The sequence below is a fragment of the Podarcis liolepis genome (genome assembly GCF_965112155.1).
Source record: "Podarcis liolepis genome assembly, chromosome: 1".
Taxonomy (NCBI): Eukaryota; Metazoa; Chordata; class Lepidosauria; order Squamata; family Lacertidae; genus Podarcis; species Podarcis liolepis.
This window is the reverse complement of record NC_139554.1, coordinates 93543561-93614568: the sequence shown is the minus strand read 5'-3', so window position 1 is coordinate 93614568 and position 71008 is coordinate 93543561. Positions and strand designations below refer to the sequence as shown.

Sequence of the window (71008 nt, the reverse complement as noted above, 5' to 3'; positions counted from 1 at the left end):
TTGTATTCCGAATGCTATCTGTCAAATACACCAAGAATGGGAATCACAAATTTCCTAAGCGCCGCCATGGCTATCTAACATATCAATAGCAATATGTAACTCATACATATGATTTAGGCTGAAAGTCAAATGTATAAAGACACAAGGAGAGCGAGAGCAAACATTTGAGAGGGAGCCTAAGCAGAAGTGTTGGAGATAACACTGTTTTTAAAATGGCATTAATTATTATTATTATTATTATTATTATTATTATTATTATTATGTAGCTTTTCACAAACAGCAGTGTCTCAAAGCGACTTACAGCATAAAATACATTAAAAAACTGCATAAAATGATCATAGTTCTGCCCTGACAACACCATGGGAGGCAGGGATGCCCCCAGAAGAGGTGCAGAGTTGGGGCAATTCCGACTGTGTGCCCTCCTTTGCCTTCCCTGGCACCTCCAGCCCCTCCTTCCTCTGCTCACCCCTGGCCCATTTCTTGTTGGTTTTGTCGTTTGCCACCACTTTAGCAATGACAGTCTCTCTTTCCTTCCTCTCTCCCTTACATTTCACACACACACACCCATTTGCTTGGCATCAACAAGGCCGGATCAGTGAGGTATAGTGAGTATGCAGACCCCAAAAGCTAACCAGTTTGTCCATATAATATGTCACATAGAGATGCAGACAGCAGCACCTAGAAAAACAATTCTCAAATAAGCAGGCCAACATGTGTTACTGGAGCCTTTTACAAGAAAGATTGGACTAAACATAAACACACGGCATGAATGACTATACTAGAGAGCAGCCTTTCTCAGCCTAGGGTCCCCAGATGTTGTTGGACTACAACTCCCATCATCCCTAGTTAACAGGTCCAGTCCAATGATGGGAGTTGTAGTCCAGCAACGTCTGGGGACCCAAGGTTGAGAAAGGCTGCTGGACTACAACTTACATCAGCTCCCACCAGTATTGTCTACTCCAGCATGGCTATGCCGACTGGGACTGATGGGAATTGTAGTGCAAAACACCTGGAGGGCACCAGGTTGATGAAAGCTGCTATAGAGTAGCAATGAGTGTAAACCTTGAATATATGAAACATCAGAGTTACACAAATGATCACAGTATACGGTGATCCAAAGGTACAAAGTGAAGATTTGGGGGAGTGAACCTTCTGAATATGTTGTGCACAGGTGCTATCCTGCAGTCCTGCTATTTCCTAGGCACACATATCTTTGAATGGGTCCCATTGAACTCAGTGGGGCTCAGTAGACCGAAGTCTACTCACACTGCTAGCAAGCAAATAAGTTAATAAAATTGAAAGCCAAGGGGTGCTTTCCATAAATGGAAACAGCAGAGATGTGCTGTCTTACAGAAGTAATGCAGCTGTGCTCTTGTTCACCTGCCAGAGGGTGTCCTTAATTCTCTTTCTTCAACCTGGCCCTGGCCGTGTCCCTGGCTGCAAGCAGGACTTCTCATTTGCATTTTGAGTTGTTCCTTTCAATTTCTGCCACTCCACCAGCACTAAATCAGACCCATTTCAAGGTGATCTGACAGATAAGCATACAGACAGCACGATATTTCCTATTCCTAATGCTTCATTTTCATAATATGCAGCAAGCCCTGTATTATTAGATTAAATTAAAATGTATTGCCTTGGATGCATTTTGGAATGTAAATGCATTTGCATCGCCAAGGCTAAGGCAAGGTCCCACCCAGCCCAGCCAGAAATGTATTAGATTAGCCACATTGATTTGTACACAGAGAATGCACAAACTGATGACACATTATACTACAGTGTTAGAACTAAAATGCCAATAAAATGTAATGTAATGCAGAGAAATACAATTTGTTCTCAGCTGCAATCACAACTGGACTCAGGGGAGCATTGGCTTATCTCATTTACTCATGCATGGGGTGCTGATGGGGTTTTGTTCCAGCTGATTTCAACATTTGCATAGGGACTGTTATTAGGGTGGCCAAATCCAAAGGTGGACAGAACTCCTGCACCTTTAATAGTTGTTCCAGCAGCCACTCCACCTCAACCTTAAAAAACCCCAAGGCCAGAGAGTCCACCACAGCTCTTACTGTCAGAAAGTTCTTCCTGAAGTTTAGTCAGAATCTCCTTTCTTGTAACTTGAAACCATTATTTTGAATCCTAGCCTCTGGAGCAAGAAAAAACAAGCATACTGCACTCTCCATGTGACAGCCTTGAGATATTTGAATATGGTTATCATATCTCCTCTCAATCTCCTAATTTTCTCCTAAGGCTTGGTTTCCAGGCCCTTGATCATCTTGGTTGCCCTCCTCTGCACATGTTCTAGTCATTAAGGTCAATATCCTTCTTAAATTGTAGTGCCCAGACTTGGGCACATAGAGCAGAACTATGACTTCCCTAGGGTGGCGCTGGGGTTAAACCACAGAGCCTAGGACTTGCCAATCAGAAGGTCGGCGGTTCAAATCCCTGCGACGGGGTGAGCTCCCATTGCCCGGTCCCTGTTCCTGTGTACCTATTGAAATTCATTCTGATAGTTTGGGTCTAGTTCTCCAATCTGTTAAGGTCATCTTGATTCCCAATTCTGTCTTCTGTGGCATTAGCTACCCCTCCCAGTTTGGTACCATCTGCAAATTTGACGACTATCCCTCAATACCTTTACCCAAGTCACTTAAAAAGATGGCAGCTTTCTATGTTGCAAGCTGAACTGCACCCCATAATCCAGAGAGTTCTTCTGATATAGTATCAACAGTCCAGCTTGGCTGCCTCTCACAGAGCAAACAGGTACGTCCTCTTTGTTGTGCTTTTGAGTTTTAATTAATATATAAAATCGAGCTCCTCTTCAGGAAGTTGCATAAGGCTGAAGAGAGGTAAACTTTAATTAGTTTGCCTGTGCAGCTCCATATGTCAACTGTTAGCTCAATTAGGTTTTGCAAGGAAGCACAAGATGCGCTTCCCCACATCTGCAATTTCCTTTCATTTGGGATGCACTGCGGCTAATCAACACCCTAATCAACTCATGCCATTTCCTTCTTAGTATAGCATAGACAACATGCATGCATAATGTGCACACTCAACGCTCCCTTCATATGGTGCAAACAGACCAGTTCAAACTCATTTTTGCCCAGTATAAGTCAAGGTAGGCAAACTAAGACCCATGGGCCGGATACGGCCCAATCGCCTGAGGTCTGAGGGACAGTGGCCCAGCCCCCTGCTGAAAAGTTTGCTGACCCCTGGTCAAGGGCATAGGAATAGCACTAGTTAATGTAACTCACAGACAATGGTTTTCCGTACAGGATGAACATGTAGCTAACAGGACCAGTGGTCAGGGATGATGGGAATTGTAGTCCCAAACATCTGGAGGGCTGGAGTTTCTCCATGCCTGATGTAGCAGATGGGTGGATGGAGACCTGGTTCCACCATTAGGGAGAGTGAGGAAACTATCTTGGGCAGAACCTCCAGTCATCAAATACCTCCCTTCACTTCCTCCTTGCTCCATTTGTCTGCATCTCATACTATATCGACACCAAGTAAATCTTTGGAGCAAGGCTGCATTGCTGATGTTCAGAGACAGTCCATCTCTAAATCCCAAGTGCTGAAGCAAGGGAAGGGAGGCCATTTACAAGCTTCTTGGAGACATGTGACTGGCCACTTTTAGAAGCAGATATACTTGGGCCTGATCCAACAAGGGATCTTCATATATTCTAATGAAGAAGGAAACAAATCCATTTTTGTTGAAGTCAGGGTTGTGGATTTGAAGCACATGTTGGGCAAAAGATTCCTCCATTGCAGAACCCTTGCGGTCCCTTCCATCTCCACAGTTCTATAATTCTATGAAGTAAAAAAACAAAAAGACCACTGGTTTTAATGCATTCTGCTCTCCATTCTCCAAGTGCGGGTCAGTGGTACTTGCATTCAGATGTGAAATGCTGTCATAATTTATATATGTATAATTATACACACACACACTGCACAAGTAGTCTAAAAGCCCTATGCAAAATACAGCAATTTTAATCCTAGGCTTCCTCTAGGCAAGCTGTTGTGGATTCTTACCCCCTCCCCCCGCCTCAGTTCAAATTTGCTCTTCAGTTTCTGTTCTCATTTTATTTAATCTTCCCCTTTCAATTAAACTGAATTGTCTGTGATCTTCTTAACTTCCTTTGCTTCTCTGAATCGCAAATTCAGAGCGAAGGCTAATTTTGGCTCGACCCTTCATTTTAATATTCTGCTTTGTTTTGCCATCCAAAGGAACTTTCTTTTTACAAATCCGACTTTCAAGCAGATACTTTAGATAAAGATTCTAATCTTATGAGGCCAATGATGATATTTGGTTTGGAAGACTTTCCTACTCAAGTTCTCATTTGAATTTAATTCCACGCCCACACCAACACCACCTGTGCCTAATCTCAAGAAACGAAGGTTTTTTGATGTGGAGTGGAAATCCATTCTCTACTTACTGGATAAGTTTAATTAGCACATGGAAGTTGTGCCAGCACATGTTCAGTGAAACATACAAATCCCTTATGTGTGATCACAATATCTGTGAGACCATCATCTGATGATGATGACAATTATGGTGATAATAAAAGATTTGGAAAGAGTCTCAAAATATCCCTCCTCTGTACTTTGGGCACCTTTAGAAGAGGCAGCAAAAACTGGAATGTTTTGCACATCTTTTTCCACCTTGTTTTAATTTAGGGCAGACCACCATCTGCTGGAAGAACTCTCAGGTGGTTTGGGGCCTGGGCAGGCCGGGTTGTCCTCTTATATACTTGCTGGGATTGACAAGGCATCTGACCCTCACCTGAATCTCATAGCTCTCCTATAACTGCCTGTGATTAGTTATCATTAACTCTTGGGCGGGGGGAAGCATCACACTTCATGTGCATGGAAGTTGCTGAACCAATTAACCAACTAGAAGGATTACTGTTAATAACACCAGTTTTCCTATAACTTGAAATTGCTGGATAGTTTTGATGAACTGCAAAAACATTTTTAGTTTGCTTTCTGTTTCCACCCTGGAACTTTTCTTTATTAGTGCCACTTTGTTTTGTATGATTTTCTGCTTGTATATGTTGAAAATATATATTTTTTGTGCCCATTGTATGCCTTGCTCTTCCAAAACCTGCTCTCTTTTGGCCTGTATTTTGGAGCTTTATAATTTAGGAAGACTTTGGAAGAACTGGTTGACAAGTCTTATCAGTCGCTGACATATGAGCGGATTTTATTTGCTGCTATTCGGTTCTTCTGATGCACCAGGGTTTACACCAGCATAATAGAGTTGGCCAGGATGCCAGAAGGGATACAATTTACCAGCTTTCTCCATTATCTGCACAGCAGGGGGTGTTCAGTCAACAGTGCAAAGGCTGAGCTGAAGTATTCCCTGCTGGTTACCTGCTTTCAGCAATAGGAGTCGCTGTTTGGTATTGCCCAAAAAGTCAGAAGCCCAAGGCAGTATAAGTTCCTCAACTAAGTTTATTCAACATTTGTCAGTGACAACAGCTCACTCACTCATTCATTGCCATGAATTCCACAACCGCCCTATATCCCACAGTTTGCATCAATCAAAATCATTGCAGAACAGAACTGTGGCATCAGCATCCAGTTACAGGCCAGGCAGCTGCAGCACTGATGGCAAAGCCTGGTTTTAATCAAACGCCAGTCCTATTTATGTCTTGATGAAGTTGTTAAACCCTACGGCTGCACTTCTGGATTAAGAGCAGATGCAGATAAACAGTGGAATCCTATACATGCTTACTCAGAAGTAAGTTCCCCTATGTTCAGAGGGGCTTACTTCTTAGCAGCATTTAGGGCTGAACTGTGCTGAAATCCTGACCTACTCACAAAGGAGTATGAACCCATTGAAGGCAGCGAGCTTCATTTCTGACTAAACATGCATAGAAACACACTAATTGTTCATTCACTTAACAGATTTGTCATCTGCTTTTCAAGAGACATTACGCTATTTTTATTTCTGTAACAGATTTATAATCTACAATTCGAGAGGCATTATTTACAAAGCAGCTTACAAAACGTACATCAAAATATAATAACCACTTAGGTTTTTGACCACAAGATAATTTCTACAGTTCGGTTTGCAACTAGCCATCAAAGTCCATGACAAAAACGTGTTCAGGGTCTGTTTAAAATAGCTTGCCTGATTGTACACAGTCTGAAACCTTGCAATGTCTCTTCTACGGCTCATTTCTAACCTGCATATTCTGCTTTCACAGCTTCTGGTAATCAGTGTAAGTTGATTTGCTTGTTTGTTGCTCCAGGGGGCCTCTTGGCACTGCCACCGCTGCTTCCCAGACAACATGCATGTACTGCTTCCCCACACACACCTCCCTTCATGCATGGACATTATTCTGTCTAGCAGAAATAATGGTTGGGCTATAGGAGGGAAGCTGTGGCAGTAACATCATTTGGAAATGGCAACTGGCTACTGAGGCTGTGTACACACTATAGCTTTAGAGCACACCTGAAATAACATTCTTCCCCTCATAGAATTCTGAGCACTACAGTTTGTTAAGGGTTGCTTGTAATTCTGACTCTGAGGGGGGGACTACAGGGCCCAGAATTTTTGTTTTTCGAATCTGCTTTGAAGGTGTAGTGTGTACACAGCCTCTGTGTTCAGGGACAAATGTTTCATTTGCTCAATAAGAAACATATCCTCCAACATTTCTCTGATGAAAATAGGGGCGTTCCAGTCCATAATGATAATTTTACTATTTATACCCCACACATCTGACTGGGTTGCCCCAGCCACTCTGGGCAGCTTCCAACGTATATAAAAACATAATGAAACATTTAATTATTTTTTTTAACTTCACTATGCAGGATTGCCTTCAGATGGCTCGAGGGGTCGGATAACTCCATACCCTCCAAAATTTATCCATTCAAAATAGGGACATCCTAAGGAAAAGCAGGGGACGCGGGTGGCACTGTGGGTAAAACCGCAGTGCCTAGGACTTGCCAATCGTATGGTCGGCGGTTCGAATCCCCGCGGCGGGGTGAGCTCCCGTCTTTCGGTCCCAGCTCCTGCCCACCTAGCAGTTCGAAAGCACTCCTAAGTGCAAGTAGATAAATAGGTACCGCTTTATAGCGGGAAGGTAAATGGCGTTTCCGTGTGCTGTGCTGGCTCACCAGAGCAGCTTCGTCATGCTGGCCACGTGACCCGGAAGTGTCTCCGGACAGCGCTGGCCCCCGGCCTCTTAAGTGAGATGGGTGCACAACCCTAGAGTCGGACACGACTGGCCCATACGGGCAGGGGTACCTTTACCTTTTTTAAGGAAAAGCGGGACATTTCGGGATCAATCAAAAACCGGGATGACTTCTCTAAATCAGGGATGTCCCTGTAAATTGGGGACACTTGGAGGATCAGAAATAAGCTGGTACTCATCATGTTAAACACGGTATCAAATTAAGAAGGACATATTTGTCTCCTCCAATTTACAACTGTGCACAAAAAAACAAAGGAAAGGAAAGGAAACATGTCTTAGGAATTATATATCTCAGATCCTCCAAGTGTCCCTATTTTCTAGGGACACCCTGAATTTACAGAAGCCATCCTAGTTTTTGATTTGATCCCAGATGGTCCAACTTTTCCTTAGGATGTCCCTATTTTCATCAGAGAAAAGTTGGAGGGTATGATATCTTGACTGTATTTTTCAATATTAGTAGCTTAGGGGAGAAGATAGAAACATTTGTATGCATATGTGTGTGTGTGTGCTCAATGTATGGGGGGGGGGAGTTCGGTGTCCCCACCCACTTTCAGTTGTGGATGCTTACCCACTTTGATTTTGGCATTGTCTGCCATTGCCATGCGGCCCCCAAAACATGGTCCTCAGACTGGGGAATACTCCAGCTAGAGTTAAGGGGCTGAAGTCAGGATCGTCACCTAGTATAACTTTTCCAGAGGTAAACAAACAATGAGCATATTCCAATATGCGAAATGCTCACATAATCAAATACATATTTTCTATATTAACCACTAGATGGTGCTCAGGGTGGCTGCTCAGGATCTTCAAAAGCAGATTCTGTCTTTACTACTGATTTTCCCTGTCTTGGAAAAAATGCCAGATATGCGTCTGTCATAGAAATTGTTATAATCATAGTGTCAGCTATGGAAAAAAGTCTTCTCTGAGAAAGCTGATTAAGGTGAATTTGAACTGAAACAAGAATTCAGAGCACGATTAATACTCAATCCATTCCGCAATACCATTCAGTCCTAACTCGTACTTCTGCTCCACTTCGTGGCTTCTCGGTGGGGTTCATCAAGCGATTGTGAAATGTGTTCAGCGATGACCTTGCCATTGTCTTCCCCCAAAGATAATAGGAATGGTGGGGGGAATGCCTGGGAGAGCAAGGGTTAAGCACCACCACACACCAACCACAGGCACTGTGCTACAATTCACCCCCTCCTGAAGTGGTGTCGCCTAGGGGTGGCTGCAGGCCGTTATGTTCAGTTACATGCATTTGTGTGTCTTTAACCTCAAGTCTCCAGTATTGTTCAGCAGCTAGTCTCATATCCTGCCTGCTCCCCTTTTTTCATGCTCATATAAACTAACCTAATTCAAATCTCTCAGGGCCAGGGCACATAGGACATTTCAGGCAGGAAGCAGTGTGAACTCCACATGTCACTCATTATGTTTTGCTAAACATAAGATGTTCCTATTCCATTCACTCGGAAGCTGCTGCCAGTTGTGGCTTCCTCCCATACCTACAGGCAGCTAAATAAGGAAAATCTGCACTTGTTGCTGTTGATGGACTGAAGGGAGCTCGTGCGATTTGATGCTCGGAAATGACTTCCTTTGGGGAAACCTGCCTTGTGCAAAGTTTTTACTTTTACTCCCTTATGCTGCAACGGTCAGAAGAACTCCATTCTCCCACCGACCCCATGAAGTTACAGTGGTACCTCGGGTTAAGAACTTAATTCATTCTGGAGGTCTGTTCTTAACCTGAAACTGTTCTTAACCTGAAGCACCACTTTAGCTAATGGAGCCTCCTGCTGCTGCCAGCACCACACAATTTCTGTTCTCACCCTGAAGCAAAGTTCTTAACCTGAGGTATTATTTCTGGGTTAGTGGAGTCTGTAACCTGAAGCATATGTAACCCAAGGTAGCACTATATCTGGAAATGGACACCATACATTCAGCAAAGGGAATATATATACTGTATACATGTTTAAAAATTGAATTGGGGGTCATCTCTGCTCTTTTCAAACCAATCAGGCAGGATCCAAGTCTCACCTGTTACAAAAGGATCTGGAGGTCAACTGCTCCTTCATCCAAATAAATGAAGATCTGTCAGGACGCGTTGTTAGCCCTCAACAGCTTAAAAGTGCCTGAGAAGAATAATCTGAAAGGGGGCAAAAGATCGGCATCCTGCTGAACTAGCATTCAGATTCCCAAAGCACATGCATTCTCCCTTCATAGTCATAGCTAACATGCTTGACCCCTCTAAGCTGCAGAGATCTGACAAGATAATTGCCCCCAGTGGCATGGCTGCAGGCGAATCAGTGGCAGGCGGGGGGGGGGGGAGAGAGGGAGAGGGAGAGGGAGAGGGAGAGGGAGAGAAGTGCTCCATGTAAAGGAGCAGAGTGAAGCAGCTGCTCCTCTGCTCCAGCTCATATTTGTTCTCCTGATCCTTTTCTTTTCCTGGTGGCACGGATGACATCAAACAAAAGGGAACAAAACCCAGAAAGAAATTAAAAGGGGATGATGTGAGGATGGAGAAGAATGAAGAGAGGGAAATATTCCCTGGTTGGCTGGTAGAAAAAGAAGATTAAACGATCACTCTGCCCAGACCTGACATTGTTATGCTAGCCTGAAGCATCCATTGTCCACGCACTGTCCACAGGGCACCATGCCACCTTGTAAGCTCAGCCTGCCAGCCAGGAGGATGCCCTTCTTCCTTGGTCCCCAGCCTGCCTGGCTGAACGCCTGGATTCCTCCCAATTTTAGAAAGTTATTCTAGGGTGTTGCCCTGTCAGCATTTATACGTCTTTTTAATCAGCCCAGAGATTGAGGGAGACTGCCTGGCTGACCAAGGCAAGGCTCAGAGTGCCTTTCCAATAGGACACTTGGACAGACACACACCTATAGCACATTTATCCTAAAACAAATAATACAGCATTTTGTGGAACAAGGATATTGCTAAGTGGCTATAACTCAGCGCTACATTGGATGCAACCCGTTATACCTATAAAGTAAGCCTGCAGCTTACATGGGGGTTACATTCTGGGGAGCGGGCCCAGTGTAAGAAATTAGCCGGGGGCCAGGTGCGTTTTGCAACTGGCACAGGTCCAATTGTGACCATCTCTGGATGCCAGGTTAGCAACTGACATCTCCATCAGGCTGGCCCCTCCAGCTCTCTTAAGCAGCTAAGCAAAAGAGCTTATTTATTGCAGGTTTCTCCCACCTTTTCCTCCAAGAAGTACATTGTTCACACACACACACACACACACAGACAGACACACCGTTCAGATAATCCCTACAATGACCCTGTGATATAGGTTAAGAGGCTGGAGCTGGCTTATGGTTACCCAGAGAGCTTCATGACTTAGTGGGGATTTGAACCCTGATCTCCCAGGTCCTAGTCTGACACTCTAACCACTACACCACCCAGCCTTCCTAGGGTACTTCTGCTATGGAGCAGCTGTATAAACTAAGAAGGTCAATCAATATGGGGAAAGCAAAATGTCACTTAGATAAGGATCTGAAATATTTCCCCTGAAGCTTGAATTTGTTTTATTCTGGATTGTTTCATCTGATGTTTTAATGTGTTGTCAACTGCTTTGAGATTCTTTTTCTTTAAAATATAAAGCGGTATAGAAAGGAAATGAACAACAACACCATCACCACCAACACATAATCAAGGGTGAGATGCCTAAATTTACCTTTGCAGTGACTGCAACCTAAATTTAAGGTGCCATTTAGCAATTAGCTTATATATCTGTGTTTCTAACACTGAACGTGCCTAAAGCCAAAATCATATATAGCCAAAATACATTGGGTGCAATGGTGGGTGGGATTGCCAAAGAATTTTTCCTGCAACCCCACCTCTTTTCTGCCCCCTTTTGAATTTTATTTATTTATATTTATTTACTTATTTATTTAGCTAGCTAGCTAGCTACATGCATACAACTGAATGCACACAAGTTAAATCTGGATTCTTTAAAATCTCAAGCAGTGGAGTGAGGAAAGAAGCTACCTGAAGCAGGGAGGGGGGAAACAGAAACCACAGAGGAAGAAAAAGGCTTCTTCTATCTTTTCTATAAAAAAATTCCTTCCAGTAGCACCTTAAAGACCAACTAAGTTAGTTCTTGGTATGAGCTTTCGTGTGCATGCACACTTCTTCAGATACACTGAAACAGAAGTTGCCAGATCCTTCTATATAGAGAGAAGGTGGGGAGGGGTATTACTCAGAAGGGTGGTGGAAATGGGAGATTGGCAGATAGCTGAGATGAGCCTGTTGACGACTCTTAACGACTGCAATAGGTCTTGCAGGAAAAGGCAAGGGGTGAGAAAGTGAAAAATGGCTAAGTCATGTATAATGAGATAAGAATCCAATGTCTTTGTTCAAACCAGGTCTCTCCATGGTTTTAAGTCTGGTAATGAGTTGCAATTCAGCAGCTTCTCTTTCCAGTCTATTTCTGAAATTCCTTTGTAGTAAAACAGCTACTTTGAGATCTTGTATAGAATGTCCTGGGAGATTGAAGTGTTCTCCTACTGGTTTCTCTGTTTTGTGATTCTTGATGTCAGATTTATGTCCGTTTATTCTTTGGCGTAAGGTTTGGCCTGTTTGTCCAATATAGAGAGCTGAAGGACACTGTTGGCATTTGATGGCATACACAATGTTAGATGATGAGCAATTAAATAGTCCCGAGATGGTATGTGTGATGTTGTTGGGGCCAGTAATGGTGTTGTCCGGGTTCAGTGTATCTGAAGAAGTGTGCATGCACACGAAAGCTCATACCAAGAACTAACTTAGTTGGTCTTTAAGGTGCTACTGGAAGGAATTTTTTTATTTTGACTATGGCAGACCAACACGGCTACCTATCTGTATCTTTTCTATGTAGCTGTATATTTTCATTTAGCAATAGGAAGGAAAGAGTGATGCTGACAAAAGTGATGAGTAACGCAATAAACAATAAAGAAGCACTTGGCCCTCTGTTCTTAATTTCATTAAGGTTTTCATTTTTTACTAAAGTTATATAAGCATGGGTGTAGCCAGGATTTTTGGGGGGGTAGGGACAGCCAAAGTTGTTGAGTTTTTTTAAGGAAATTGAGTTGTTGAGCTTTGTAGAGGAAATATTTCAATACAGTGGTACCTCGGGTTCCATACACTTCAGGTTACATATGCTTCAGGTTTCAGACTCTGCTAACCCAGAAATAGTACCTCGGGTTAAGAACTTTGCTTCAGGATGAGAACAGAAATCATGCTCTGGCAGTGCGGCGGCAGCAGGAGGCCCCATTAGCTAAAGTGGTGCTTCAGGTTAAGAACAGCTTCAGGTTAAGAATGGACCTCCGGAACGAATTAAGTACTTAACTCGAGGTACCACTGTATTTCAAATATTTCAATAATATTTGTGGATCTAGGGGCGCGCAGCTGCCTCCCCTGCCCCCCCCCCATTATACCCATGTATGAAGTATAAGGAATCAAATGACAGTTCCAGACACCTTTATGGGTCTTCTGTTGTTGTTCCACACTGACTTAATTTGTCCTCCTCCTCCCACCGTGTTCACATTTTCCACATTCAGGCCGGGGTCAAACTTACAAAGTTATCAAATCATTTAACTACCCCCCCCCCCTTAACATCTTGCATCATTCCAGTTCCCCAGATGCCTTGGGATCTGTAGCAGCTTCAACAGGAATGTGTGCTGGGAATCCATCCCAAAATGCCTCAGGAGACTACAGCGGTTACTGCAGCAACAGCCCAAATATGTGTTGCTGCAAACTCAGCTGTCCTCAGCTAGTCAACCCCACCACCACCTATAGCGGCGACTGTTGAGGGCCTCATAACTTGTCTAACACCACCCTTCCTCTGAATCTATTGCCTCAGCCCACATGGGGAGTGTTCCAGGTAGAAGCAGCTCAGCTGCAAAGAAGCTGGAGAGGGAGCCACAGCCGTGGAGATATGTGAACAAAAGAATATGACCATCGCCCTACTTTCTAGTTTTAAATCAGATGCTGCCGACTGTTTGTAATCAGATCCGTTCGTCACTAGCTGCCTGGTGATTTTATTCATAAGATCGTCCTTTATTCACAGTAGGAGTTAAATACAATCTCCTTTCCTGAAGTATAACATTGCCTTCCGCAGGCGCTCCTAGCGTGCGTTTGGAGGCTAATGGAACAGAGCTGCAAGGGGCCAAGTTAGCTGCATTGTTTTCAACACATCAGCTTTTCTCCCTGTCTAGCGAGGGTAAATTCTATTATCTCCTTTACACCCTTTGGCATCTCTGGGCTTGGCTATTGATAGCACGCAGAGAAGTTATAAACAAAAATCCCACACTTTCTCCTAAGGAGCTTTGCAGCTGTAAAATGTGCTCACTAATGGAAAATTAAGGTCTGTGTCGGACTCCTGTCTCGGAGCAGAAACTGGAGCTATCTTGTTCCAGCATGCTGATGGCGCGATAATCCACCTGTCATTATTTCATCTCTCTGGGTTTATTCAAACTGGATTTCACATATAATCAGCTCCCCACTCCTTTTCCTCTAAAATACTTTCAGCTTTGGGCTTAGAAAAGACTGTACCATGTCAGACCACAGATGAAGCGAGCGGGAGTAATCACTTTTTTTTTAATACTCTCCTATGTAAATATCCCTTGGAGATAGATAGATAGATAGATAGATAGATAGATAGATAATTTAAAAGCTAGCATATCAAGGAGAAAGGTTCTCTCCCAGATGTTCTAGCTTTCTTACTTGCAGGGAGATTTCACCAAAATGAATGCATTCACAATTATGATCTCCAGCCTGAAACCTGAAGTGACACACACACCCAATTCTGTCACCTCATATCTCTGCCACCTCATTCTGCTGCATGTACAGACCAAGCCTTTAAGTGCAAGTGCCTTTGGAGATTTCAATGCATTGCTTGCACACAAGTACAACCAAGTCTTTCACCACTTTGCAGTGTGTGTCCGTAAATGTTTGACAGTGTTTTCTCCTGGCTTTGTAGAGAACAGTTCTACATTTTACACAGGAGGTGGTAGAGTGCTGGACATATTTTTAAATACTCCACATTTAGGGCAGCCACTTATGCATCACCAGAAAAAGAGGACAAAAGGCTTTGCATAAAATTTGCACTTGCCGAGTCAGATTTGCACATACTAATTGATACATTTAGATGCACACTTAGAAACAATGGGTACAATCTAAGTAGAAATAAAATACAGTTCCCCATAGGAAAGAAGACTGTGAAGAAGCGACTTGATTGGTCAGCTGTCCAGCAACTCCACAGATGGAGGCAGCAATACTTCTGAATCCCAGGAGGGGAGAGTTCTCTTGTGGTCGAATCCTGCTTGCTGGCTTTCCCCAGGCAACTGTTCAGCCACTGTAAGACTAGGATGCTGGGCCAGACGGGCCATTGGCCTGATTCACTAAGCTCTTCTTATGCCCTTAGCTCCTGTCCTTACTTCTTTTGGTTTAGCAGCTTTATCCTGGCTTGGACCAGACAGCCCTACAATAAAGCAAAACACATGGTCTCATATCAATTGTAAAAATACCTGGCGCATGGCCCCTTTAAGAGACCAGCTCTTGGACAGCTGAAAAGGTTTGATTGCTGCTCTGTGCAGGCTCTCGGGCCTTATGACAAATCAACTTTATTTAGCCGCTAACTCACCTTGTGGTGCTGAGAACAATGCCTCAACATTTTTTGTTTCCAAAGCAAAACTCTCTGCATGTTGTAAACAGGAAAAACAGCTATGCTAAGTATATCACCAAATGGTACTGGCATTTGGTACAGGCCTCTTGTCATCTGGGCAGCCCAGGACCTAGACACACACACTGCCCAGGCTTGCACCCTGGGGATGGCACTTCAGTGCTACTAACACAGCCGTTTGACTTCACCCCCAGAGGCACACCCTATTGTTGATGCCAACATCAACCAAAACTAAGGCCCTCTTAAAGGTAAAGGTAAAGCACCCCTGACAGTTAAGTTCAGTCGCATATAGGCAGTTTTTCCAGGTCATGTGGCCAGCATGACTAAGCCGCTTCTGGCACAACGGAACAGCGAAACCAGAGCAACACATGGAAATGCCGTTTACCTTCCCGCTGGAGCAGTACCTATTTATCTATTCACACTTTTTGGCATACTTTCGAACTGCTAGGTTGACAGGAGCTGGGAGCGAGCAACAGGAGCTCACCCCATCGCAGGGATTCAAACCGCTGACCTTCTGATCGGCAAGCCCAAGAGGCTCAGTGGTTTAGACCACAGTGCCACCCGCATCCCTTAAGGCCCTCTTATGTTGTCCCAAACCTAGGAAAGTGGAAGCTAAGGCAAATGCTTCAACAGGAGAGCCACCTGTGATCCACAAAGATGTTGCGCAATGTCACAACGGTGTGTGCCTCCATGTACCCCCAAATCCACCTGGGGCAGTGCCTGGGACCTGCTGAAGCTACCCCACGCTGCCCTGGTCCTATATGGCTTTAGGAAGCTTTCTTGCTAGAGGACTGCTCCTGCCTTGTGGCTTGTTGCTGCTGTCACCACCGACCAAGCTAGGGCTGCATCTGGGTGGGTGGGTCTGGCACGATATGTCTGCACAGAGAGATGCCCAAAGCCACAACGCGCCACAGCCTGGCCTGGATAAGGAGAGGCGAGGCAGGTCGACTCCTCACGCGAAGCAAAGGCGGGGAAGGGAGGGAGGCTGGAGGGAAGCGGGCGGGCGGGCAGGCGAGGGAGGGAGGGAAGAGGCGGAGTCCCGCGCTTACTCCATTACGCTCCGAGCGCCCATAAACCAGCCTGCGTGCTCTTGCTCGCTGCCCGGGGCCCGAGGAGCGGTGAGTAAACAGCCCCAGGTGGCGAGGCGGCTGGGGAGCCGAGCGCGCACCGAGAGCGCAGCGCGACTCCGGCTGAATGCCATTTGCTGGTCGCAGGTGTCAAGGAGGAACTCGGGCGGGGGGGAGAGGACGCGGAACTGGATCGCCGTCCGCAGAGGGGAGCGGGCTTGCGCTCCCGGGACTCGGCAAGTAAGGGCGCGGAGACCCGGGGAGGCTCCGGGCCGCCCCAAAAGGCGTCTGCCTGCGCGCAGAGAGCTCTTTCTGCGCGCCCCTCTCTCTCTGGTAAGAGGCAGGCCTCAAAGTAGGGTCTCTCCTCCTTGGCCTTTCCGAAGCCCACAGGCCAAATACCCAATCCATGATTCTCTGAAAACACAGTTTGTTTTTAAGGGGGTGCGGTGGATAAGTGCGCGCGCGAAGGACACGGCCAATTTCCTCTTGACCACCTCGGCTGCATTTGCTCGCCTGTCTCCCTTGCCCCGTTCAGCCCCGCCGCCTCCGAGTTGTGTTTCCTTGACCGCCCCACGCCCCATGAAGATTTAGTATAGTATGCATAGGAAGGATGTCTTGAAAACCTGAATGAGAGGGGAGCATCCGGGCTTGCTCTGCTTTCTGGTGTGTGTATAGATATGATTGCTTACTGACAGTGATTTTTTTCTTTAAAAAAATGTTTAGGGGTACTCTCGTTTTCCTACTTATATTGAAATACTACCCCTCAATGAGGCCAAACTTAGATTCACAAAATGTTTAGGGGTATGCGTCCCCCCAGAAAAAAAGTACTGCTCTCTGATAATGTTCTGATTAAGACTTCCAGGACTGTCTCGTTGAACTCAATGGTACTTGCTTCAGAGTAAATGGGATCATGCTGTTAACATCACATGTGGCCAAGGCTGCATGCACACCCTACATTTAAAGCACACCCACACCCAAGAACTGGGAACTATAGTTTACCCTTCATGTAGCCTAGCACCCTTAACAAACTACAGTTCCCAGGATTCTTGAGGGGTGTCTTAAATGCATGGTATGTACAGTCTTAGGCACGTTTGTTCTGTAGGCCCCCTGATAAGCAAGTATTGGGTGGGGTGGGGTGGGGTGGGGTGTGTTATCTCTTCGGACCCTTGAACTACAAAAGTTACTAGCCTGCAAAAAAAGAGCATTGTTTTTAACACTTGATTGGGAGCCGCCCAGAGTGGCTGGGGAAACTCAGCCAGATGGGCGGGGTATAAATTATTATTATTATTATTATTATTATTATTATTATTATTATTATTATTATTATCATCATGTTACTAGCCTGTTGGAGCTCTGTTGTCCCTCTTCTGCAAGCCCACACTGGCCCTGGAGCTTGTGTTTTAGCTTCTGTTCCAGCCACCTGCATGCATTTCTTGTTTACAGCCAACAGAGAGACCTTGCTCCGTTCACACATCTTAAACCCTAGTAATTCAAGTTCAGCAGAAACATCATCTGCAAAGTACTCCTCTTCTGTCTCAAAGCAGTAGGTAGTAAATGCTTTACAGTCATACCTCGGGTTACAGCCGCTTCAGGTTGCGTCTTTTCAGGTTGCGGACCGCCGAAACCCGGAAGTACTGGAAAGGGTTACTTCCAGGTTTTGGTGGTCGCGCATGCGCAGAAGCGCCAAATCGCAACCTGTGCATGCGCAGATGCGGGTTGCGAGCGCTGCGAGTTGCAAATATGCATCCCACACAGATCACGTTTGCAACCCGAGCATCCACTGTACTGTGTAAATTACTGCTGGAGGAAACTACAGCTGATTGAAGGATAAATGTGAATGTATCTTAGTAGTTATCAGGTCATGCATTGGGGTTGGTTCTGATGCACTTTACTGAGTCCCATTTGCTCAGAAGTAAGCCCTACAGGATCCAGTGAGACCAACTCCCAACGCTTAGGATTGCAGCCTGTGAGCAGAGATGTCTTCCATGCTAATTTCAACCCTGTGCAAAAAAAAAAAAAGCCCTGACCTTGCATATGGTCGCTATTCTCGGTCAGTGTGCATCTGGTTTCGAATTTCTAGAGAGCCAACTGTGTTAATCTGCTGCAGTAGAAACAGCAACAGAATCTTTTGGCACCTTGAAAGACTAAGGCTAAGATCCTAAGATCCTGCTCTCCCAGAAGCAGTTTTCAGCAACTTGCCCTGTAGCTTCCTGTGCTCCCTGGAAATCTGCTCAGGAAGCCTGGGGAGGGGACCCTCTGGAATAACATTGAGGTGGGGTAATACAGAGGGGCTGCCAGGTGTCCACAGAGGGCTTATGCCACAACAAATCAGTTTGTCTTTAAGGTGCCATGAGACTATTGGTATCGGTTGATAATTGTGCCATTCTCTATTGCCAATTCTTAATGCCTCTTAACTTTTCTGAAGGTGTTGTAGCAATGCTGTAATGGCCCAGTTATTAGCACTTCTCTCCCATGATCAGAGTTAGGGAGACTTCCAGGTGACCTGTTTGTCAAGCATTCATCCTGATTTTGCACCACATTTGTGGGAAAACTAGGTGCCACCGTGCCAAATTTCCAGTGCATTTCCCCATCACTTTTCTTATCACAAAAAGTCCAGCTTGGGGGCGGGAAGTGGATATGTTGTGCACAGCCTCCCAATCAGTTATAATTCACGTGCTGAATTTGCCAGTATGTGGCTAAGTCCCACTCCAAAAGTAGCGACTCTCTGGAAAGGGCCTTTAGCTCACATTGTGTGTGTGCATGTGCATGTGGGGGAGGGGGAGAAGGCAGTGATGTTTCACTTTGCAGATGATGTTTCTGCTGAACTTGAATTACTGGGGTTTAAGATGCTTCCCTTCACCCAGGTAATAATGAAGAATGGGACATTAAGGGTTTGGTGTGGTTTCACATAGCAGAATGCTAAATGAATGTTAAAAATGAAGACGACACTTGAGTTTTCATCCCTTTTCTTCCCAGGTTTGCTTTTGCTGCTTTGAAAGCATTAACATAAATAAAGAAGAAGAAACTTGACTAAAGAAAAAGTGGCCACTCTGAGGAGGAAGGGGCTTCACGCTTTGAGTTTCAGAGCGGAGAAAGGGAGAGAGAAGCCTTTAGGTTTTCTTAGTTGTTAGGGTAGATCAGAAGGGTTCTTCTGCATGTACCAATTCAAGGTTTTGGTATTTTATGGAAGTACCTGAACAGTTTTGATACCCCAGCAGTGAGTGAAGCAGCTAGGCCCCAGGATCTTCATTATACCTAGAGTTATCTATAGCACTCGTCCTGATTTGCTTGTACAAAGCTCACACAGAGGTTCGACAGTGGGGAGGTTGTACAAAAGTAGACGTTCGTCCTGATTTGCCTGCATGGAGCATATACATCTTCCTGTCAATTGGTCATTCATCCCATGTTGCCTGTGCATTTCCATGTCACCTTCCTAACTGCAAAAGGCCCACTGCGTTTTCTTTTAAGTGGATATGTTGTGACAAAGTACTTCACTTCACTTTAATTGCCCAGACCTAAATTTCCAGTGTGTGAGTGAATCCATCTTGCAAAAGTTCTTATAGGCTAGACTAGAGGCAACCTAGAATCATAGAATCATAGAGTTGGAAGAGACCACAAGGGCCATCGAGTCCAACCCCCTGCCAAGCAGGAAACACCATCAGAGCACTCCTGACATATGGTTGTCAAGCCTCTGCTTAAAGACCTCCAAAGAAGGAGACTCCACCACACTCCTTGTCAGCAAATTCCACTGTCGAACAGCTCTTACTGTCAGGAAGTTCTTCCTAATGTTTAGGTGGAAACTTCTTTCTTGTAGTTTGGATCCATTGCTCCGTGTCCGCTTCTCTGGAGCAGCAGAAAACAACCTTTCTCCCTCCTCTATGTGACATCCTTTTATATATTTGAACATGGCTATCATATCACCCCTTAACCTCCTCTTCTCCAGGCTAAACATGCCCAGCTCCCTTAGCCGTTCCTCATAAGGCATCGTTTCCAGGCCTTTGACCATTTTGGTTGCCCTCCTCTGGACACGTTCCAGTTTGTCAGTGTCCTTCTTGAATTGTGGTGCCCAGAACTGGACACAGTACCTACATCTGATTCCATAGCATCCTCCAAAGTGTTGCTGCTGATCTCAGCCCTGTAGACCCGAAGGAGCATCTCCACCCCCATCATTCAGCCCAGACACTAAGATCTAGTTCTGAGGGCCTTCTGGCAGTTCCCTCACTGCGAAAAGCGAGGTTGCAGGGAACCAGGCAGAGGGTTTTTTCGGTAGTGGCACACACCCTCCCATCAGATGTCAAGGAGATAAACAACCTTTAGAAGACATCTGAAGGCATCCCTGTACAGGGAACATTTTATTGCTGGGTGTTTTATTATGTTTCTGTATATGCTGGAAGCTGCTCAAAGTGGCTGCGGCAACCCAGTCAGATGGGTGGGGTACAAATAATAATAATAAGAAGAATAAATCCTGCGTGTAGGGGAGCCTCTTCAAATTACTTTAGGGCAGCTGAGAAGTTTTCTTGCCCAATAAAATAAAATAAAATATGCATCTCCTCACTGGTTGTGGTGGTGTTTGTGCAAGAGAACTTGCCAGTGGACTGTGGACCTAGTGCTTGGCTGTTTGTGGTTGGAGTCAGTCAGGGTTGTAATCTTCCAAAATGTACTGAAGTTCCGGAAATTGAGAAAGGGGATTGGAAGCAATATCAGATATTGATTTTGGTGCTTGTGTGAGTATATAAGGTCAGGTAAGATCAAATCCTGAATGCAGCAAGCTGTTAGGTGACAGAAAGCTAATGAATGCATCAAATATGGCATCTGTTTGTACAAGACCCCCACCTCACACACACACACACCTTTTGTCCTTGCTGGTGCACACACATTTATTACAGGAATATGAGCCCTTCTCCTAAGAACATTTAAATTGCTTTCTGAATACAATGTGTGCATTGAAATATGCCACTTCCTGGCGTGGCCAAACATGCTGGGAAAGGAGGTGTAGCTTATAGTATCAAAATTCCTGCAAAGCTTTTTCCCCCCTCCTTCTTTTAAAAAAAGATTTAAATATGACACTAAGACTCTTTGTGCGGCTTATTGTAGCAGATACCAATTTGATGGTGCAGTTTTATATGCTATAATTGCATACAACAAAAACTGAAGGGGAAAAATATCTCCAAGATTGAGTGAATTATGCAACAACAAAAACGTAGGAAAATATGCATTATAGATGCCAGTTGTTTAGTCTAGCATCCAAGAATGCCTTGACTTTGCCCTTGAACATCCCCAGTAAGAGACTAAATGGAAATAATCTTGATCAAAGGTTCTCAAAGCGTGTCGTGCTAAGCATTTTTATTTTTAAAAAATCACATCTCCAAAAATATAATTATGAGGAAATAGAATCCAACAGATGTGCAATAATGATAATTAATTTATTATTTATACCCTGCCCATCTGGGTGGTTTCCCCAGCCACTCTGGGCAGCTCCCAACAGAGTAATAAGAAGAAGAAGAGAAAGAGAAAGAAAGAAAGCAATAAAACATTAAAAACTTCCCTTACAGCTAGCTCCACAACCCTTTATGCTGTTTCCTGTCCCCATACTCCACCTAAATTCATCTCACATTCTCTTCTCTAATTCCGTTCATGTCCTTCATGGCCTGCAGCCTTGTGTGTCTTTGGAGAGAGATTCTAAAATTATTGCAAAGTCTTTGTTTCCAAAGTAGACTAAATAAGGCACAGTAAGTGCAAGTGTGCTTAATTATCATAGTGATAATGATAGGCTTGACTTTGGATATTTATTTTTAGCATTGCCTCTTGTGAAACACAGCTTCAGAAAATAATTCGCAATGCAAATTTCTGGAAACAATTAGACTTCAATTCCGTTTCTGCGAACGTGTGTGTGTGTGTGTGTGTGTGTGTGTGAATATATATTCACATGGTGCGGGGGGGGGGGGGAGCGCTTGACTCCCTTGCCATGAAAACTGTAAATTTGCATTATTTGTTAGGCTAAAATAATGGTTGATCATCAAAAGTGCTTAGGGATTGCGTAATGGTAGCAAAAAGCAACAGGAGATGTGAGCAGTAAATGTCACCTCTTATTAATGGGAAAGAATTAACTTTGTTTACTGGTGGTTGTTTGGCATAGGCACTGGGCAAGTTTCCAGAGGCCTGACAGGTAGGATTTAAGATTGGTTACTTGATTGCCTATCATTGAGTAGGGGCTTCTGGCATGCTAAATTCAATCAACCATCCACCAGTCATGTTATGTCATGCATCTAGAATGGTGAGGTCCATTTCCACAAATCTCTGGCTCTACCTAATAAGTGCTATCTGACCAAAGAGGCTTCTAGCCCCCCAAAAAACTATTGATCCCTGAGTGGGCCCATATTGATTCATAGCCTGCCTTAGTTATCTTTACAAACAAAGACTCCAAGGGACAGAGTACACTTTCCAGGTTTTCTTGATCATCACAACAACCCTGTGAAGTTTCAGATAGATGAACAATTCAAAAACTTAAAATTGTAATAATATATATTAGCGGCTTTCTCTTTTAAATCAGTGGAGGTTTTTATTGTAATCTCTTATTCTGCTGCTTTTTATTGATAGCTCTGGTTTTTAGGGTTTTTAAGATTTGCTATTAGTTTTATTTATTGTAATGCTTTAAATGAATGAAATTGGTAGTATTAAAAGCAACTGGTCCCAATAAAATCAATATTGTTTTTAGATAAGAAACAGGCAACCAGCAAGCAAAGATTTTTTCAAACAGGTATCTTTTAACTTGCCATTCATCTTTGAAAGGACAACAGAGGAAAGAGGCTGCACACACCTCTTGCAGAGAAATAGGAAGATAAACTAGCCTCAGTGAAGGATATAATTTGTAGCCGGTCCTCATCATTAGTGCATCTCAAATGCTGGGGAGGATCACGTAGATTACATGAGTCTTTGCCAAGCTGGTGCCCTCCAGATGTTTTTGACCATAACTTCCATCAGCCAAAGCCAGCACAGTTATGTCGGCTGTGCTGTTGATGAGAGTTGTGGTCAAAAGCATTTAGAGGTCACCAGCTTGGCAAAAGTCTGGGTTAAAAGGAATGCAGAAACAAAATAAAATCAGAGAGCAGCAACAACGGCAATGGTTTAAAAGATTAATGGATATATTTCATGGCATAGTTAATCTCATAATTGGCCCTGATTGCTATGCTAGGTTCTTCTGTGGCAAATCTTTGTGGAATCATAACATTCTTGGCATGATGGCGGAAGCCATTGTGGTGGGTCTGCAAGTCAACAAGAGCCTCTTTTAAGACCTTTCCTGTATGCTCATTGACCACAGTGCCCTGTTGCGCTAGCAGGACTTAGTGTGCTCGCTTCTGCTAGCGCAACAACAAAGTTGAATCTGGCCTATTGGCAGTGATGGTATCAAATGTGAACACCTGTTATGCATAGACAAGCAAACAAATCTCTGGCAATTATTATCAAAACAACCTTTAACATTTTCAGACTTTCCAAAGAAAGAGTTCTTTTAAAAAAAACCACTATTATTGCCAGGTATTTGAGTAGTTAATGGAATTTGAGGGGTATTTTGCTGGTCAGTAAATGCATATTTAAATGTACACAAGAAATGCTTATGACCCTTACACAACCATATTCTACAATTAAACTGCAACAGCAATTATTGTGCTGTCTGGGAGAAGCATCACATTTTCTGAACTGGAAAATAAAGTCTTTTGACTGCTTGGAAAAATGAGACTTCCTTGAAGCAGTCTATATGGAAACTGTTTGCTACAAATAAAAGACAAATATGTGAAAAAAAGGTCTTAAAGAGCCCTTAGATAATCAGCCATTAGCTTTTCATAGTTGTGAGTGAGGAGCCAGGGCTTCCTGCACTGTGGTCAAAAAAGGCTGTTGCTATTTGTGGTGTCTATTAGGATATTGGGAATCTTGCAGATGGCCATGATGTTACTCTGCCTACTTTATAGTGTCTATAGTCTTAAGAACCTGATTCAGCTAAGCCCTTGCGATTCAATCCCAAGGGGATTCAGTTATGCTCTTAGTGTCTTAGTGTTAAATACGTGCTTAAGTAGAATGCTGAGTCAAACTCCTTGACTTTTATCCGCTCTACAAAAATAACTATATTTATACACACTTGGTTATGTAATATGCCTTCTGGGCTGGATGCTGTGCTCCAGCAGCAGAACATATGATCTATACTAGGATTTCAGTGTTGGAGCAAAGGGGTTGTTTGTCCTTTTGCTTAGACACCCAAGAACTGGTTCTGTCTCCTGCATTAGGTAAAGGTAGGCAAAGGACCCCTGGATGGTTAAATCCAGTCAAAGGTGACTATGGGGTGCAGCACTCATTTCGCATTCCAGGTCGAGGGAGCCGGCGTTTGTCTAGGCAGCTTTCCGGGTCATGTGGCCAGCATGACTAAGCCGCTTCTGGTGCAAAGGAACACCGTGATGGAAGCCAGAGCGCATGGAAACGCCGTTTACCTTCCCGCCGCAGCAGTACCAATTTATCTACTTGCACTGGTGTGCTTTTGAACTGCTAGGTTGGCAGAAGCTGGGACAGAGCAACAGAAGTTCACCCCATCCCACAGATTTGAACCGCTGACCTTCCAATCGGCAAGCCAAGAGGCTCAGTGGTTTATACCACTGCACCACTCGCACCCCTATGGCAATGGTGCCATGGTGGCAGCAATTGACTCTGCTCAGTTAAAGCCCATGTACAGTATTTCCCCATAGATTTGCTCCATGCTGCTTTTATTGGGCAAGAACAGAACACGCAAGCCTCTCACAGACTGGAGAGCTGCCCTATAGGATATAACGCAATCAACATGGACTTTTAGAAGAGTGGGAAAGCCCTTCACTAAATACAACACAGCTGTACAAGAACGTAGGCTTAAAGTTACACTATCAAATTCTAATGTAATTATATTCTTTATTACGAAATGGATTCATGCAGGTCATTCCATTATTGCACTGGAGGAGTAACTGCATTCAGAAAATCCTGCAAACTGCGTTTTTTATTATAGCAAATAAAGGCATCATATTAACTCACATGCTGACTTCTTCCAGTTCTCAAACTGGGCAAACAGAGATGTTTGAGGTACAGGCTCTTCGCAATCATGTATTATTTTTAAATATCTCTCCTGTAGCTATGGGGGCAATCTATGCACAATGTATCATGTGTGGCAATTGCATTGGATTTCCTTCTAGATGTTGTATCCTAGCTTCGGAAGCCCCTGATGTCCCAGAAAGAGAAATCGGAACAGCACATTTTCTTGCCCTGAAGCACAAAATACGTATCGGGCAAATCACATTCCCAATTTTTGGCACTCTCAAGACATGTAGGTGGCTGCCTCCCTCCCACTCTCATGCTGCAATCTTATGCAGAGTACACTTACCTGGGACTACACCCTACTGAGCACAGAGGGACTTACTTCCAAAGATACATGCAAAGGATCATACCGTCAGTTTCCTAACTTTCAAAAGAGGTTGACAGGAGCCTTTGCCTTACTGTTAATTTTGCCTCACATACTGCTGCTTGTGCCTGCCAGTAAAAGGTACCATGACTGACACACACTCACCTTCGTAAATTTGTCTTGCTAGATATTACTGCTGCTGCTATATCGGAGGTGTGCTTAACCTGTCCTGGAAACCAAGCAGTTAGTGTTGCATCTCCCGCTCTCATGAATCAGTTACCAGCTGAAATCAGACAGGCACTGAGTGTGGTGTGGTGTGGTGTGGTGTAGACACCTGCTAAAGACATTTTTGTTTGGGAAGGCTTTCCCTGAGGTGCAACCCAGTCGTTTACGGAAGATCAATTTTATATTTGAGGAAATGTTTCATGTTTTTTCAAGCGTTTGCATGGGTGGCTTTATTGGTCTAGAATTCGTAGAATGATTTTATTCTTACAAGTTCGTGTTCCTGTGTTTTAATTCTGTTTAACAGTGTGCTCCACTTTGATGGGTTTGTGCCATGAAATGGTCTCTACATTTTAATAATAATAATAATAATAATAATAATAATAATAATAATAATATCCCAGCTTTCTTGCAAGGAGCTCAGTGTGGCATCCTTGTTTTTCCCCTTCCCTATTTTATGCTCACAGCAATACTGTGAAATAGCATAGACTGAGAGATGGTAAGTGGCCCAAGGTCGCCCACTGAGGTTCATGGCTGTGTGGGGGATTTGAACCCTGGCCTCTCACATCCTAGTCCAACGCTCTAAACACAACAACACAGCGGCTCTACTTTTCCTCTACACTGGTGGTGGTGCTGAGATATATATGATTTCTGCTTAGCATCTTTGCTGCTGTAACTGCAAATTGTAGGCAGATGGGTCAGGTTTATTAACTTTCTTTCTGGATGGAGAGACTCTTGGGATATCTTGTGGAGCTGGAGACAAAAAAAGAGTCTTTGATTAAAAGGTCTCTTTTTTACCAAAATCTGTTCACTTCACAGCAGGGATGTGGCACCTGCTCAGTTCTTCTGAGAGAAGCCTCTCCAGATCTGAGGAAGGAATTAAATGACTTTGTTTCCCTCATAATGAAGCAGCTGCAGGAAGTTTTTGGGGGCCCACTTTTTCAAAAGAAAAATCGGTTAAAACTGATGTTTATTTCAGGTGCTGATGTTCTCCTTATTTTCCTATCTTCCTTTAATGATGACTAACTGCACAGTCCTGAGACCAAATAAATATGTATAGAACTGAGTAATTAATATAGTGCCCAAATTTATACCAGATGTGTAGAAAAATTAAAATGTAAATTTTAAAATGACATGATTAAATGAGAGCCTACCCACTTATCTGCAGCCTTTTAAAAATAATAATAAATCAGAGCACATTTTATTTCCTTCTGACCAGTGCCCTGACATTAAAGGAACTCTCTGTCAGGAGTAGAATTAAGTAGGGCTGCTTGCAAACTGGTAAATCAATTTCGCCACCTCTTTGACTTGAAGAGGAGTAGAAATTGCTGTCCTTGGGATATGGGTTAGGAATTCAGCGTACTTTTCAACCAGCAGTACGGCTGCCTCTCAAACTGGCAACATTGGATGAGACCTGTTCCTGGTTGCATTGAGGTTGAAGTTATTTCCACTGCTCTTAAGAATAAGTGCCAATTATGGGAAGGAGAAACAAGAGCAGAGTACGTATGTATGACCAGTCCCAGATAAACATTACATGTGAATCAGCAAAATAAGGTTTTGGACCACCAAAGATGCATACTTTAGCTCTTACCAGCCATTCTGCTAGACCACACTGTTTCTTAAACAATCATCTTACAACTTGGCTTAATCGCCTTGAGCTCATGATAGCGCAGTATTTAAAACAAGGGAGTTTATTTAATCCACCTTTAATTACAGAGTCCATGCCTGTTCATCTCCTGTAAAGCACCTTGGCTTGGCTTACATTTTTCAACCATTTAATTGTCAGTGTTTGCACAAGCCATATCATCCATCAGTTTGCCCCGTGAAAAACAAAACAAAAACCTGCTTCTCTCAAAACTTTGCAAACACATCTTTCTTCCGTTTCTGAATGGCACTTAATTACAGAATATAAATGCCAAGCTATGAAAGAGAGCAGAGCAGTTTGCTGCTCCTTAGGGAGAACGTAACTGTGCTTTTGAAGTGCTGTGGGCCCATTGTGAGAGAAGTTGCCAGGGAAAAAAAACCTACCTTGACGTGTTGAATATTAATATATCTTTATTTCACTTGCTCAGAAATGCATTTCTCTTTGTTTTGAGACAGGTATGAAGAACTTGTGGGCCCTCCAGATGTTGTAGGACTATGGCTTCTGTCACCATCCCAGACCATTGGCCATGCTTGATGGGGTACATCAACATCTGGAGGATCTCAAATTCTTCACCTTTGCTTTAAGACTACTTCTTACTTACAATGCAGCTCAAACGAAAAAATAACCCAAGTGACCTTTCACAGCCTGACTCAAGCTTTGTCTACTCCTGTGTTCCTTCAAAGGCAAAAACTTAACATGTGTCTGCAACTGCACTCTATTCTCACCCATATGTTGGGCAGAACAATAGAAAATATGTCAATCAACCCTCTACCTCACTCTTGTGACTGCTACCTCAAGGCTTATTTGCATCAGAGCAGCAAAAGGCACTGATCCATCTTATCCATATATTCATGAGTGTGAGAACTTTCCTAAATATTTATTCCAGAGTAAAACACATAGATTAAGGTAGGGCTGAGCGAAGCCTAAAGATGCCAAGAAAACAATGTGTTGGAGGATGGAAGAGATTCGTCCCATGCTTTCACCACCCTGAATACGTGAACAAAAAAAAGATGGTTAAAATTAATTCAGGCTAAGCTAATCTACTCGAAGCAATTATGATAATATGGCATAAGGCTGCAATTCTAACCCCAGCTGTTTATCTTGAGTGCTGAAATATAGACATACATTCACTTACCAGTTAGGAATAAGAGACCACCCGTTTACAGATTTCCTGTTAAGCTCTAAAATGTTATTTGTTTTGTTTGTTTGCAAAATTATATCCCACCCTTCACTGTCAAACCAAACGGCATGAAACCAATCAATAAACATTGAAACATGCAATTCGCTACATAAATCATTCAATCTGTCAGCATACTACTAGATAGGCTAGGGCTCCTAAATCAGAAGGTCTGGAGAAAAGGGTGGACTTCCAGCTGGCCCCAAAAGATGGCCAATGGTGGTGCCAGCTGGACTTCAGGGGGAAAAGAGATTCTGCAACTGGTCCCAGAAGAAATTCCACAACTTTCATACAAAGTGGGGGCGCCATTTTCAGCCGGGTATCTGATGCGACTTTGTGTTTTGTTTGGTTTAGCTTATCGTGATGCCGGAGGGTGACATGGCAAAGCCACTCCTCGGCCGACAAAATGTGGAAAGTAATGCAAGCCTCATCGCAGCCACTGGTAACACGACAGTGGGGATCCTGGGCAGTGGGGACTTTGCACGCTCCTTGTCTATGCGCCTGGTGTGCTCAGGTTTCAAAGTGGTGATTGGAAGCCGGAACCCAAAGCGCAATGCCACCCTCTTTCCATCAGCAGCTGAAGTAACTTTCCAGGCAGATGCTATAAAGAAGACAGATATTATCTTTGTGGCGGTTTTCAGAGAACATTACACCACACTCTGCGACCTCAGCGATGAGCTGTCTGGCAAAATCCTGGTGGATGTCAGCAACAACGATGAAATCAACCATCACAAAGAATCAAATGCTGAGTATTTGGCGTCACTTTTCCCATCATGCACTGTTGTCAAAGGATTTAACGTCATCTCAGCGTGGACGTTACAGTCAGGCCCAAGGGACGGGAATAAGCAGGTACTGTTCTGATATATCGGTTGTGTATATACATCCAGACCTGTCACACTTGGAGAGAAAAAAAATGGGGGGGGAGAGAAAACATAGCTAAAAATGCAGTTACAATACATTTTTTCTCATACCTGTGATCAGGGCTCTTTGCAGTTTGCAGATATCTTGTACAAACAGCACACAGTCTGCTGCCTTGCATACACCTCAGCAAAACCCCAAAACTCTCAGCTTCCTTTAAAGTAAAACACTAAATTCTGGGCCTCAGAGTTGCGAGAGCCATGATTTTTATGCAAATGGATTGATTATCTGATTGAGTCAAACAGAATTAATTCAAACAATTAAGCTGTCTTTATAATCTAGTGACAGCCCTTGCAAAACAAAAAACAAAAAAGCCACCCTCTCTGGTGTTCAGGTTCTCTAGGAGTCTAGGTCATAGCCTACAACTTACCTCAAAATTCAAGAAACATGGGAAGAGGAAGTACATAGGAGTCAACAGAGACAAAGGTGTACACATGAAATGCTCAGATGTTTCCGTATTATTGCTTTGTATGGCACTCGCCATGCCATCGCTCGTCGTCCTTCCCTTGAACCCCGTACCTGTGCTCCTGGTCTCTGCTTGCCAGTTGCTGCCATCACATATCCTCTGTTTCCTGCAGGTCTTCATATGCTCCAACAACCAAGAAGCCAAGCGTGCCATTGCTGAAATTGCTCACATGCTGGGGTTCACCCCGGTGGACATGGGCTCCTTGTGCTCAGCTCGTGAGATTGAGAATATTCCGCTGCGGCTTCTTCCTGCCTGGAAAATCCCCGTCTTCTTGGCCCTGGGTCTCTTTCTCTGCTTCTACACATACAACTTCATCCGGCAAGTTTTGCACCCTTACATCCGGGAGCAAAAGAACAAGTTTTACAAGATCCCTGTGGAGGTCGTCAACACCACGTTGCCTTGCGTCGCCTACGTCATGCTATCCCTCGTCTACCTGCCTGGAGTGCTGGCGGCCATTTTCCAGCTCTACCGCTGCACCAAGTATAGGCGGTTCCCTGACTGGCTTGACCAGTGGCTGCAGCACAGGAAGCAGATAGGTCTGCTAAGCTTTTTCTGTGCAGCGCTGCACGCTGTGTACAGCTTGTGCCTAACCATGCGGCGATCCCATCGTTACTCGTTGCTCAGAGATGCTGTCAGTCAGGTACTGTACTTCCGATTCTTTGGAATGCTGGTATGTTCTGTCTGCAAATGATGTGGGTGTAAAAAAATGCTGGTGATCTTAGCTCGTCCCTAAGATCAGCCTCCATACCTGAGGACTGGAAAGTGGTCAATTTAGCACCATTTAAATAAATAATAAAGCTATTTGGGGCAGAGAAGACTTTGGGAAATTACAAGGCAGGTAGCTTAATATCTGAACCAGGAAAAGGGGTGGAAAGCATTATTAAAGCTAAAATTACCAAGCACATAGTCTTGCATAGTTTCTGCAAAGATAAGTCTCAAGTCTCACTTGAGAGTGTCAAATAAGTATGGATAAGGGTGATCCAGTAGACACTGTGTACTTGAACTTTCAATCAGCTTTTCATTCTGCCCCCTCACCAAAGTCACTTTATGGTCCTTTTATGGATCAGTAGCTGGCTAAAGAACAGGAAGCAGAGAGTAGGAATAAATTGACAGTTAAGACAGTGGAGGGATTTAAGTAGTCTGGTCCTAAAAAATATCTGTACTTGGACCAGTGCTTTTAACTTGTTCACAAATGATCTAGAGTTGTTGTTGTTATTTCTACCCCACCCATCTGGCTGGCTTTCAACAGAACATTAAAAACAGAACAAAACTTCAAACATTAAAAACTTCCCTAAACAGGGCTGTCTTCAGATGTCTTCTAAAAGTCGGATAGTTGTTTATTTCCTTGACATCTGATGGGAGGGCATTCCACAGGGTGGGTGCCACTACCGAGAAGGCCCTCTACCTGGTTAGAGGGGATTAGTAAGGTGGCCAAGTTTGCTGATGACACCAAATTGTTTAGTCTGGGTAAGAATGAAACAGGTTTGCAAGGAGCTGCAGAAAGATATTTCCAAACAGGGCAAATGAGCAGTAAAATTGGCAAATGCAATTCAACGTAAACAAGTGTAAAGTGATGCAGGTTGGAGGAAAAAACCATAACTTCACATGTACAGTGGTACCTCGGGTTACATATGCTTCAGGTTACATATGCTTCAGGTTACAGACTCCGCTAACCCAGAAATAGTACCTCGAGTTAAGAACTTTGCTTCAGGATGAGAACAGAAATCGTGCAGCGGCAGCACGGCAGCAGCAGGAGGCCCCATTAGCTAAAGTGGTGCTTCAGGTTAAGAACAGTTTCAGGTTAAAAACGGACCTCCGGAACGAATTAAGTACTTAACCCGAGGTACCACTGTACACTAATGGGGTTCTGAGCTAGATATGCCTGACCATCATGATCTTGGGATCACAATGGATAGCTTGATGAAAATGCCAACCCCACTGTGTGTACTAGTTGTGAAAAAGGCAAATTCCCTCATTAGGAAAATAAGCTGCCAATATCATAGTGCGTTATACAAATCTATGCTGCGGCTACACTTGTAATACTGTCTGTAGTTCTGGTCTCCACACCTCCGAAAGGATATTGTACAGCAGGGGGGGAGGGTGCAGAAAAGGGCAATCAAAATTATCAAGGGCCTGGAGCAACTCTGCTTTGGAGTAAAGGTTGGAATGTTTGCGGCTTTTTCATTTTAGGGGGGGAAAGGCAAGAAAGGGTGGATGTGGCAGAGCTGTATAAAACCATACCTGATGTGAGGAAAGTGGACACACACACTCTCTCTCTCTCTCTCTCTTAAACTATGGAATTCGTTATCGCAAGGTGTAGAAATGGCCACCAGTTTGGACGGCTTAAAAAGAGAATTAGACAGATCGATCTAAGATAAGGCTACCAGTGACAATGAATCATGCTGACTGCATACTACCCCCCATATCAGAGACTGTCTGCCTCTTAAGTTGCAGTTGCTGGAGATCACGAGCAGCTGATGGACCAAAACAGGATTCTGGATGAGATGAGCCTTTTGTCTAATAGCAGAGATCTTCTTACGTTCCCCAAAGCATTGCATGGGAGTTTCAATGCAGCTAGTGGAAATATATTCCACATTAGCAGTCTTAGACTCACAGCCTAAGAAATACTGATGAATGCAAGATGCCGCAATGAGTTAGCACTTTTCAGTTTTTTTATTCCTGCTAATATTGTCTGAGCCTCCTTCCAGATCACCTTGCTGTCTTCGGTGCAAGGGATTCAATCCCCCAACAGCCTCTTAATTCCAGCTGCATTTATTTCTCTTCTGTGATTCTTGTAAATAAATCCCTTGCAAGCCGCTGATGCCCATTTCCCTCTTTTCTTGCGTTGTTGCTTTCTCCCCCCCCCCCCCAGCAACATCCTTGCTTCATGAAGCGCATTGATTTTAATGGAATAAATGGCTGGGTCTAAGTGTCAGTCTCTGTAATATAGTACAAATCCCATTTCTTTTTTTCCATTAGCCTGAACGCTTCTCTCCTAAATGCACTTAAACCAAATCCCATTAAGCCCTGAGCAGTCAAGTATTCAGAGAGCGACACTTGTGGACTTAGCTCGAAACTGGAGCTGATTTCACATATTAATTGCAGCCTTCAATGGCAAAGCATGGTCTGATCATGGAGGTGCCAAGTTATTGGCAAGCCCTGCAGAGGTCAGTGGGAAATTGAGGCTGATACAACAGAGGCGTTGCGTATTTGACGTTCTCTGGTCCAAGAGGTGGGAAGACAGTCTGCTGTGAACAGGGCTGCACTCTTCTGGAAGGAGCAGGTCTGTAGCTTCAGTGTACTCCTGGAGTTACATTTGTCACTGGAGGACCTCAGTGGCTAGGAATGCTTGTTTCCAGTTACCTGGCTGCTGTGTTTTGGACCAGCTGAAGTTTCCTAGTTGACCAGCTACAGCCCTTTGGAAAGAAGCGAAGCCACTGTAACTTCCAGCTTGAATTGTTGCAACATGCTGCAAGTGGGGCTGGCCTTGAAAACAACTAGGAAACTTCAGCTGGTCCAAAATGCAGTAGCCAGGTTACGGGATTGGCTTCCATTTAAAGGTAAAGGTACCCCTGCCCGTATGGGCCAGTCTTGACAGACTCTAGGGTTGTGCACTCATCTCACTTAAGAGGCCGGGGGCCAGTGCTGTCCGCAGACACTTCCGGGTCACGTGGCCAGCGTGACGAAGCTGCTCTGGCGAACTGGCACCAGAGCAGCACACGGAACACCGTTTACCTTCCTGCTATAAAGCGGTACCTATTTATCTACTTGCACTTAAGGGTGCTTTCGAACTGCTAGGTGGGCAGGAGCTGGGACCGAACGATGGGAGCTCACCCCGCCGCGGGGATTCGAACCGCCGACCATGCGTTCGGCAAGTCCTAGGCGCTGAGGTTTTACCCACAGCGCCACCCGCATCCTGGCTTCCATTTAGAACCCCTATATCCTTTTAAATGTGTTTTGGACAGGGGGGTTGCTTTTATTAAGTATTTTGTGTTCTTTTTATTTGTATTTTAATGTTGTGAACTGCCCTGTGATCTTCGGATGAACTTAATTTAATTGTTTAATAAATAAAATAAAATAAATTTCCAGACCCAATTCAGTCCCCAAAATGTCTGAAAGTCTACCTCCTTTCTCAGAGACCCCCTCAAGTGTTAAGATCAGATTATCTTTTTGATAATTCCACCGTCCTCAGTAGTTTAGAGGGAGTTGGCAGCACAGGAGAGGGTATTCTCTGTGGCAGTTGCAAAATATAACTTGTAAATGATGATGATGGTGATGGATGAAATATAAGGTTGCTGTATGGACAACATTGGTGCAAACTCATTTTGTCCAGGAGAGGAGGCAGGTTGCACCGGCAGTAGATTGAGGCCAATGGCAGAATTAAATGCCTAGACTAGAATGGGAGTCAGCCATGTGCTGGTGCAGAAGAATTTAATCATTGCCACCTTTGACAGAAGGGCCACCAGGCTGCTGCTTTTAAAGAAAAGAAACCCCATGAAAATGCTTCATGGGTACAGAGCGAACTCTGTGTATCTTTTAAACCCTCTTTTGTTGCTCCTACACACCTTTGCTCTTGTTCCTTCAGGTGGAGAAGAAAACAGATCCATGGGTAGAGGAGGAAGTCTGGAGGATGGAGATGTACATCTCTTTTGGCATCATGGCCTTGGGCTTGCTGTCCTTGCTCGCCATAACCTCACTTCCTTCCATCTCCAACTCTCTCAACTGGAGGGAATTCAGTTTCATTCAGGTAAGTGCTGCAATTCAAGGGTTTTTAGAGAGGGAGGAAGGAAGACAGTTCTCAGGGCCAAACCAGACACAACAAGGCTGTTGTTCACATAAAAAGCAAGGGATGTTTTTCTAATCTCATTCCAGTGCAGGGTAGCTGGGAAAAACCTTCCTTTTTTCATTTTCACCGTAAAACAAGAAAAAGTAATGAAAGTAGTTCAGAAGATTGAAAAGAAGGGTCAAGAGCTGTTTTAGCCACACCCAACATTAAAGCATTTGCACAGCCCCTTGGTTTCCCAAGCCATTTGCTGCTGCCGTTTGAGAAGTACAAGCCCTAAGTTCCTTTGGTGCACAGGAGGAGTGTTGGGGTTCTTTGGACCCCAGACAGTTCTGCAGCATAGTTTTGACACTTAAGAATTGATTTGTGGCTGCCGGCCCATATTAAATATAGAAAATATCAGCACCAAATACGTTCAATACTAGTTCAAATCCATTTTTGTTATTTTCCTTTACATTTTGTCATTTGCTATTTGTTTCTCTACATTGCATTACCCTAACAGAGGACTTTGTTGTTCCTCTGCCCCCCAGTGGTGAGAGTTTGTGTTTGTGTGTGTAAAAACTAGTTTAGAAGAACTCTACCAGGACATGCATGTTGTAAAACGATATCAAGAATTTATTTTCCATGCATGTGTATTAGGATACACTCCACTGCACACTTCCTTAATAATAAGCCCTACTGAATCCAATGGCCATTTACTTCTGACCAAATATCCATAGGATTGCGCTGCTCTTTCTTTTATAAGGAAGCCATTGGACTAAGACAATGGTCTGGATACTGAATTGCCCTTCCATAAACAGAAGGGACTCCCAAATCAACTGTTCTTCCTGTTAGAAGAAAGAGGTTAGGGGTTGGGAGAGGCCATTTACATCAATTCCCCTGCAGCCCCCAGCATATACCCCAAGCTGTTCCGGAGCATCCCCTCTATACTCTGGAGTGGATTTGCAGAGGACATACAGTGGGAACCTGCAAAAAAATCACCGCCGCCAGCAGCAGGATCTCATGAGCAGAGTTCCACTCTCAGGAAGCTAAGATCCATGCCAATGACTCATCAGAAGCAAATCACTGGAAAGTATCCTGCTCCAGTCATTGTATCTATTTTAGGCTGAATTTTAGCTGCCTCAGTTTTGCTCATTTATAAGAAAAGAAAGGCTTGTGTTACAGTTGTTCCATACCTATAGTTAGAGTGGTTTGTGTTAAAACTGCTTCACTGTGGTGGTGGTTGCATAAAGGGAGCTGTAAACTTTTACAAATCCTTACTTAAAATTGACCTGATTACTTGGCAATGGACCTGATTACTTTGTGCCAGCCTTTGACCAGGAATGTAAATGTGAGGACAGCTCATCTGATCAGGCCAATCCGCTGTAAGAGTCTGGGAATTTGAAAAGAGTAGCTTCATTCTGCCCAAGTAAAATGCCCTAGAACAGGGGTCAGCAAACTTTTTCAGCAGGGGTCCGGTTCACTGTCCCTCAGACCTTGTGGAGGGCTGGACTATATTGGGGGGGGGGGGGGATGAACGAATTCCTATGCCCCACAAATAAGCCAGAGATGCATTTTAATTAAAAGGGCACATTCTACTCATTTAAAAACACGCTGATTCCCGGATTGTCCACGGGCCGGATTTAGAAGACAATTGGGCCGTATCTGGCCCCTGGGCCTTAGTTTGCCTACCCATGCCCTAGAAGCTCATATATTCCCATCAACACAATCTGGCCTAATAACAACAACAACAATGTCAGCATTACCCATTTTAGCTCCTATCCCACTCAAATTAGTTATAACTACATCCCATTGAAATCAACAGCTTAGCAGTTTGGTTAGGAGGAGGTAAATCAGGGCCGTTCGGGTGTGGTGGCTTTGTCCAGTTGGCTGCTCAGGATGCCAGGAGCCCCAGGGAACCCACATGCACTTTGTTGGAGGTCCCAATAGATACGCCTGTTTCAAACACTAGGGCATCCACCCACCCACCCTCTCCACCATGATATCATTCCTATCCATTTTCTTTTTCCAATCTCTTGTTCTTTTTGGATTTGCCCGCCCCTCTCAACCTCCAAGTCTGTGTCCCTTATTGTGACAAAGCTAAAGTATACCTAATTGACATAAGCACATATTGCCTATATGCCTCCATCTCCCCCTCCATCTGCTTTCCCTTATTTTAGCATTCAGGGGCCTGTCATGCTTGTTCTATTGACGCACCATTCACATGGCTACTAATAATAATTTTCATTGGTTTCGGACCTAATTAAAACTTACTTGACCTGGATGGAGGGGCGCCTTTGGGGATAAGGCCCATTTCAAAGCTGCTACTCAGGTGCATCCCAACCCTGTGCTTACTCAGAAGTAAATCCCACTGAGGAAAGTGGAACTTGCAGCCAAGGAATTGTGTACTGTATTGGATTGTAGCGTTGGGTAGGATACGGCTACATACAAAGGATAAGCAACACTTGGAGAAACAAGAGTACCAAACTCCAGCCACGTCACTGAAAACAATGTTGTTGTTCTTCTTCTGCTCCCCTTTTCAGTCCTCCCTTGGCTTTGTCGCTCTGGTGATCAGCACTCTGCACACCCTGACTTACGGCTGGACCAGGGCCTTTGATGAAAGCCAGTACAAGTTCTACCTGCCTCCCACCTTTACTCTCACGCTGCTGGTACCATGTTCTGTGATCCTGGCCAAACTCTTCTTCCAGCTCCCTTGTATGAACCAAAGACTGCGGCGCATCAGGAACGGGTGGGAGAGGGGCAGGTATGTCAAGTTCACCTTGCCCAGAGCATCAGGGGAATTTTCAAGTGGAGAAACCAGCAGCACTGTGTGATCCAGCATCTCTCTCTCTCTCTTCCATCATGACAAGTTTTCAAAGAGCACTATGAAGATTCTGGGGGTTTCTTAATATAGTTTTTGTTTGTTTTTTGAAGCTTGTAAGTTTGGTATTATGGAATGGTGGTGATAATTATCATCTTATTTCAGGCACTTAAGGAAGGAATGTTACCAGTGTTTTAGAATATACTGGTAATTCTGGGGGTGGGGAGAGTGGTTGCCTTAAAACTTAAATCTTTTGGGGGTTGTTTGATGCGGCGGGGGAGAGACGTTACCAATGTATCTGGCTTACACCGCAGTATTTGGAATATATTGGTAATTATGTAAGGCAGGGGTGGCCAACATGGTGCCCCTCCCAGAAGTTTTAGACTACAACTTCCATCAGCCCTGACTATTGCCTAGCCTGTCACTGATAGGACTTGCAGTCCACAACACACAGAGGGGCCCATGTTGGCTAACCCTAATGTAGGGGGTGCAGAATGGTTGCCTTAAAACCTCAGTGCACAATTTTAGTTGCACAGTTTAATGATGCATAGGAAAATAGAATCACTCTGCAGATGCATTCAACAAAGGGGTGGGACACAGCGTTTTCTGAGCACCAGGCAAATGGTTTCTATCTTTTTTTAAGCCAGCATTCCTGCATGATCGCACAGAGCACATGATCAGTCCACCCGTAAACCAAAGTGGCAACTCTGGAAGGGCCTATTCTCCGATAACAAACGGTGTAAAAAAAATAAATACTCTAGGTCAGATTGGAAGTACGTGTTAAGTTTATTACGCCGCTGCCATTAAAACAGCAACCACGTGTTTATAATCCCTCCTCCCCTTCTGTAGATCTCAATGCAAACTACCTGTGCCCCAATGCCACAGCCTGTGCATTTGCCCACCCGACATGATGGTCTGAAGCTGACGGGACAAAACCAAAAAGTGTCATCGGTTGTTGCAGAGGAAGAACTATGTGTGAAACTGCCACACATTTAAATGCAGTTCCAGCCTCACTTTTCCTTTGCATGGGCCAAATTCACAAATTACTACTTATGTATTTGTTACATTTATATAACACCTTTCTGCCAAGGAGCCCGAGTCAATTTATGATTTTTTAAATATTGAACAAATAAATGATGCAAAATGTAAAGTTGGCCCTGACTGAGCTGGTGGGGGAGGAGGGAACAGTCCAACTGGAGCAAACCAAACCGTGATGTTGTCTTTGCCTGCTTGTCTCTCTCTCTTCTCCTTCCCACACAACTGGTGTCCATTGACTGGAGCAGGCCACTATGTCATTCATGCGGCAATTGCTCAAGTCTCTTTGGCAGCTTTGAATAAGTGACTGCCAGTGATCGTTTTAGCATGTCAACAAATTAGGTGAAGTGAGGAACCAGGCTGCAAACTGAGCACATGTTGGCCCTCGACAGGAATTCACTCAAGATGTCTTGCAAACAAAAGGTGCAAAAGTTGGAAAGCAACCTCCATTCCCAAGAGGGAGTAACAAGAAGCTGGTTTCTCTAGAAACATGGAACAGTTGATTCTAAGCAGAGCCTTTTGCCCAATGAAACGTCCTCCTGTGTCCTCATCTGTAGCATCTGTCGGTCTTCCCCATCCACCTCACCCTCCAGCCACTTCAGGTGACACACAGGGAAAGGTCTCCTGGAATGGCTCGCAAAGTTTGTAGTGGGTGGCGAGGAATCTCTTCAGTCCAAGGGTTACACTCCCTTATGAGGAAACCTTGGGGGGCTGTGTGCCAGTGGTGGGTGTGGCCAGAGGCAAAAGTGGGTGGAGCAATGGATGCAACTCTTTGTGCCTTGGTATTGTAGACCATGTTCCAGCCGGGCAGAAGCACTTAAAAAGGGCTCTGAGCGGGGCTGGTCAAGATGGTCTGAAGGCTGCATTTGGCCCCTGCAATCGTGGTTCCCCACCCATTTAATATGGAGGAAGGAATACGTACAACAGTTTATAGAAAGAGAAGAAATGAGCCTTCCCACTGCCTCATCTAGTGTCCCCTTTTATATCATAGAATTGCAGAGTTGTTTTAAAACAGCGCAGGAGAAATTGAGGGTGGTGAGGCAAGGAGGGAGAAAAACAAGGGAGCAGCAGTAATTCGGTTGCTGGCCAGCCGCTTGAGAAAACAATGAAAACTTGCAAACGAAGCTACATACCAGGAGCTTCTACAACCAGCTGACATGGCTGAAGAGCATCCATTTTTATGGCATCTTGTAGGGAAGAAAGAGGCTCATTGGCCCACTAGGAGGTGACCAGAGGGCAAGCATTTCATGTGACATTTTAAATTCACATCCTTCAAGACTGCCAGTCAAATGCCTCCAAACACCCGGGCACCTCAACTCTCTGCATCTTAAATCTTCATTTAATGAGCTGCTGTATTCCCACCCAATCTTTTTCACAGCTTTGATGCCAAAGCATTATCTAATGAAGCAACTTCCACAGCTGATGTACAATGGAAAGGCATTTCTGCACGCCAAATATAAGTCCTGAGGTTCTGGACGGTAAAAACGCATACAAAGTTCTAATGAGGAATGAATTCATCGGCTCAGAAACACTTGTTCCAGGACCTGGAAATGCCAATGAAGGAAGCTGGAACATCTGTAATTAAAAAAAGCCATGGGACAACCTTAAGAAAAAGAAACAGCTGAGCAGAAAGTGGGATGAAGCTGCTTTCAGTATTGTCCGGAAAAACCACGTCTCCTAAGTTAACACTAGTGCAAGTCACTATAAACAAATAATGACTCAGACTACTGATTCACAGCACGGGCAGCTGATTACTCCATTAAAGCAACAGAAATCTTTGTCTAGAAACGGGCTGCTGCACCCATGCACACCCCACTTGCATTGCAAAGCAACCCCGTTGAACTGATCCGATAGCGGTTTCAATGCCACCAGGGATGCATGTTACCATCAGCTACTACACATACAGTATGTAGAGTGGGACTCGGGCTGCTAGCTCTGATGTGTTGTCTCATATCTTGAGGACAGATGCTGTAACTCTGGCCAGATAAGATCCTGACTGCTGAATGGATTAAATGGTGCAAAAATGTTTTGAGACTACAGACATGCTAGTTGAATCTGAAAATACAGCATGGACATTTAGAAGTATTAGATACGGAACCTGTCTTGATACATACCACAGGACCATTTAAACCACAATCTGCAGCTTCCTTTTAGGCTACTCTGCCTATACAATTTAGAAGGGGCATATCAAGGCAAGTATCAGGCTGTGGCCTTTAACCAGAAGTAGCATCAGTACATTCTCTACATGTACCGGAAGATGTTCTTGGGGACTGTACTAATAATAATTCCTCCCACCCTTTCCTCTTACACTTTGCTTGAGTTCAGAAAGGCAGTTTTGAAAGTTTGGGTAAAAAAAAAAAAATTACAGGGAAACCTGGAGAGTAATGACTGTCGTGCACGATTTACAATTTCCTGTAATTTAACTGCTGTCATACAAAATCTTGGGAGGAGTTTAAAAAGCAGTTTGTGAGTTCTGCAGGGGCAATCTTTGAAAAGCTAACTAAAGAACATTCAGGTGCATGCAAAGAGCACTCCTTTGGGTCACAATGTTGTGTAACACATGAATCGTCTGAAAGGCTTTCAAAATGCTGCAGAGGGAGGAAGAATCAGGCAGAAGGCAAGCAAGGATTCTGTCGAAGGTAACAAACTCAGGCAGCAAAGTTTTTTCAGTAATGGGCTGGCCTTAAGCCATTATTACCATGGAGGATGGAAAGACGGAAATGCAATTGTTCCTTTCAAGAGTTTCACATGGGTCTGAGCTGTCTTCATCTGGTACAGAAAAGTGAACACTGGCACCAGATGTAACACAATCGTATAGGACACCCATGTTTCTTTGTTGAAAGCCACTGTGAGCATGATTTTTTTGTGTGTGGAAAAGCGGCATACGAAGAAAATTGAATGAATGAATGGCATTCAAGTCAGGGCGCTATGAAAGCAAATGTATCTGAATGTCTCTTCCAGAGAGTTGTGCTTGCTTCGGTGGCGGCTGGTCTATGGGGGCAAATGGAACACTGTATAACCAAGCTCAGGCTGCCAGCTACCAGCTCTCTGCTTTCTGACTTACGTCCAGTCCAGGAAGTGGCCCAGCCAGTCAGCTTCCTCCTCTTCAGTCTCAGAGGTCCCCTTGCAGAACTCAGCAGTGAGGAGGATGGGGACAAAACTAGAATTAGTTGGCTCACCTAGTCATCGCCTCTGGTTCTGCCTTCTCTGACTCCCCACCACCACCAGTCCCAATGGGACACCAGATACCACTGACTCCATTCACACGCTATTCTTTGAAAATCAAGCCTGCAGCTGCAAGATCAAGAAACATCTCTCCTTGAAAAGTAGCCAGCTGACCCTATTTATAAGCAAAAACCCAGTGAGGACATGTATTGAGAAATCCAATGTGACCGAAGAGCTGAGACGGAGAGAGAGGTGGAGTATTACTCCTCACAATTTTATGCAGGTCTAGAGGAGAAACTTCCCAGTGATCAGACACCTAAGCGCTACCTGCTTTTCTTTGGCAAGCAACAGGGTAGCTACCGCACTATCATGGGAGAAGCAAAAGAGCTGGGAGAGAACAGCACCACCAACCATAGGCAAGTGATCCCTTATGTTCTCTAACATGCCCCTCCCTTGCTAATCTGTTCCAAGGCTGCTACTCGGGAGTAGCAAAGCGTAGCTCCTCCCCAGATATTCTGAAAAATGTCAATGTACAGGGTTGCTTTCCACATTTTTGTCTGCTTTCAAGACGCGAAATTTAGCAGGGAGGGCTAAGCTTGTACTGTGCTGCCAGGGGAGCCAAGCAGAAGGAGGGGGTGCAGTTGTTTGGAGACCTGGAAGATAATGACAGTCATGGTGAGAGAACTGTAAGGCTCCGTGACTGTGCCCTTGCAAGTGGAAATCCTGTGGGGATCCAGCCTCTTAGCTTTTAATAGATACCACCAATATTTTCTGACTTCCCTCCACAACCCCAAGATCCAGAAATACACAAACACACACCCTCCAGCCCCAGACAGATCCTTGTGCAGTGCACACAAGGAAGACCCAGAGCTCTGGCAGCTGTAACTTGACAGGCCACCTGTTCATATTGTAAGATGCCCATATAGTTGTTACATTCTCACTCATCATTTCTTCAAACGAAGCCCAGCTGCTTTACATACAAACATGGAGGGGGCCAGGTTTCAGCACCTTCCTTTGTCTACAATGAACAACCCATAAAACATACAAGAACATACGAGAAGTTAAACAGAATAAAACCTCTTTATAAATAAAAAAAGTTGCAAAACAAAAATCTTTTGTAAATAGTTTCTGCATTTTTAACCCATCAGTACTGGGACAGAAGGGTTGCGTGACGCTTGTTTGAAGATACATACCTATGTTATTTTTCTATTTATATTCTGTATGGATATACTGCTGCAAAATGAGAGACATGAAAATGTATACTGCTTACCATTGATGTTTTCTGCACTGCCCCAATTGTGCCTTGGGAGTTTTAACCAGTTACTATCCTGCCTCATACTGGAACTTTAATGCGTCCTGTTGCTATCTTGTACAAAGTGTAACCAGGATATATATCTATGAAATGGAAGCACTGATACTAGCGAAGCCCTGCTATTTTTTTTCTTTCTTATTCGCAGTAAAAAAAAAGTTCTTTCTAAAGTTCCTTTGCATTTTCTCCTAGTTCGGCTGTTTGAGGCACATTTTCTCCCCTTGCGAAACACCAAGTTCCAGGGAGGGAGGGAATCCTAAGGCCAATAGAGATTCCCCTGCACTAATGTTTATTGCTTTTATTTAATATTTATTTGATATTATTTTTATTTAATAGGCTAGTCACCTGGCCTCTGAGCTTCTTCTAAGGGAAGGGGTGAGCCATTCTATTCTTTTCTTTTCTTTTCTTTTCTTTTCTTTTCTTTTCTTTTCTTTTCTTTTCTTTGAGACAGTGGTGACTTTATTGAGAGGGGAGATGTTACTGAAACAGTCAAGTTTCTTCCAGCCTCTCCACTTCCTCAGAGGCAGATGGAACAAGAGAAGGCCTCCTACTGCAAGATACAGAGCCGAGTTGTAAGAAAATAAGAAATGGAACTCTGCCTTTACTCCTTTGATGCCATGTGAACCAACAAGTCTACCACACGGTTGCTGTATCCATATTCATTGTCGTACCAGGAGACCAGCTTCACAAAGTGATCGTTAAGAGCAATGCCAGCAGCAGCATCAAAGGTGGAGAGTGGGTATCACCAATGAAGTCACAGGAGACAACCTGGTCCTCAGTGTATCCCAGGATACCCTTCATAGGGCCGTCGGCAGCTGCCTTCACAACCTTCTGAATGTCATCATACTTGGCTGGTTTCTCCAAGCGGCATGTTAAGTCCACAACAGAAACATTGGGAGTTGGGATGCGGAAAGCCATCCCTGTGAGTTTTCCATTCAGCTCAGGGATGACCTTGCCAGCAGCCTTCGCTGCACCTGTGGATGCTGGGATGATGTTCTGAGCAGCTCCTCTGCCATCTTGCCACAGTTTCATTCTTGGCTTAAGATAGGGAGGAAACACTGTCAGGGAACCTTCACTTATCCATACAATGACCTAGGATATCTCGAGGCAACAAAAGTCACTTCATTCTCTATTTTAAAAAGCTGTAGCAAGCGAACAAGCAAAAGAGGAAAGGCAACGGTTGCCTTCCCTCTTCATCACTTTTCTTTTTAGCTCAAAAGAATGCAACATGTCGAAGACACCATCTCCTACTTAGGAGATGCAGAATTTTGATGAGCTCATTTGGCACATGGCTTCAAGTGAGTTCATTTAAATTCTTGCACTGAAGCTTAACCTCTGCAGGTAAAGCTTTCAAACACTCCCTAGGTATTTGCACTGGATTTTTTTTATTTTTTCAATTCCACTAGTTTCCATTATGCAAAGCTTTCCCTTCCAATGTCTTAGGATCTAGCGAGTGCTTAGTTTGAAGCAGGATTTATGGGGGGGGGGGGAAATGTTTTATATTGACCCCTAAGATCAACACACCCAACAACTGTCATTTAATACAACGAAATAGACACGAAATACCCCAGCTATATTTGCATCCATTGTAGGCAAGTATTGGTTATGTTTTGTAAATTTATAAATACATGTTACTTAGTGCTATTCTTATGGAAAAAGAGGTGCCAGAATTCACCATGAATGCCTCCCTTGTTCTCTTATAATGGCAATGGCACCCACCTGAGAGGTGCCAGAACTGAGTTCAGGTAAGTTCCAGCGAGGGGGGGGGGAGCCCTGATGTTAGCACTTAGTACTGACCATATTTATTCCTACAGAAGCCCCATCTATTTCAGTCACACCTGTTTCTGCATATGTATTCTTAGGGAAGCTTTCCACCCTGATCCTATGCATGCACACGCAGAAGTAACATGGCAGTTGCTCCCAAGTAAACATGCAAATGACTTTTTCTGTGATCAATATATTTAACGACCAAATTGCAATAAATGCACACTATTTCAGCAAACTAGATCTGTTTTACACAAACAGAACTAAATTAACAGCATGAAGAAGATTCCATATCCATGATCTGCAGGGAATAGATTCAGGTTTGCATATAATAAAGAGGATTAACATACAAGAGAAGCAAACTAGGAGTTTCCCCTGGCTTTTTGCTTAACATCAGTCCAGAAAATATTTGTCTGTGCAGCCTTTGGCATTTCGTCGGGCATAGAGAACACAGGTCCCTTGGGTTAAACCAGTTCACTAATGGTTATTCATAAAGGCATCGCTATTTTTCCTTGCACCTGCAAAGCAAAAGCACAGGCTGTGCTGACACCTTGTGGCTTTTGCCGCAGACAAATCCGCTTCTCCCTTCTCCCTGCAGAGCAAAATTGCATTGGTCTTTCTTCAAAAGCAACTAGTGTGTCTGTCTGTCACAGTCGTGCTTGCTGAAATTCCAGAAACGGCTATCGGCAAACCATGTGCTTGTCACTCGGGGAACAGATGCAAGGTGACACTTACGACACGAGTAAACCAAACTGAATGGGACACTCGCACCAACTCAAGTAGAGGACAAGCGTCCTGATGTGCTAGGCAGCTAAATGGGGGGGGGGGGTAGGAGTCTCTGCCCCTTAGCTTCGCAGAAAAATAGCATGCTAGCCCAGCTCAGACAACACAAGGAGCTGAAAATCCCTCGCCTAACAACACTCCCAATGCTCTCCTTGCTCTGTGACCCTGTCACTGGGTGCATATCCATCAGATCAAAGCAGCTGGAGACAGGGAGATTAAAAACTGCAGGGGTTTGGGTGAGAAGAGGATGTATACAGAAACTTTGTCTCTTGCCTCCTTCACCCCATAGTTCATCCACAGCTCCCCCAACATGTCTCTTACATTCCTTGGGCACCAAAGAAATCTCTCACTTTGCTTCCCAATCACTGTTTTATCTCTTCTATGTAATAAAAATCAAAACCCTTTCCAAGCCCTCCCACTTCTATGTTCTCCTCAAATCCATCATCACAGAAGTGCAAGGCAGTTTCACCCAGGTTCAGAAGGATGTACGTTCTTTCTGCATTTGTGACTTTTCGTCCAAAGAGTTTTGGCCCCCCTGTAGGCATGGTTTTCTCACCGGCTACAAATTTTTTATCCTCCTGACCATTTCTCCTACAGTCAATTCAATTCAGCACTCTAGAAACCATAAATTTGCTTTTTAACCTTGAAGCCAAGAGCGGCTACACATTTGTGTTCTCCCTACAATAAAAGATGTTTCCCTTATAACCATGGCAGAGTCATCCACTTCTCTACATGGCAGTATATCTAAATGCTTGCAGTGACATGAAAACAGGTTCAATTCACATGTTACTTTGGTAGCAGAGATTATTTTATCTGCAATCGCTTGCACTTCCAAATCACCACCAACACCCCACATTCTTGAAGCATCGTGATTGATCTAACCCTGTATCTGCCACAAGCTGAACTGCACTGCACACACAAGGACATGCATCTGTTTCCATTTCAGGTATTAATCAAATATTCAGAAGTTAGTTATTCATACATCTGGATAAAATCTGAATGAGTTATAAAATACATTTATTTCAACTGGGACTAAATTCTAAGGAAGCCTAGGTATTTTCACACCCACCATTTTGCAGAAAAGAAAATTGGAAGGCACAGTTTATGTGTTCCCAAAAGCCAAAAATTACTTGGGGTTTCTGATGTTCCAGCCATCATCTTGTATTGCAGTTCAAAACGTTATACCTCAGAGCTCCACCAGTACTTTCTTTGCTGCCTGCCAACCAAAGCTTACCACTACACAATTTCGAACTATGTATTTCTGACTCATTTCTCCTTCTGTAAGCAGAAATGAGGCACTCAGCTTGTAGAGGAAACAGGATGGGGTAGAAATCTAAAACTAAAATGTTTCAATGTTAGTGCTTCTCCATACCCTTGGGGTGAGGAGTCATTTTAAAGAGCTACCGAAAACACACAATAATCAGTACTTCAGAAAGTCGTGATACAGAAGCATCATTGCCAGGAACAAAACAGAGACCCTATTGTTAAAGCTCACTCAAACAATGAAGTGCCCCTGCTTTCGCACTGAAGAATTCCTGAAACATAAGCATTAACTCTTTTCTCAAGAGTTTCTTTATATATTTCCACATTTCTTACACTGGGCAATACAACTGGACAATGGGGGAACACTAGGCACAGAGTGGAACAACTGTAATAACCTTCAAAAAGAGCCAGTGCACAATGGACAAAGTGCATCAAAAAAGAAAAACGCTGCCAGGTTCTGAAGATATCTGAACCACACCTGTACCTCTCTTCTTTAAAGACCACCACAAAACGGAAGCTGCAGACTTTAAATCTGCAGGGCATTTATGTTACTATCCACCTCTTAAATACGCATTCTGGTCTCCAAATGGCTATCCCTTAAGACCAAAGTATATTCTATTATTCTAACAGAGAAAATAATCCCAACACGCCTTGGGATGGCCACTGACCAAATGGCAACACACCACCTTGTTGGAAGCCCCAGTAACCAGCCAATATGGTGCAAGGAATTTTACTGCACATCTACACCCAATCAGAAAACCAAGGAAGGAGAGCAGGTGTAAAATTCCCATCACAGAAGGGGCTGCTAGAAATTATTGACTCTGCAAATGGTTCTATGCCCTCCAGGGTAAATGACTGGCTAGTAGGGGGCAGGTTCAACTACAAGGAAGCTTCTTCTTCTGCCCCAGATCTACTCTAGTGGGTCAGGAGAACCCATAGAACAACATGTGATGGCGGGTGGGGGGAAAGAGGAGATCGTTCCGTAAGGCAAGCCAAAATACTTACGGTGATGGAACAATCTCCTCAGTGCTACAAGGAATTCCACCCTATTTCCAAAAAGAACAAACCAAATTCTCCATTTGCTGCCCACAAATCCACCAAGCATCACCCCTGTGCTTTACAAGAACGTATTTCACTTAGAATTCTAGCCATCCCTTAAAAAAAGAAAAAGCATTTTTTCTGCAAGGCTGAAGAAATGAATTTGAATATGGAACATGAAAGATTTGGCATGAGTTTGTGCTAATGGATCAGTCACACCTGTTCCTTTATTATTTTCCTCACAGAAAAGGATCTTTGAGAGTGAGCTCTGAGGGAGGAACTGGCTATGGTGTGACAAGATTTTGAACAGCAGCCATTCTGACAAAACCCCACAGGATTCCCAGCCTCAGCAGTAATGACTCACTTGCGATAAATAACCCTTTATTTCAAAAGTTTCCGAGTTTGTACACAACACTTTTTCAGACTTGTAGCAATAACATATAACCATTAAGCAGCAAGTACCCATTTACATTTTATCCAGAAGACACAGCAAGGAATTTTTTACAAAGGGAAAAGAAAGGAAAATTAGCTTACATATATATGTTTGGGTTGTGTACAGAAAAAACCCACCTCATAGGCTTGGCTATGGCTTCGTAGCTCAGATTAGCATCATATTTTGCCTCAGATCCAAGGCAGAGGTCATCTTGCCATATTTCCCAAAGCCTGAGATGTCTTCCCCTTGAATAAAATAATTAAAAAAATAGCCCAATATATTTCCTAAGTCTTGAAGTCAGCCAGCTTCACCTTGGACTCAAGCTGCCTTGGATTCTAAGGAGGTCCAAGTACCTCCAAGGAAGAGATTTTTGCCTCTGACTTGCACCTCATCCAAGGCAAAGGCACAGCCCTAATAAAATACTGGTGTTAGTTAATTACATTTTACATCTTGTCCACAGTCAACATTTCACATTTTAAAAATGTATGGTGGATTGGTATGTTGCCACTGTAAAACACTTGCCATACGATTTGTGAGTAGGGGCTTGTGTTTGAAAAGAACTGAAGATAGCAACTGTATGAAAAGCAGGCTTTGCTGTTCCTGCAAACAAAATTCATTATACTTATAATATACAGCTTTTTAAGGTTTAAGAATTCATAAAGCCTCACAAAACAAGCAGCGGGGGAATCTTCTCCCAAGTTGCAAAGTCTTCACCAGGTAGCGACGGGATTCGCTTTATATTTCCTGTAATCATCCATGCAGAAAAATGCGAGCTCCGTTTCATTTGCTGAAAGGAAAAATATTGAGCGTGTTTGGTGAAAACATTAATTTTCAAGCCACAGAACGTTAGATTAACATTAATTAGAATCACAGATGGTGCTGAATACTCTATGGTTCAAGGCTATTGCTAGTTATTCGCTTGTTTGTTTTTACATCGGATCCAAATAGCAAGAATGCGTTTAGCACCCCACCCCCAAAAGCATACTACAGCCGGGGGCAAGAACAGCACCCTTGTTAAAAGGCACCATTTTAAAACAAGGGCTATGAAACCATTCGCAGAGCATTCCATAAATAAATCCAGTGCTTCTCTTCAGAATACATGGGAAAATAACAAAGTTCCTCATTCTGTTCCGCGGGAGGGGGGGTATCCCCCTGAAATTAACCTGTAGCCATAATAATTTAATACTTAGAGGATCAGTAGAATATTTTACAGATCACTTTACATTCTCCCTCATGACCCATAAAAAACGTGCGTCTGAGGGAGCTAATTTTTTTGCCCTGCCGATGATTAATTCATGAGGCTTCAACAATATGCAAAGTGAAAGACACAAATTGGCTTCTCCAGCAATACCTTCAAATGCCTCTAATTATCCACAGGGGATATGGCAGAGCTGAAGGACCGGCAAAGGTTCAGAGCAGCCACAATTCTTCCCACCAGCGGGTCAAGGACTTCCTCTTCTAAAACAGTAAGTCAGCAACATTACTAATTCAGAGCGGGGGATGGAGCTGACGGAAAGCCATCACAATTAAGAGACGTCGGATTCTTTTGAAGTGGCGAGCCACGACTAAGTTCCACCGGTTTTATTTTTTTGAATAAACTAAACCAGAAGTTAATGAAGTCTGCCTGTGTAATGCAAAACAGGAGCGAGGGATGGCAACTCTGAATATTGGCTAGGATGTCTGCGGAAACTGGGGGCAAGGGAAAGTGAGGAAGATACAGCAGCAGTTCCCAAACTTTTTTGCCCTCCCCCCTGGACCTCTTAAAAATGGTTGAGGGTCTTGGTGGGTCACTTAATCATATTTTTTCTCCCTGTTTTTACAATTGTGATGTGCTGTGCTATGATTCTTAATTGTATTTCTATTGCTTCTTTTATTTCTTATATGGCGTTTTATTGAATGCCATAAAATTCTACAGCATTCAAATTCTAAATGTTCCTCACAGGCCCGCTGCAAATCACCTGAATGAAGCTCGTGGACCACAATTTGGGAACCTCTGTCATTCAATATACCAGGGGTCTGCAACCTTTAAGACAAAAAGAGCCACTTGGACCCGTTTCCGAAGAAAAAAACAACTGGGAGCCGCAAAACTCGTCATTATAAAAACTTTTTTGTCACTTTTTTATTATTTCTTTGTTTGACCCCTCAGAATTACTCCTCCTCATAGAAATAAACGTTAAATTAACAAGTTACCTTTTTGTGTGTGTGTGTTCTTCACTCCCCTTCAAAACAGTGACCAGCGTACATGCCCCTTACAATGTAGCGGGCGGGTGGGTGGGAAGGTGACTAACGCACGCACCGCCCCCATGCGACGTCACAGCCAGTACAGTGCCCGCCACAATGCACCTCCACCCCTCGCTAGTATCTGCCCACAGCAAAGGTGTAAAAGAGCCACATGCGGCTCCGGAGCCACGGGTTGCCGACCCCTGCAATATACAGTGGTACCTCGGGTTAAGAATTTAATTTGTTCTGGAGGTCTGTTCTTAACCTGAAACTGTTCTTAACCTCAGATACTACTTCAGCTAATGGGGCCTCCCGCTGCCGCTGGATGATTTCTGTTCTCATCCTGAAGCAAAGTTCTTAACCCGAGGTACTATTTCTGGGTTAGCGGAGTCTGTAACCTGAAGCGTCTGTAACCTGAAGTGTCTGTAACCCAAGGTACCACTGTACTTGCAAAACAAAAGGGAGGTGGTGGGATGCTGCCTTAAGTCAAGGCAGACCACTGGTCCATTTTGCTCAGTATTGTCAGTAGCAGCTCTCACAAGATTTCTGGCAGAGCTTCTTCACATGCTGGGGATTGAATCTTCTGTGAGGATAGGGCAGAATATAAATTAAATAAATAAATAAAATAAATCTTCAGCCTTCTGCATGCAAAGCAGATGCTCTACTGAGTTCCAGCCCTTCCCCACGAGACAGTTAAACCTTATTTATCAGACAATTGTTGCCAATTAAAAAAAAGTTAATTCTCCCAAGCACTTCCAGTTATAGGGCCTGTTTCTACACTTGTTCAACAGGGCCTCTTTTAAAAGACTCAACCTGCATATTCACTCCTGGGTTTATAACCTGGGAGAAATAAGCAGCAAGCTTCAGGTTCACACATGACCCCCACTGTCCACTCCCTCAGGAACCACATTTCTTTGAATGCAGGATCTTTCTGGTTTAGTTACTAGAGCCTCCTTGTGACAAGGAGATTGTCGTCTTCCAAAGCAACTACTCTACTCTGAACTTAAAAATGGTAAGCGCAATGCCGGTGGTGAACAAAAGAGGTTCAAAGACTCTCTCAAGGCAAATCTTAAAAAATGTAGTATAAACACCAAAAACTGGGAAACACTGGCATGCGAGCGCTCCAGTTGGGGAACAGCCTTTACCAAAGGTGTCATGGGTTTTGAAGATGCTCAAACTCAGAATGAAAGGGAGAAACGTGCTAAGAGGAAGGCACGCTTGGCAAACCCTTACCGTGATCAACTCCCGCCCGGAAATCTATGTCCCTGCTGTGAAAGGACATGTGGATTCAGAACTGGCCTCCACAGTCACTTATGGACTCACTGTTAAAACTGTGTTTATGGAAGACAATCTTACTTGGCTACAAGTGATCGCCAAAGAAGCAGCAGCACAGGTTGAGAAGTGGGTAACTTGTGGCACTCCTGATGCTGCAGCCCTGGTTTCTGGCCAAGCATGTTGGGCTTTTAGGAGTTGGGAGTCCAGCAGCAGCTGGAAGGCTGCAAGTTTCTGCACCCCTGCCATAAAGGAAGGATGCATTTCCCAACTTCAGAAAGTAGAGAACGCAAAGGTCCATATCCCCTCCTCTGTATCTTCTTGGGCTACATCACTAGCCAAACCAAAATAGTAAAAAGGGGCAGTGATGACAGCCCTCTGTATCTGACTCAATTCAATCATAGAGTCTTTTTAAAAGTGCCCAAGTCTCTTAGCTTTTCAATTTAATTGGTCAATTTGATTGTTCAATTCAAATTCAATTCATTAAGTGTTTCACCAGCTGAGAACCCCATTCTGGGGGAGGGTTGAACATAATTCTTCCACTTCATGAAGCAAAATTTCTATGGTCCAAATATTCAGGCAAAAGGTATACAGCTTCCTTTAATGCCTGCCTCCTACATCTCCACCATGAGAAGACTGGCCTAAGAAAGCCAATCTAACAAGACAGCAAAAAAGCATTTAGGTCAGGCAACCCCCAAACTCGGCCCTCCAGATGTTTGGGGACTACAATTCCCATCATCTCTGACCACTGGTCCTGTTAGCTAGGGATGATGGGAGTTGTAGTCTCAAAACATCTGGAGGGCCAAGTTTGGGCATTTCTGCTTTAGGTTCTTACAGGACTCATCTGTTCCAGGGCTTTCGTTGAGAGTATACCTACATAGCAGCTGCCCATGTTTCTGGTTCAGTGCAGATGATAAGAATTCTGGAGCTTTTCCCCCCACCCCATGCAAAGTTTTCCATTTCTATAAGTTCATTAGCAACAATTAATGGATGCCAATTGCAAATACGGGAACTGGCAGCTTCAGAGTGGTTGGATTTGCTTACAAAATCCAAGCAGCATCAGCATGCGAAGTCAGGTCACTCTCTAGGGCGCCATAACATTTTCCAATGATAATTACCCTTTACAAATTAGCCGAATATGCAAATTAGCCTAAATGAGCCAATTCAAACATTTCTGGAAAGCCCACATCCCTATTACTCTGTTTATAACCATAGTCATTCCCTCCATTGCTGATGTTTACACTGTGAGTGCCATTGCTTATGTAGCTACTGTCAGAGGGCAAGAAAGGGGTGGGAGGAGGGGGACTGAAAAGTTTGAAGAGGTGCAAAAAGCTTTAGGAAGGGAGAGAGAAGCCCTAAGGGGGATAAGAGCCCAAAACAATCCAATGAGGGCTGCGTACGCTCAAAGACCATGGAATGCTGACTGTCGGAGAGAGGCAGGAAAAACTGGAGAGATGGAATGGAACAGCCACCTCCATGCTGTAACATTTTGCTGCAGCTCCCACCGGTGTTCCACTAAACAGCTGCTTTAGAACACTTCCAAGAAGCAAAGGAAATTTTCCCTTACAGCAGCAAAAGCATATTTCTGCTTGGAGAAAGAGGCCAGCCGTGCAGGCTACAGCGTATCACTGTCTCGTAATGAAGCTCCCCTATAGGTGCAGAGATTTAACAACACTGCATCAGCTTTCCAGTCAGGTGCCCTCCTCGTGTTTTGCACTACAACTCCCATGAGCCCCCACCAGCAAGAGCTAAGCATGATGGAGAGTATCTGGAAGCATCTGGAAATACCAGGTTTTCACCAAAATTAATTGAATGCAGAAATGCCCTAACACACCTTACTAATTTAATATTTAAAATCTCTTCATCAAGTAATACATTTGATTGCTGAATATGTAAGCAAGTGGATAGAGACAAGGGATAAAACAAGCACCATTAGCTGTACTGTGGGATAAGTGTTTAATGGTTATTGTATTTGTACTTGTTTAAAAACCAGTAAAATTTTGTTTTAAAATACATATATTTAAAATCTCAGCAGTTAACTGGGAAGCTTGCTGGTCCAGTAAACAAAAGACCAGAACCTAGCTCTCCTCTTGTGCTAGCAGTAAGCCTGAGTAGTTTGACTACCTCACAGGCCAGCCAGAGTATCAACCCAAAAGCTTACTTTTCTTTTTCGTATAACGTGAATCGAATGAGATGTGATCGCTACCTGCTCAATGAATGTTTCAGAAGTTCAGCTGGCTTATGTGGAGCAAAGGTTTACACCCACCCAGCGGACACCTGGTTTGCCACACAAAACTGTTATCTTGCATTTATCACTGAATGACATGGCCTATGGCACTTCCCAATTGGGTATCAAGCAAGTGTGTTCCAATATGCCCTTTTTATACTTGTATTCCCTCTCAAGTGATCTTGGTGACTCTCCAGAACTGCACATTATTGAACAGGCTCTCCTCATTACTCCTCACTAGTTACACTGCTTAAATTTCCAACTGAAGCATCAGTGTAAACGTCGCTGAAAAGATGAGGCAGGCACGGTACGAATAACCAAGCTGTCAGTCATTTAAAATTACCCTCAACAGAATTCCAAGCATAACCTTTTTATTTCGCGGTGGGGGCGGGACGACAGAGGGAATACCCCCATTAGCATTCTGAAGAGAGGTACATGGGGCGCTCGAACCCAATGATGTGAATGTACGTTAAGCACACACACACTGGTCCTCAATAATAGTCAGGTTGCGTACGGAACATCAGGTTTAGCATTTGCTTTTCAGCAGGCTATCCAAACATAATCAGCCAGGATAATGACAAGCACAACGAACGAAGGCCCCAGTCAATCCCAGCCCACTACCAACCTACACCAGCGGCTTTCAGGGTGCTGTCCTCTGCCAAAATGAGTTTGTCATCATCTTCTAAACTCACAACGAGTTCATTGGTCTAGAAATGGAGGGGGAGGAGGGGATGAAAATAAATACGGAGTAGTCAAATAACATTATACCCTACTAGAAGGAAGGCACCTTCCAGCATGAACAAATTAAATTTAGAGAGATTTAGGAGGGGAGTGAGCAGTCATAAGATGTACCTTAGAGCCATGCGCCTGGTGAAGAATCTTCATTGTATCTGAAAGAGATTGCTTGCTTTGAGATAGGTTTTTTGTTTCTTCTACTGGGCATTTAGCTATAATGCTCCATCTAAGGTCTTGTGCATCACACCATACATTCTTCCCGCACATTTGTTACCTTGCAATATTTTTCTTCTTATTTTGCTTCTCTCAACTAAAATTGGACTGGCAGTACAACATCATCACAATCCTAGAAAATCCCTCCGAATTCAACAGAGACTTGTTCTTTACAAGCTCAAAAATACTAACGGAATCAGCTATAGAAGGTTTATATACTTAGAAACATGCAATCTAATCTCACATCCATTAAGCCCTGAACACAAACGCCAGGCAGAATCCTTAAGACTACTCAAAAATACAAATAAATTAAAAACCCAGTTTTGACAGTATAGGCTGCAGAATTCAAGCCACAAAATGAATCTGAATTTCCAATCGCAGTTTTGATTAGTAGTTATATGGTTTAAAAGTAAAAACTCACGCACACACAGAAAGCAGGTCCTTTTTTTAAACTGTTAATCAGAATTCCAGTAAAATAAAAAGTTGTGTGATACGAGATCATCTTTCTTCCTGATATACAGTTTCCCAATCCAGATTGGAGGCAACCTCAGAATGCATCCCTACGTGATAAACCTCTACTTGCAACAAACATGCTGAATTGTGCATGAAATATAAAAGCTGGTGGTGTTGGCTAAGGACACTCACTGAAGACCTTTTATACCAAACACAGAGAGGCCACATTACAACTGACTTTTTCTTTATCTTTGCAAAGTAAGTGGCAATCACCTATTTAAAGTAATCTCAGTAAAAATATGAAACAACCACCATGTCTTGCAATTGCTATACTGTTGCTGAACGTCCAGCCTACCTATTGGTGTTTTCAGGAAAGTCATACCCTCAAGCTATGAGCAGCATTTTATTTTAAAGTAGGTGTGCTTCAAATGGCTGCTTTTTTCTGAGAATTGCACTCTGGTTTCTTATTATCAATACCTGCTGCTTTTGTAACCATTATTATGTTATGCATTAGCAAAGCAAGGCAAAAGGCAAATGTTCACAACCAAAAAGCCACCCATCCATTAGCTAAACTGCTGTTTTCTTGCCGACAGTTAGTAAAGAACTATAATGGATTGGGTGGGAGAGGGCGAAACCTGTCAGTTTCGGTTCTCAGTTTCTTATTTTTTCAATCTTAAACTCAGTTCTCCAAGATGCTGCAGCAGTTTGCAATTTTTCCATAAAAATTAAGTGCTATGATCATTAAAATTTAGTGCTATTGTTTCATTAAAATTTTAATGCTATTTTCACCTAATGTACACATTTTTCAAGGATTTTTTCCTAATATGGTACTGTATGTTTTGCATGCTGTTTTCACTAATATATTCATTTTTATACACATTTCCCCAGCTATGTGCATGTTTGTAAACACTGGTTAGAGAACTTTGTTTCAGAAAATGCAAATTTGATACATTCAGCATTAAAGGCAAACTGAATTCAGTTTCTCCCCCTATCCCAAGACAGGGCTGAACTGCAAAGCACTGCAACTAGTAACCACTACAAATGTCCCCTGTAACTCCTGAGCCAAGCCTAGATCTTCTTGACAACAAGCAAGAGAAACCTGCTGTTTAATTGTTGCTCCCTGAAAGTTGAAAGTTTTCAAAATGTCAGATTCCGAGCTAGATATATTATATATACTATATTGCCAAATCAAATATATTTGATTTTGCGCGCCCAAATCCTGTTTGTTTTCAATGATTAATAAAATACTTTGCTTTAATTTTATATCCGTTTCACAAATTCATACTTAAGCTCTTTCCTGTTTACCTCCAGCCTCATTCCCACTCTCTTCTTATTTACTATATAAATTCTTTCCGCACGTAAGCCTCTCATTCCATGCTTCTTGCTCCTGCTTGGCTACCCCTTCTGACCTCACAATTAGTTGCTGGATATTGAAATGCAGAAGCACGGAGGAAACTGCAGTTTCAAAGGATTGTGGGTCATGAGCAGCACTTCAACATGTGAGGCGAGTTTAAAAGGCACTTAAGGAAGATGATAAAAAAATTAATACCCAAAAGACAATGCTGCCAATTAACACCAGCATGAATAATCTGCAGGCTAATGCTGAAATGAATTCCAAGATGTACAACTGTTTAATTATTCCATGAGGTAAAGCTTAACCTGTCATGGAACCAAAACTCCCAATTATTTTCCAGCCCAACCTCTACATCCAGCTTCCCCTCACAAAAAACCACAATGAGTATCTAATTAGGTTCCCTCCAGATGTTGCTGAACTACATCTTCCATCATCCCTCACCAAGCTAGCTGAGGCTCACGGGAGTTGTAGTCCAACAACATCCAGAGGGCATCACAGGCTAACCCCGATGCAAATAAACCAATTTAATGGAAGTGCAAGGAAAGATACATACCATATCTATATTTTTTAAAAGGAGGTGGAAGTCCTGCCCTTAATACCACATCTAGGGGGGGAAATGTTGAAAAGGAACATTAACAATTTTCACTTGGATTTAACAAGATGCACACAATGAGTAAAATTCAACACTGCATTCTTCCAGTTGTTCCATCTGTATAAGCATTTCAGCTTTCCAGGTGGAGCAATCATCCCTACTTCCCCTGCGCACTCTTTTGAGGGTTCTCCCAAGCCCCCCAGAGCCAGTTTGGGGGGGGCATGGGGAGAAGGTGGGGGAAGCCCCATTTCACAAGCAGAAGTTCTTGCCCTGGGCTCCTGCTTTAAGTGAATCCTGCCCACAGTTATTATCTGTTCTTAGAACCAGCAGCACAATCCTATGCATGTCTACTCAAAAATATGTCCATCTGCGTCCAATGGAGCTTACTCCCAAGTAAGTGCTCCTGCAGTCCAAGTCATACAAATCAATGGAATCCAAGTTCCAAAAAAAACATGGAAAGGGCTTATAGTGGCACATTAAGTGTACCAAAGGATGTTTGAAATTACAGGTTAAAATCTTGCACAATACATCCCAGTATCTGTGAACAGTCATCATAATCCCATGAATTCCATCCACACTATTACACCCACACTTAACTTGGGTTAAGTACTTAATTTGTTCCGGAGGTCCGTTCTTAACCTGAAACTGTTCTTAACCTGAAGCACCACTTTAGCTAATGGGGCCTCCTGCTGCCGCTGTTCTCTGTTCTCATCCTGAAGCAAAGTTCTTAACCCAAGGTACTATTTCTGGGTTAGTGGAGTCTGTAACCTGAAGCGTATGTAACCTGAAGAATATGTAACCCGAGGTACCACTGTAGATCCATAACTGCAGGAAGCCTTATATGTGACATGTCTCTGAGAAGCTGAGGGTCCTCTGAAGGATAAGCAACAGAATGGAACCTACGGATGCCTAGAGCGTTGTTCATCCAGGCGATGACATAGTAAAAACATAGGAAGTTGCCTTATACCAAATCAGACCATTGGGTTCATCTATCCTAGTATCATGAACACTGATTGGCTTTCCAGGGGTTCAGGAAGGAGCTTTTCCCAGCACTACCTAGAGATGCCAGGGATTGAACTTGGTACCTTTTGCATGCAAAGCACTAGGCTACAGCTCTTCCCTGGGGCCTATCAGCATAGGGCAGTGTCCCCCCACTCCCCCCCGCCACATGTTCCTTGGCACACCAAGAAGCACTAACCAGCCGTAACAGTTTCTTACCATTCTTCACAAATTCAATAAACTCTCCGACAGTCTGATCCAGAGTAACATCATGGTACACAACAGGTTTAAAATTACGGTGCTCAAAGGAGCGAACTAGACGAACAGTGACAGTAACGTCTTCCGATGACATGTGAGTTATCCAGCAAGTACCTGGAAGGCAAAAATGTAAAGCAACATAATGAAGGAGCTTGTTTTTGGGAAAAACAAGAGCGTAAGGTCCTAGCATTGGGTACAATCAATGTTTCAGTAGCCAAAAACTTCAAGTTCTTTTGTTTATTTGTTTAAGATGTATTCCAGCGTTGTACATAAAAGAATTGTACCCAAAATGCATATTGATATCTAACCAGAACTATATATATATATATATATATATATATATATATACACACACACACACACACACACACACACACAAAGAGCAGCCCCTAGGGGCTAACAATTGGCAGGGTTGTAGTAGACAGCAAAGGGGAATTTAACCTATCCCTGCCCTGTGGAATACTGTATCATTCTTTTGAATCTAGCATTTGCACTGGAAGGATTCCCCTCCGGCACCAATTGAGGATTCTACTCACTTTCAAGTGAACAAAATTTATATACCGCTTGACTGCAATAAAACCTCTAAGCAGTTGACAATATTGAAACAAATCTAAAATGGTGACTTGCAGGTACTATTGTGTGAATAATATTTATTAAATTTCTATACTGCCCTCCATCCTGAGATCACAGGGAGGTTTACAATCTAAAACACAAAAATACATAGCATAATAACAAACAAACAAAAAAATACCCCTGCTGTTCAAAAGGCCAGATTGTTTAATCAGTGACTTAGCAAAGTTTTTACAATGTTCATTCTTGTGCCACTTCCAGTTTGTTGTAATACGGTTTGTACTTGTAAACAGATGTTTCATTTACTTGCTGTACCTTATTTGCTAGAATATACTATTTTGTCGTTTTAACCATTTAAGTAAAAGGGTGTTTGTTTAAGAATCACATCGGTTGCCCCACCCACTTTTGGTCTGGCACGTTCAGAGCATCATGCAAACTACACCAATACCACACGGTGGCATACATAATGTTTAGTAAAAGTCAAGCAGCGCTGTGTCTAACTAAGACACTTAGTTTTTAACACCATGAACTGTACATTTGCTCATAATGCACAAATACAAACGTTGTACTCTCCCAGATACTATTTTTCGCTACACACAATGTACCAGGGCACTGGGGTCGGAGCCACCCAACCCAAATCTCCCTGAGTATCATTCCAAACTCTATTTTTATTTTATTTTATTGGTCTCTTGCTCAATGGTGTAGCGGTGCAGGGACGAAGCACCGCCACTTAGCTCAGAGTGGTGAAATCACCTTATGGCGGGCGCCAATATATAAATAATTGCGTCAATCCTCTGCAAAACCACTATAGCGACCAACCAAAGTGTCAAACAGAACGTGGAGCAATTCTGCGCTTGACACCATTCTCATGTCAGGCTAGGAAATGTCATTCTTGCTGCTACTGGGAATCCCCGACCAACTCGCACGACGAATCCCGCTCTCCTCATGCTCCCCGCACTTTGCCTCACCGGCGTTCCAGGCAAACGCCTTCCCTCCAAACACGTGGCCCAACCTCAGGCAGAGGTCTTCCACTTCCTGGTACTGTACTTAGACGCCGCGTTTCCCCGTCTGCCTCCAGACACAGCCTCGCCTCCTCTGCAAACGCCTTCCACGAATTCGCCAACGATTGGCTGCCGCGAGCACATTTCTCCCGCCCTACTGGCGGAGTTGCGTCGCCCACTGGTCCCTTTATAATTGACGGCAACTTTGTCCATAGAGAGAGCAAAACCCATGGCCGGTTAACACTATATGGGAAATATAGAGATATGGAACTTGTAGAAAGCTTAACCTGCAATCTTATAAACATACACGTTCTTGAAACTCAGAGAGGTTTACATACGTGTTTCATGTTCTCGGCTTTATTTGGGATTTGCACTGTACAGCGGAATCTGTTGGGAGCTGCCCGGAGTTGCTAGGGAAACCCAGCCAGATGAGCGGGGTATAATTTATTATTATTATTATTATTATTATTATTATTCACGTTTACATTCGCGTGAAAAGTGTAATCAGAATTTTAAAATGTATTAAAATTGCTTTGCGGTACAGTCCATTCTCCCCATTGTTGCAGGCTGGAGAAAAGGCTGTGGCCAATAGTGGCTTATGACAACCCTGCAGTGTAGCCCACTGTTAATACTGCAAAACGCTCCTTTCGTCGCAGCAAATATTTAATGCGCTGAAGTTGCCTTGAGACACAAATCAACCGCTCAGTTTCATATTAAAATAGCATGATTTACGGTCTACGGAGACGGGAACAATCTTCTCCTTTGGCGAGGTGGGGTCTAGGGCTTGAAGCTGCGCGTTCGGCATTCCCTTTCGACTGCAGGCGCTTCTCTTTTCGGGCGGGCGCTCCCTCGCCTAATTACGCTTATTATCCAGAGGCCGCCGTCATTAACGTTGAGATACTTCCGGTTGTCGACTAGTCTGTTCGAATACTCCATGTGCGGGTCAAGAATGGGGGAAGCCGCGCATTAATAGAAATCATGACATTTTCTCAGCATAGTCTGCATCTATCAATTAGGGCAATTTCCATGATTTGAAATTGCTAATCAAGAGTTCTTACCCCAGATAAGAACCGTAGCTATTCTGAGCATGCAGTTTTGCTTAAGAACATAAAAAAAGAAACCCCGGCTTGCAAAGTCCACCTATCGTAGCATTACCTCTGCAAACGAAAAAACAAGCCCGCAGGCGCTGGACGGTCCATTAATAATCGCGGCTGCCTGCTTTTTAAAGTTCGAATTAAGCTCAGGATGCATGCACGCGCACGACTTCCGAAAGTCCTTATGTGCAGCCCGCAGCTTCCTCGATAGACGTCATCGTTGTTGTTGCTTTTCCCCCATCCCCCCAAAATACTTGCTTACTTTAACCTTAATATGAATCCTTGTGTATTTTTATCAGCTTTTGTCATGGGCGTAGCCAAAGGAGGGGCAGCTGCCCCCTGCCCAGATCAAGTAAAACAATAGGAATGCCTGCTTAATTGGCCAATCGCGTCGGTTCTTTCGCCCTTAACAAAAGTCCTGCCCTTCCCTAACAAAAATACAGTATTGGCTACGCCCATGGGCCTTTGCCTCACTCGCGAAGAGGGTCTTCAAACAACATAAGGAACCAGGGAAGTGGGGTAGTCTTGCATTTTGGTTATGCGTACATCTGTGGCCACCATTGGAATCAGGCGTTACCTTTCACCCGTCAGTCCCACCCGCTTGCCGAATCGCAGTGGGAACAAAGGCCGGCGAGCGCCCGCCCCCTCTCTTCTGATTGGCCGCGTGAGCTGGGCTGATTTGTGAAATAGAGACTCTGGGGCAAGAAGCTGCAACGGGCGCAGTTCAGCCTTTTGTTGCATCGGGAGGAGGTCACTGCGCGTTTCTGCAACCATGGCACAGGTAAGCCCCCTCCCCTAACGAAAGGGCGCTCTTCCAATACACCCCCCCCCTTTGCAGACGCGGCAAGTCTGCTTCTCTTTCGCGAGGCTTTTCTCAGTGTCGGATTCGCTTCTCTTTGCAGCAGTCGGTGGAAGGGTGTACGCACCTCTATAGAGGTCTTGTTCCTGCTTTCTTTCTAGTTGGAAGTGTGTCTTCCGCACTTCTCCCTCTGGCCGCTGCTTAATAAGTTTCTATTTTAGCTTGCTCCTGCAAGCACCCACACAAACCCCACTCCGTAATATAGGCGGCCCGGAATGAGGGGGGTCTCTTTCTTTCCTCGTCCGGGAGGAGGAGGAGAAATGAAGCGCCCTTGTTCTCCCATTGCAGAGCACGCGCTTGTGCCTTGGTAGGCAGTGCGAAGTTCTCCAGGGGCTTATTCCTCTGCAAAGTTGCGGCCAACTCTTAAAAGTAGGTCGCTACTTCTGAAATAATAGCCACAAATGTGAAGCGTGTACTAGCCAAGTACAGTAAATTCTTAAAAATTCTTCCAAAGCTGTTACTTTGTATCTTCAGTCATGGTGGTTGAAACTTTTCAGAAGCCAGACTTTCAAGATTTTGCACAGTGGGTCTGCAGTCCTTATGCATAATAGCTTGAAGCTGAGTTCTTGTTGTTTAGAATTGCTAATACAGTGGTGCCCCGCAAGACGAATGCCTCGCAAGGCGAAAAACTCGCTAGACGAAAGGGTTTTTCGGTTTTTGCGTTGCTTCCCTAAACGAATTTCCCTATGGGAAACGTCTTGCGAGTTTGTTCGCTTTTTTCTTAAAGCCGCTTGAAGAGGCGCAGTTGCGACGGACCGCACTTCGCAAGACGAAAAACATCGCAAGACGAAAAGACTCGCGGAACAAATTAATTTTGTCTTGCGAGGCACCACTGTACTGTACAGGCAGCCTTTTCTTCTCTTTCTCTCCCCCGCCCCCGCCCCCAATCTGGAACAGGCACTTTTGCCTAACTGATCTAGTGGTTGAAGGATAGGTGATAAAACCTCCGTTTTTATGGTATGTGAGGCTCTTGTGTGAAAGGATTCCTTAGCATGCTGACTGGATGCAACAAGAGAATTTACAAAGTTGGGTCTGGGAAAAAGCATGCAAATGCAGCTGGAGATAATGGCCCCTTGTGGCTTCCGCTGCCAAGTGCATGAGCAGCTTGCTCAAGGTATCCGGCAGCACTTGGTGGCGTGTTCAGTGTCTGGGTGAAAGTGGCTTGCAGGAACTTGAAAAGAAATTGGGCAACATCGGAGGCAGCCCCCGTAAGTCGTGCTGGGACAGCTTTTCTGCCAAGTGTTAGTAAAGCAACTCATTTTGCAACCTTCCACCCTCAGGATAATTATCAAGCTTCAAATCTCCACACTGTTTGCCCAACTAAATTCTCACACCTTGAATCTTATGCATGCTTGTCTGAGAGTAAGTCCAACTAACCTGGTGGGACTTATTTCAAAGTAAACATGTAAAGGACTGTACCACAGTTCATGAAGCTCTAAAAAGTTTGGTGCTAAAATTTATTATGATTTAGATGAATTATGTTTGCCTACATTAAGTGTACTGAACAGCAGTAAATCCCTTAATTTGAATCCTTATTTGAAATAGGCAGATTTTGAAAAAGCTGCAGAAGAAGTCAAGAAGCTGAAGACCCAACCAACAGATCAAGAAATGCTGGATATCTACAGCCATTACAAGCAGGCCACAGTTGGAGATGTAAATACAGGTATGAGTTAACTTCACACCACATTCAAATCCATGCTTAGGGATTGCTCATCGAGCAATTCTTTCATCCTAATCTGTTGAGTTATTTCATTGAGAATTATAAACTACTATATACTGAAATGTAACGTATCTCACACCAGATAGGTAAAGATCCTATATGCTGTGAGTCCAAATGAGCACCGTAAGTTAAATCTGGGTATATTAACTGCATGTAACACTTGATAGTAAATGTGATCCCTCAGTACAGAGTAAATGCCCAGGGCAGCCTTTCAATGAGATCAACTTGCCTTTCATTTCAGACTTGCTCGTTTGCTTGAAAGCAACTTGCAATAGAAAGCAATTTACTTAGCTGCTTATAACCTCTTTCAAAATCTGCTTCATACCATAAATAGTTAAAAGCATCAGTTGCTACTGCTTGCATACATAGCATGGAGCTACAGCAAGTCCTGCGATGTGCATAGATTTCATACAACAGCACATAAATAAGTGGATTAAAAAGTAATATTGCAGCAATCATAACTATAGTTTCAGGTACACTGGTGCCTCGCAAGACGAAAAGAATCCGTTCTGTGATTCTCTTCGTCTAGTGGTTTTTTTCGTCTTGCGAAGCAAGCCCATTGAAGGATTAGCGGATTAGCGCTATTAGAGGCTTTTAGCGGCTTATCTGCTGATCGGATCAGCTGATAAGCGGCTTAGCGCTATTAGAGGCTTATCTGCTGATCGGATCAGCTGATAAGCGGCTTAGCGGCTTAGAAAAGGGGGGGAAAGGGGGGAAAAACCCAGTAGGAACTCGCAAGACATTGTCGTCTTGCGAAGCAAGCCCATAGGAGATTCGTTTTGCGAAGCACCTCCAAAACGGAAAACTCTTTCGTCTAGCGAGTTTTCCGTCTTGTGAGGCATTCGTCTTGCGGGGCACCACTGTACATAATTTCACATCAAGTCTCCCTATTGAAGTGACCATCACTGGTAACTTCTGCTACAGCAGCTCTTTTGAAATATGTAATAGCTCGCATACTTCAAGGAGTGTAGCCAGATTTAGCTGGTTATTATGAAAAAGTAGAAACTTCAAGTGGGATGTAACTTGGAGTAGTGCCTGCAGAAATGTTCTACATTTCAAAGGCCTAGTCAGGACGAGTTGTCCAATCCTTGCAGAGATTCCGTGTTCTAAGTGAAGCAATTTACCCAATCCAGTAGTTCAGGACATTGCTTAACTTATTGGTGTCCTAGTCTAACTGGCTCTCAAGAGCTTTGGGCTAGGAGCACTTGCAGCTCTGAAAGATACTTGCGACAAAGCTTGCTCTGATTTGCACACAACTCAAAACAAAATGCCTTTTCTGTGAGGGTCCTTGGCATAGAACTTGTGAAACTGCTGCGTGTGAGAATGGCAACTGTAAACTCTGTTCCAGTGGAACTTGCTATGAGTTGGAGCGACTGCCTTTAGAAGCTACAACCAGATCCTCTTTACCCCTCTCCACAACCCTTGCCCAGTATTGCAGTACAACAGTTAAGCAGGATATGAATGGGTCTGCTGCTTTGGATGTCTTGCCATGTTGGCACTCCAAGTATCCTATTGGACGAGTGTTCAGAAAGTGAGCACCAAAAGGATAGGTTGGGCCACTTTTAGTTGGCTGGAGCTGAGATAGCAGACTATGGTTCGCATAACAGCCTAGTATGACACTTGGGTTTCATCTTTCAAGAGGAGGGTGAAACTATCAGATTCGCTAGTCGAAGACAGAAGCACCCATTTGGTATCTTACAACTAAAAGCACACCTATAGAGTCTTCATGTTGCACTGGATAGCACTGTTTGGGGCAGGGGGAGGTTTAATATTTAGATATCCTTTGCAGGAGTATCAATAAGTAGCTGAAGTCAGGTTGGGGTGTCCTACAAGCAACTATTCAGAAGAGCCCTAAAGATGCTTGGGAAGTTAAAGCCCTTGTATGTCTGCTTCCTTTAACTTTGGTTTTGTTTAAACCTTGGTGCGAGAGCATCATGGAAACACAACTTTTGTACTGATCACGAGAATGACTAATTGCTCTTGGAGGCCATTCTTGTTGCCACAGCTGGTACCCTGATCTACCAACCTACTTGGTGGTTCAACCTACAGTGGTACCTCGGCTAAGAACTGAATTCATTCTGGAGGTCCATTTTTAACCTGAAACTGTTCTTAACCTGAAGCACCACTTTAGCTAATGGGGCCTCCCGCTGCCGCTGCGTGATTTCTGTTCTCATCCTGAAGCAAAGTTCTTAGCCCGATGTACTATTTCTGGGTTAGCAGTCTCTGTAACCTGAAGCATCAGTAACCCGAGGTACCACTGTATTGGGTAACTCCAAACACAGGGAAGTTAGCTGAAAAGGGAGTCCAGTTTCTGTACGTAAAACTGGATGGAAAGTCTAGGCATTATTCTGCTGTTTCTGTAGCTTGTGTGTGTTTTGGAGGATGGGGAGGGGAGAAAGGCTTGGTAGATGAATAAAGGGTAGCATACTGGTTCTTGATAACGGGACCAACCAGAAGACTGACATGAGTGCCCCTGTTTTATTTTGCAACAATGTGGTTAGTGATGGACATGCTGCAGGAGGGGGATCTGAAACTCTTGGCTAATTGCCTCCGCTTCCAGTGCCAGCAGTGCAAGGGTCAGGCAGTAGCTTAGCTTCCCTCTGGGATGACAGTGCCAACTAAAGCTAAAGGTCACCCAGGACCTTGCAAGCAGCTGGTTTTCATGAATAGCCCCATTGCCAATCCTGGGGTAAAAATGAGTGCTGTGTTTGCATGCAATTCATTCTGAAATGCTAATCGTAGAACCTGAGCACAATACATTCGTTTATGTATGCCCCACCCCTCTCCAGCCACTCCTAAAGCACAGGCACGGAAAGTCGGTCAAAGGGCAATATTTGACCATCCTGAGCTTTCAGGTAAGTCCTTCTGAAAGAGCAGTCAAATACGGACAAACCTACTAGACCAAATGCTGGTGTTCAGTAGATTGCCAAGGAAACAAAGGCTGCTCTGGTATGGTAGCCACTACAGTAGGCCAAGGCACAAATGGTTAACTGGAAGCCAGATGAGAAGTTGCTGGCTCAGAGTTCATTCGATCCTTTGGAGGATGCTGTAATGCAAAATAACATGGTACGATGGAGATTGTGATCCGTTACCAAAAAACCAGAATTTCTTGGAACCAAAAGGAAGAGGCCGTCTGTTCCAGGTGAACATTTCCACAATGAAATCTGCCCCTGTATCTCTGTGTACTATAGAATGGCTAGTTGGGTAGATCAGAGGAGAAGAGAGTGCAAGAATATGGTCTTCCTTATTGCTGAAAAGGATCCTCCTTGTAGATGGAAGTGCAACAACCAATATGGCAGCAGTGGTTCCAAAGTGAGCACCAAGTTAACTACCAGAGCTTGCTCCTGAGATGTTCTGTGCATTTTCTGTCCCAGTGAATGGTTGTCTTAAGTGTCCTTGGATATATGTATATATAGAGAGAGAAATCTATCTTTTCATATCCTCTTTTTCATTTCCAAATGGAATATTGCAACACATATGGCATGCAGTTTGCATGAAAATGTAGGGTGATTCCCTAATGTCAAACTACAAGGCATTGCACCCTGCGTGAGATTGAGCAAGTTGCCTACCATTAAAATTAGTTGTGAATTGATGAGTCAGTTTCTGATAGGTGTAGCCAGTATGGGCATATTTGTCTTAAAATCTAGGCTGCCTAACTTGGCAACACAGGCTTTCCTACCTTATGGAAGAACAAATATGCAGGCACTTCTGTTGATGTGTTAGTGAGTTGAGTTAGATGATCCAAAGGAAACTTGTTCATCTTGGTTCAGGGGGCTCCATTGTAGGCAATACGGTGCTTATTTTGCCGTCTCTCCAGCACTTGGTTATCCTGGTTCCGAGAATATGGGTTGGCTTTTAGGTTGCACATTAAACCATGTATGCGAAATCATTTTGAACAATGATGAGTAAATGCCCTTCATCCAGGAACAAACATGCCATGTTGACTGAACAATCCTTGGATTAAAGCCGTCCTTCAAAAGTTGAGAGGGAGCAACTTTGCTATCGTTAGCAACTCTTCAAGGAAGTACCTCTAGATTGGATATCAACTTTAGAAAAACAGCTAGAATCAGCACACAGCAAAATGTGATCTATCCTAATGAGAACTCAGAGTTAACAAACGACTTACTATACAGTGAACAAAAACGTGCAGGAAGTAAATATTCGGCAGGCTTAAAGCTTTTTAACAAGCAGGACTAAACTTCTGTTTCTAGGCTGCAAAAAACAAACAATAAGTAACAAAAGGATGCCAAAATCTATACCCCAACCATGCGGTTGCCTCTTAAATCTAAATAGGAAACTTAAGATAAACAAGACTCTGACTGGTCAGGATCATGATCATCTTTATTTTTAAGAAGTTGCACCTGCAAGTTCATGCAGTTTGCCTTTGTTTGTATACCCAAAGCGATCTCTTGTACTGTAGGGGGAAAGCAAGGCTGTTTCATTACTATGTTAAAATGTCACTGTTTCAGACCGTCCTGGGATGCTTGATTTCAAAGGGAAGGCCAAGTGGGACGCCTGGAATTCCTTGAAAGGTAAGCCTTAAGTGTAACAGCAAATACAACTCAATTGCTATCAAATCACCGGGATGGCTGACTCAACTTAATCTCACCCATAGATCAACATTACTTGCCTTAACTCTAGCAGTTCATTCCTTCAGCTTTATGGCCTTCCTTTAAGCCCTTGGTTTCAGTGTCACAAAAGCTGGCTATGCTGCAGCCATTTCATGTTTCCACATGTGCACAGATGTGCTGGAGTCAATGGATGCAGTGAGGGAGGTGGGGGGTGAATCTGTGTTGAAACTCCTCCTAGCAGGCTGTTTCATCACCTTTAGAATTGCCAAGAGTCGTCTTTTATAGATTCACAGCTCTGTACTTGAGAAGCTAGGAGGTTCCTTTGGCCAAAACACATAACTTGTAAGGTGTACATGGGAGTCAAGGTTGTTTGTTGCTTTCCTTTCCCCACCTTGTCCATTTTAAGGGATCATGATCTCCACCACTTGTTCCAGTTTCAACATACAGCTGGGCCATATTTTAGACTGAATTGACTATTCGTGTTCACAGGCCACTGAAGTAAAGGTTAACCTACCGTACGGTTACGTAACAAATGGGCACAGAGGAGTCCTTGCTTAGGTGACTAGGGCGAGGGAGGGAGGCTGATACCATAGATCTAGCATGGATTGAACACTACTTCATGTTTTATCTCTGCTCACATACATAATCCTTTTTCTCTTTCAGGAATGTCCAAAGAAGATGCAATGAAAGCATATATTAAAAAAGTGGAAGAGCTGAAGGAAAAATATGGAATGCAATAAACCCCTTTCCTGCATGCCTTAAAATGGAATCATGCCTTACTCTACTAACTTAAACTGTGTTACACAGTATGGCAGTGCCAAGACTTGATGCCAGTTTCTATAATTAATAGCTGTGTAAATTTACTTCTAATGGTTTGTATAATAAACACTATCAAATTCACTCGTTGGTAGTCTCGTGGGTCTCGTATCAGGAGGAGTCCATTACTGTGCATGGTACCTGCTCAAGTTGCATAGAGGACAACTAGTATAGAGGCTAGCCTCTGTCTGGCTCTCCAGCGAGGATGGCAGGATACTGTTGAAATATCTGAAGCCAGCCACAGACTGCTTTTAGCTGGAGTCCCATGGCACTTCCTCTCTTTGTCCCTTGGCCAGTCATTAAGAGCTGCTCAAGTGCTTCCAGTGCTGGAGCAGACATTACTTCACAATTCCAAGTCTCTTGCCCATCTCATGCGTGAACAAACACTGTGACACACCACTGGTCAGAAAAGTGGTGAGTTCAATCCACGAAGGCCTTTAAGGAGCCTTGTTCTTGATGTAAGATTGGAAGTGCATTGCAAATATTATTGTAAAACTTGTAGGTGCCAAGCAGAATGATGCCACACTTATTGTAATTGAACAATGCAGCCAGTGTGGGGCACACCTTCAATAAAAAGGATCCCTGACAGTTAAGTCCAGTCGCAGATGACTCTGGGGTTGCAGCTCTCATCTCGCTTTACAGGCTGAGGGAGCTGGTGTTTGTCCGCAGACAGTTTTTCCCTGTCATGTGGCTAGCATGACTAAGCCGCTTCTGGCGCAACGGAACACCGAAACCAGAGCAGTGCATGGAAATGCTGTTTACCTTCCCGTCAGAATAGTACCTATTTATCTACTTGCACTTTTTGGCGTGCTTTCGAACTTCTAGGTTGGCAGGAGCTGGGACCGAGCAACGGGAGCTCACCCCATCGCGGGGATTCGAACCGCCACCCTTCTGATCGGCAGCCCCAAGAGGCTCAGTGGTTTAGACCACAGCGCCACACGCATCCCTACACCTTCAATAGCAGCTGTACAAATAATGTAGTGTAAAGCACTGGAGGGGAATTCAACAACGCATGATTTGAAATGTGTCACCTGCATGAGCATTTCAGCTTTGTAGAATCATGGAATTGTAAGGGACGCTGATGACCATGTAGTTCAATTCCCTTCAATGCAGAAATGTGAAGCTGTCGAACCTGCAACCATGGTATTATTAGCACCCCTCTCTTACTAGCTGGGCTATACCTATTCTCTCTCCACGCCCCCCAGAGCTGGTTTCAAGAGGAGCAGCAGGAAAACCCATCTTGGGAGAGCCCTTGTGCAGTGCTTCTGCTTATGAGCTGCATTAGGCATATTCCCCTCAAGTTGTTTGGAAAATACTAGGAGTGAAAATACTAGGAGCTGCTTCATACCTGGAGTTAGACCCACTGGGCAGATGTTGTTAAATTGCATTGGCTTCAGGGAGTCTGCTCTGAGCATGACTTGACATTGGATGTCGCCCTGTGATCTAGCTTCAAATAGCAAAGATGACCCTTCAGTACAGGGTGGGGGAAGCCAGCTTAATCCCTTGGATGCAGGCATAGCCTTAGAAAACTGCCTATTCATAGGCGTTCTTAGACTGTGTGTCACCTTAAAGGCTTAGTATCTTCCGCAGGTTTCATTCAAACTACAAGTACCAACACAAGGGACCCCAGGACAAGCAGTGAAATAGTGTGAAGGTGGTTTTTGGCAGAGCCATGGCAGCCTGTATTGTATTGGGACAGGGCCGGATTTGGGCTGCAGCAATAGGAGTATAGCATCTAGATCAAGGGAAGTAATAGGGCCACTGTATTCTGGTCTGGTCAGACCTCACCTGGAGTACTGTGTCCAGTTCTGGGCACCACAATTCAAGAAGGACACTGACAAACTGGAACGTGTCCAGAGGAGGGCAACCAAAATGGTCAAAGGCTTGGAAACGATGCCTTATGAGGAACGGCTAAGG

At 43.9% G+C, this 71008-nt stretch overlaps 3 protein-coding genes across 12 annotated transcripts; 2 read left to right on the top strand and 1 right to left on the bottom strand.

Annotated features, from left to right (window-relative positions):
* The first annotated feature begins 15879 nt into the window (after positions 1-15879).
* Positions 15880-43026, top strand: STEAP3 (STEAP3 metalloreductase). 3 transcript variants are annotated; one of them, XM_083490577.1, is made up of 5 exons: positions 15880-15978; positions 28735-29229; positions 29877-30404; positions 34350-34511; positions 37070-43026. In XM_083490577.1, exons 2-5 carry the CDS (start codon positions 28744-28746, stop codon positions 37358-37360), a joined length of 1467 nt encoding a protein of 488 aa, XP_083346703.1. In that variant the 5' UTR covers positions 15880-15978; positions 28735-28743; the 3' UTR covers positions 37361-43026. The 3 variants fall into 3 exon arrangements, with proteins under 3 accessions (XP_083346703.1, XP_083346704.1, XP_083346705.1); XM_083490578.1 differs by having other exon boundaries at positions 15899-16260; XM_083490579.1 differs by lacking the exon at positions 15880-15978 and adding an exon at positions 26393-26537.
* Positions 43027-48068: 5042 nt separating this feature from the next.
* On the bottom strand, positions 48069-61770 carry LOC310701182 (UPF0538 protein C2orf76 homolog). Of its 8 annotated transcripts, none has more exons than XM_083491621.1 (7): positions 60764-61629; positions 59999-60274; positions 58422-58574; positions 57165-57215; positions 54709-54746; positions 54486-54563; positions 48069-48924 (listed from the first exon to the last, which is right to left on the bottom strand). In XM_083491621.1, the coding sequence occupies exons 3-7, from the start codon at positions 58552-58554 to the stop codon at positions 48802-48804; spliced, it is 423 nt and encodes a 140-aa protein (XP_083347747.1). In that variant the 5' UTR covers positions 58555-58574; positions 59999-60274; positions 60764-61629; the 3' UTR covers positions 48069-48801. The 8 variants fall into 8 exon arrangements, with proteins under 8 accessions (XP_083347747.1, XP_083347751.1, XP_083347750.1 ...); XM_083491625.1 differs by having other exon boundaries at positions 54482-54563; positions 60764-61100; XM_083491624.1 differs by lacking the exons at positions 59999-60274; positions 60764-61629 and adding an exon at positions 61672-61770.
* Positions 61768-69175, top strand: DBI (diazepam binding inhibitor, acyl-CoA binding protein). The gene is made up of 4 exons (XM_083491808.1): positions 61768-61906; positions 63530-63647; positions 68174-68236; positions 68939-69175. The coding sequence occupies exons 1-4, from the start codon at positions 61898-61900 to the stop codon at positions 69013-69015; spliced, it is 267 nt and encodes an 88-aa protein (XP_083347934.1). The 5' UTR covers positions 61768-61897; the 3' UTR covers positions 69016-69175.
* Positions 69176-71008: the final 1833 nt, after the last annotated feature.

Excerpts from the sequence above, each read along its gene's own strand:
- STEAP3 (XM_083490577.1), top strand. The coding sequence starts at position 28,744 with ATGCCGGAGGGTGACATGGCAAAGCCACTCCTCGGCCGACAAAATGTG. Across the intron at positions 29,230-29,876 it reads CAAGGGACGGGAATAAGCAG|GTCTTCATATGCTCCAACAA; the intron begins GTACTGTTCTGA and ends TGTTTCCTGCAG. Across the intron at positions 30,405-34,349 it reads TCAGAGATGCTGTCAGTCAG|GTGGAGAAGAAAACAGATCC; the intron begins GTACTGTACTTC and ends TTGTTCCTTCAG.
- LOC310701182 (XM_083491618.1), bottom strand. The coding sequence starts at position 60,836 with ATGCCGAACGCGCAGCTTCAAGCCCTAGACCCCACCTCGCCAAAGGAG. Across the intron at positions 57,216-58,421 it reads TATTGAATTTGTGAAGAATG|ATGTGGTATTAAGGGCAGGA; the intron begins GTAAGAAACTGT and ends TTCCCCCCCTAG. Across the intron at positions 54,564-54,708 it reads ACCAGGCGCATGGCTCTAAG|ACCAATGAACTCGTTGTGAG; the intron begins GTACATCTTATG and ends CTCCATTTCTAG.
- DBI (XM_083491808.1), top strand. Across the intron at positions 63,648-68,173 it reads AGTTGGAGATGTAAATACAG|ACCGTCCTGGGATGCTTGAT; the intron begins GTATGAGTTAAC and ends TCACTGTTTCAG. Across the intron at positions 68,237-68,938 it reads CGCCTGGAATTCCTTGAAAG|GAATGTCCAAAGAAGATGCA; the intron begins GTAAGCCTTAAG and ends TTTCTCTTTCAG.